This window comes from Lethenteron reissneri, chromosome 54 (genome assembly GCF_015708825.2).
Source record: "Lethenteron reissneri isolate LAM-NWPU_2019-01 chromosome 54, ASM1570882v1, whole genome shotgun sequence".
In the NCBI taxonomy this organism is placed as follows: domain Eukaryota; kingdom Metazoa; phylum Chordata; class Hyperoartia; order Petromyzontiformes; family Petromyzontidae; genus Lethenteron; species Lethenteron reissneri.
Window position 1 is genome coordinate 5,205,270 of NC_083832.1, and position 72,089 is coordinate 5,277,358.

A 72,089-nucleotide genomic window follows, 5' to 3' on the forward strand; every position below is an offset into this window, starting at 1 on the left:
GTGGGGGTGCGGGAGGTGGGGGGGAGGTGTGGGGTGAGGAGGTGAGGAGGTGGGGGGGTGGGGGAAAAGAAATTGCCGCTAAAGACAAATCAGACTTCATAGTTTATATATGTTTTTAGTATTTTTCTTCCCCCATTTGGGACCCTTTTCTGCCAGTAATAAAATTACGATGAAAAAACAAGAACGTGCTTCATTTACCCCTTCTAGGTATAAATGGTAGCTCAGCGAAGTGTCCCATCGTGGGAGAAATGTACAGCAGTCAAATCCTCGAAACGCACGTTTATAGATGTGGTGGGAAAAACCGAAAAACCCGGAGACAAGTCCACGTGGAGAGAGACACGCACACTCCAACTATACAGATCGAACCCACAACCTCCTGTATACCAGGCGAGGTAGTGAACATCTCTTAGCCACCGCAACACCCAAACCAACTCAACTCAACACATCTGCAGTCTCAGAAGTAACCGTAAACATAACAGATGACGTTTCGGGCAACGGTCCTTCTTCTTAGCACACACATAGAGAGGACAGGGGATAACGAGGCCGACTGAAGCGACCTCAGAACTAGTTCTGTCACGTCCTCTTCTCGGCTCATTCATTGACAGCAGGAGGGTGATGACACTGCTGGCTGCGGAAATGCATTCCGCTCACGACGTGGACAGCACGCGTTTAATGTGATGGAGAAGCGCAGAGAAACAAAAACACTCTAACTGTTTACACTCAAACGGAAGTCAACACGCACAGCCGAATGCCCACGAAGCCACGTGCCGCACAGGGGCAGCTGCGATTAAGGGGCTCCCATAGGATATAGAACATTTTAAATTGCATCCAGAGGCATGTATTTACATTACGGGTGCAGTATAAATGTAAGGACTACAATGCAGTTTGCATGTCCCTTCCTCCTCTGTTCTGCACGGGTTTCCGCCAGGTTTTAGGTTTCGATTTAAAGCTTTCGTGACTGCAGGGATTCATCTTCTTGGTTCTTTCGGTAAAGTCACGTAGAAGGGAAGTAATAAAATAATAAAAATAAAACATAATAAAATAATTCTCACGACGTTTCGGCCACAACGCAAGCAGCCGTCCTCAGGTGGAAACCAAGTTTGTCGAGGCGATTCAGACGCTGTCGCCTCGACAGACCTGGTTTTCACCTGAAGACGGCTGCTTGCGTTGTGGCCGAAACGTCGTGAGAATTATTTTATTATGTTTATCATTTTATTACTTCCCTTCTACGTGACTTTACCGAAAGAACCAAGAAGAGGTTTTAGGTTTTCCTGTTTTTTCTCTCATAGGTAACAAAAAAAAACGGTGTCACTGATATTGATCATAAAAAACATTCCAATGCTGCAAAAAAAATGTATCTACAAATTACTCAATTGGGATTATACAGCGGAAACATCGACCACCCTAGCTCATAAAAATCAAACCCACCTGGCATGACCCTCCTGTTGAAGAATCTCGAGGCCCTCCCGGGTTAAACGAGCGTAACGACAACAACAACAACAGCAACAACAACAACAACATCTTCTTGGTTCTTTCGGTAAAGTCACGTAGAATGGAAATAAAAAAATAAAAAAAAACATATTCTATTATTATTCATAATCAACGTTTTTGGGTTTAGATCGCGTTATTTATAAATGTGTCATAACCCTCCACCACCCGACACGGCCAATCAGTAAAAAAAGTGTCACGTTGACAAAGGACAATTAGTTCACTGCTTTAGCCCACCGGTGTGTTGAAGCGTGAAACCACAACATTTACAATTTGAGTACGACGTTTCGCTGGTAATCGCATCCAGCATCATCGGGCAATTCGCCAGAATATATTATTATATTATATTATTATGTTTATTTTTCCATTCTACGTGACTTTACCGAAAGAACCAAGAAGATGAATCCCTGCAGTCACGAAAGCTTTAAATCGAAATTTTATGATGTTTTATTTTTATCATTTTATTATTTCCATTCTACGTGACTCTACCGAAAGAACCCAGAAGATGAATCCCTGCGGTCACGAAAGCTTTCAATCGAAACAACAAGACAAATACCCATCTGTGGACATTGCAACGACCTGGTCAGGAAGCTCGTGACGGAACACGCCACGTCGCTCACGTTCGCGCAGCACAAGCGGCCGTGCATCAGGATGGCCGCGTTCGACCACAGCGACTGCAGGAGGCAGGAGGTGCCCAGGTGGACGACGATCGCATCTGGGAGTAGCAGCGGCGGCTGCGGCTGCGGCGAGGACAGATGGCACCTGGGCCCCGTGGCAAGGCGCTTGACGCTCAGCAGGAGACCCGCGTTCCCCACCGCTCCCGTGACCGCTAAGGTCACGAAAAGCGGCGTGAACGGAATCAGCGCTGCGGCACTCATCCTTCGATGTTCGTCGAATGATTTCCGCGAAAAGTTGTCGTCGTTCAGACGCTGTCGCCTCGACAGACCTGGTTTTCGCCCGAGGACGGCTGCTTTGTCTTTCCGACAGACCTGTTCTTCACCTGAGGACGGCTGCTTGCGTTGTGACCGAAACGTCGTGAGAATTATTTTATTATGTTTTATTTTTTATTATTGTATTACTTCCCTTCTACGTGACTTTAGCGAATCCCTGCAGTCACGAAAGAAGCTTTAAATCGAAATTTGTCGTCGTCGTCCTGTCGTTTTTTCGTCACTTGAATTTTCGAATTTTACGTTCGGATTATCTGGCAGCGTTGGCTTGCGGCGTGCGTTGTGAACGTGGAAACGCGGCCCCAAACCCACGCGTGGCTGTTGTGTTGTGTACGTTGCGTACGTTGTGCGTGTTGAACTTCTTTCGCGCCGTACGTAGTTGACCCGCTCGGCTCTGCCGCCTCTCGCCACCCGTGAATTCTTCGCCTCCCTTAAATAGGCGAGCGGATCGCCGAGGGTGGTATTGGTGCAGCCCCGAAAATGGGCAGCCCTCGGAGTCAAAAAGAAAAGAAAAAATAATAATACATTTGTTTTTTTGCTGAGTCTGTACGAACAAACGAACGCGTCCTTAGAAGAAACAACAAACAAAAAAATAATAAAAGCCCGCAGCAGAGGTGATGTTAATTGCACGGAGAATGGTCGTGTCAGCGAAATGGGGGCTCCACAGGCGGCTAGGGGATGGTTACCACCTCGCCTGGTGTACAGGGAAGAGGTCGCGGGTTCGATCCTGACCCTGACGCCTGCTGCTTTATATTTGGAGTCTGTGTGTCTCTCTCGTTCTTTTTCACGATCATTTGAAACAAGAAGATGCTCCGTGTATTCAGCACTTTGCTTCGTTCATCATTTCGTAAATTTATTTTTTAAACTTAGCTTTATGTAAAACCCCCACCTCTCGCTCACTCTCTCGCTCACTCTCTCTCTCGCTCTCTCTCTCGTTCTGCACGCAGCCCTGCTCGCAGTCTCTCTCTCTGTCTCTCTCTGCCCGTGGTCGCGCGCATTTTTCTCCGGCTCTTCGGGGTTTTCCCTCCACATTTAGAATCAACGTCACGCGTTTAGAGTTTTTGGCTGCTATAATTTTTCATAGTGGCTATGATGATAAGCCCACTTCTTTGGGCTTTCATTTGTGATAGCCAAGCTCGCTTCTGAAATAATAGCTATATAGCTCAGTGGGGGTAAACAAAACGAAAGTTTAGTTTAAATAAGAGGGCGGACGACAGCTTTGGCCGTATTGCGTCACGGTGGCTACGATTTGCTGTGGCCGGGTTTGGGTTTCCTCTTCTTCCTCTGCTTGCCTCTTCTTGTCAAGATCAGTGCAGCGCATGTCTCAAAGGTCCAGAAGCTCCAACCTTGCCGAGTGACCAGCAACTAACGGCACTTCTCGAAGTGTTAATTGTAGGACGAATTTCTCGATCGCAGCAAGGTTACGCGGACGTGGGGAGGGGGAGTGGGGGAGGCGATGGTGGTGGTGGGGGAGGAGGGAATGCCAAGGTATTGCAGCGCGAGGGATGGAGCGGACAGAACGGTGGAGTGAGCTGCAGTGTGGTGAGTTGGTGGGTGGGTGGGTGAGTGAGTGGGTGATTGGGTGAGTGGGTGAGTTAGTGAGCTTCAGTGTGGTGAGTTGGTGGGTGGGTGAGTGAGTGAGTGGGTGAGTGAGTGGGTGAGTGAGTGGGTAGTTGAGTGAGTGGGTGAGTGAGCTGCAGTGTGGTGAGTTGGTGGGTGGGTGAGTGGGTGAGTTGTTGTGACCTGCAGTGTCGTGGCTGAGTGGGTGAGTGAGTAGTTGAGTGAGTGGGTGAGTGAGTGGGTAGTTGAGTGAGTGGGTGAGTGAGCTGCAGTGTGGTGAGTTGGTGGGTGGGTGAGTGGGTGAGTTGTTGTGACCTGCAGTGTCGTGGCTGAGTGGGTGAGTGGGTAGTTGAGTGAGTGGGTGAGTGAGTAGTTGAGTGAGTGGATGAGTGAGTGGATAATTGGGTGAGTGGGCAGTTGAGGGAGTGGGTGAGTGAGTGGGTAGTTGAGTGAGTGTGTGAGTGAGTGGGCAGTTGAGTGAGTGGGCAGTTGAGTGAGTGGGCAGTTGAGTGAGTGGGTAGTTGAGTGAGTGTGTGAGTGAGTGGGCAGTTGAGTGAGTGGGCAGTTGAGTGAGCGGGTGAGTGGGCAGTTGAGAGAGTGGGTAGTTGAGTGAGTTGGTGTGTGAGTGGGTAGTTGAGTGAGTGGGTGTGTGAGTGGGTAGTTGAGTGAGTGGGTGTGTGGGTGAGTGTGTTGCTGTGATGCTGGCCACCCACCCCCTCGTGTATCGTTCCGGCCTTCATAGGTGCTCGCTAACAGCACTTACCCCAACAGTCTGTTCAAGGCTATACGGGGGATCTTTGTATTTGTCTTTGTTGCTGTGACCTGCAGTATCGTGGCTGAGTGAGTGGGTGAGTGAGTGAGTAGTTGAGTGATTAGTTGAGTGAGTAGTTGAGTGAGTGGGTGAGTGAGTAGTTGAGTGAGTAGTTGAGTGAGTGGGTGAGTGAGTAGTTGAGTGAGTAGTTGAGTGAGTGGGTGAGTGAGTAGTTGAGTGAGTAGTTGAGTGAGTAGTTGAGTGAGTGGGTGAGTGAGTAGTTGAGTGAGTAGTTGAGTGAGTAGTTGAGTGAGTGAGTGAGTAGTTGAGTGAGTAGTTGAGTGAGTGTGTTATCGTTACCTGCAGTGTGGTGGCTGAGTGAGTGGGTGAGTGAGTGAGTAGTTGAGTGAGTAGTTGAGTGAGTAGTTGAGTGAGTAGTTGAGTGAGTAGTAGAGTGAGTGGGTGAGTGAGTAGTTGAGTGAGTGGGTGAGTGAGTAGTTGAGTGATTAGTTGAGTGAGTAGTTGAGTGAGTAGTTGAGTGAGTAGTTGAGTGAGTGGATGAGTGAGTGGGTGAGTGAGTAGTTGAGTGAGTAGTTGAGTGAGTAGTTGAGTCTGTAGTTGAGTGAGTGGTTGAGTGAGTAGTTGAGTGAGTGGCTGAGTGAGTAGTTGAGTGGGTGAGTGAGTAGTTGAGTGGGTGAGTGAGTAGTTGAGTGAGTGGGTGAGTGAGTAGTTGAGTGAGTAGTTGAGTGAGTGTGCTATCGTGACCTGCAGTGTGGTGAGTGTGTGACTGACAGTCCTCCAATCCAGCAGTGGATCGATCACGGCTCTCGATGGTGGCCAAATATTGTACCGGGCTCGCCTCTGTGTGCCGAGTAAAATGCCTCGCGACGTGATGATGTAAATAAAAACAACATCAGTGTCGAAATTTAGACTTAACATTTCGTGACTGCCAGTAATTGAAATTCTTGGTTCTTTCGGAAGAGGCACGTGAGTGAGTGGGCAGAATTTAAAGCAAAAAAAATTAACCCGTAAAAACAAAGTTTTTCACTATAAATCCTTTTTATGCGTGGCGGCTCGAGTCCTCTCGTCCTCTGGCTTGAGATGGCTGCCACCTATGGGTCAGATGATTGCCTGCCACCTTTAAGCAATTGGTAATTAAATATAAAAAAAAATCCTAAAAATTGTAATGTTATGGAAATTTTTTCACGAAAATAAATTGTCACGCACAACGAGTCTGCGTGCAAAATGTCAGCTCGATTGGATCACGGGAAGTGGGTTAAAAAGTGAGTGGGTAGTTGAGTGAGTGGGTGAGTGAGCTGCAGTGTGGTGAGTTGGTGGGTGGGTGAGTGGGTGAGTTGTTGTGACCTGCAGTGTCGTGGCTGAGTGGGTGAGTGGGTAGTTGAGTGAGTGGGTGAGTGAGTAGTTGAGTGAGTGGATGAGTGAGTGGATAATTGGGTGAGTGGGCAGTTGAGGGAGTGGGTGAGTGAGTGGGTAGTTGAGTGAGTGTGTGAGTGAGTGGGCAGTTGAGTGAGTGGGCAGTTGAGTGAGTGGGCAGTTGAGTGAGTGGGTAGTTGAGTGAGTGTGTGAGTGAGTGGGCAGTTGAGTGAGTGGGCAGTTGAGTGAGCGGGTGAGTGGGCAGTTGAGAGAGTGGGTAGTTGAGTGAGTTGGTGTGTGAGTGGGTAGTTGAGTGAGTGGGTGTGTGGGTGAGTGTGTTGCTGTGATGCTGGCCACCCACCCCCTCGTGTATCGTTCCGGCCTTCATAGGTGCTCGCTAACAGCACTTACCCCAACAGTCTGTTCAAGGCTATACGGGGGATCTTTGTATTTGTCTTTGTTGCTGTGACCTGCAGTATCGTGGCTGAGTGAGTGGGTGAGTGAGTGAGTAGTTGAGTGAGTAGTTGAGTGAGTAGTTGAGTGAGTGGGTGAGTGAGTAGTTGAGTGAGTAGTTGAGTGAGTGGGTGAGTGAGTAGTTGAGTGAGTAGTTGAGTGAGTGGGTGAGTGAGTAGTTGAGTGAGTAGTTGAGTGAGTAGTTGAGTGAGTGGGTGAGTGAGTAGTTGAGTGAGTAGTTGAGTGAGTAGTTGAGTGAGTGAGTGAGTAGTTGAGTGAGTAGTTGAGTGAGTGTGTTATCGTTACCTGCAGTGTGGTGGCTGAGTGAGTGGGTGAGTGAGTGAGTAGTTGAGTGAGTAGTTGAGTGAGTAGTTGAGTGAGTAGTTGAGTGAGTAGTTGAGTGAGTGGGTGAGTGAGTAGTTGAGTGAGTGGGTGAGTGAGTAGTTGAGTGATTAGTTGAGTGAGTAGTTGAGTGAGTAGTTGAGTGAGTAGTTGAGTGAGTAGTTGAGTGAGTGGATGAGTGAGTGGGTGAGTGAGTAGTTGAGTGAGTAGTTGAGTGAGTAGTTGAGTCTGTAGTTGAGTGAGTGGTTGAGTGAGTAGTTGAGTGAGTGGCTGAGTGAGTAGTTGAGTGGGTGAGTGAGTAGTTGAGTGGGTGAGTGAGTAGTTGAGTGAGTGGGTGAGTGAGTAGTTGAGTGAGTAGTTGAGTGAGTGTGCTATCGTGACCTGCAGTGTGGTGAGTGTGTGACTGACAGTCCTCCAATCCAGCAGTGGATCGATCACGGCTCTCGATGGTGGCCAAATATTGTACCGGGCTCGCCTCTGTGTGCCGAGTAAAATGCCTCGCGACGTGATGATGTAAATAAAAACAACATCAGTGTCGAAATTTAGACTTAACATTTCGTGACTGCCAGTAATTGAAATTCTTGGTTCTTTCGGAAGAGGCACGTGAGTGAGTGGGCAGAATTTAAAGCAAAAAAAATTAACCCGTAAAAACAAAGTTTTTCACTATAAATCCTTTATATGCGTGGCGGCTAGAGTCCTCTCGTCCTCTGGCTTGAGATGGCTGCCACCTATGGGTCAGATGATTGCCTGCCACCTTTAAGCAATTGGTAATTAAATATAAAAAAAAATCCTAAAAATTGTAATGTTATGGAAATTTTTTTCACGAAAATAAATTGTCACGCACAACGAGTCTGCGTGCAAAATGTCAGCTCGATTGGATCACGGGAAGTGGGTTAAAAAACGACCGAAAGATTTGCACGGTCGTAAGCGTGCAAGCAAGCAAGCAAGTGAACTTAATATGAAGGATTTAAAAAACCTCACGACGTTTCGATCGCAACACAAGCGGCCTTCTTCAGGTGGAGAGAAAATAGTCGCTCTGTGAACGTCCCTCTGTGCAGGGTTGGTCTCGATTATGTCGATGATTTGGTTGCTGTAGATTTCCACGTGATAAGCCACTTCGTTGAGCTATCATTTGTGGCCAGGTCGCCTCTGAAAAGGAAGCGAATGGCTTAGAGGGCCTTACGTAGTGAGATAGAAAACATTATATTCTTGGTTCTTTCGGTAAAGTCACGTAGAAGGGAAATAATAAAATAATAAAAATATTAAACAATAAAATTCTCACGACGTTTCGACTGCAACACCACTAATCATCATCAGGTGTGAAATTGTATTGTTTTATATTTTTATTATTTATTATTTCTCTTCTACGTGACTTTACCGACAGAACCAAGAATATGAATCCCTGCAGTCACGGAAGCTTCAAATAAAAAAATCTAAAACATTGTTTAGTTTAATTTTTTAAATATATTTTTAAAGTGATTTCTTCACCTTGTCTACACTTTGCACTTCTGTAGTATATTTGAATATTTTTTTTATTGTAACGTTCGGACCCCGTGCCCCTTGCTGGACATTTGTGAAAAAGGAGCTTCATAGCTCATCGGATTCCTCCTCCAGTATAAATAAATATTCTGATGCAGTGGTCACGTGGGCTGTTTAACCATTCTTCACCGTGCCGGTACAATGCGCGTTCGTGTACGCTGGCCGTCCGGGACTGGTTTCGATATCGCTCGCAACTAATTTTAGCCACGAACTGGTGGTGAACTCCGTTTGCCGGATCGGTGTCGCGGGTGTGCCAACCACTGCGCCACCGCTCCCAACCTCACAGCATAACGGCCGTCTGGAACGCTCTTCCTTCCCAACATTAGGAAGCCACGGGAGCTTCGCACTATGAAATCAGTCCGTCAAATCATCGAGATTGACGAACTGATTTCTTTAGAACTTGCTTCTCGCGTTTAGTTTCTTGCCCTGCGATTAACGCGGCTGGATACGTACGGTGCGAATGAAGTCCAACGTACAGTACGTAATGAACAGGCGAGGGCTCTGTTGTAAATCCACTGCTGGATGTGGGTCTCTGCGTGCCACTGCGGCTCGCGGGGGTCATTGGACCATACTTCACCACGCCGTAATTCTAGATTTGAAGCTTTCGTGACTGCAATGATTCATATTCTTAGGTTTTTTCGGTAAAGTCACGTTGGTAAAATTTTTTAAATTAATAAAAGTAAAATAAAAATAAAATAAAAAATCACGACGTTTCGGAGGCAACACAAGCTTCCGTCTTCAGGTGTAATCGTCACAGCACGATACCTCTCACTTGATACAGCTATCGTGCTGTGACGGTTCCACCTGAAGACGGAAGCTTGTGTTGCCTCCGAAACGTCGTGATTTTTATTTTATTTTTTATTTTACTTTTATTAATTTAAATTTTTTTTACCAACGTGACTTTACCGAAAAAAACCTAAGAATATGAATATTCACCACGCCGGTCAGTGCAAGTTCATGAAGGCGGTTGAGCAGACACGTGGGAGCACAGTGCAATACAACAGTTGATGTCGCTGCACCGCCGATTTAAATGACCACAGCGTGTTCCCGCAGCAGCCTGCAGCGCCTGCGTTGTGCTCAGTAGGCCGGTGGAAGCTTTCCGCAGTGACACTTTGTATCCATCCTTAAGCGATTCGTCCTGGCGTTCTTGGTGTCGTTTCACGTGCATACCTCACACTCCGGGAAATGTTGACCACCTCACCTGGTGTGCAGGAGGTCGTGGGTTTGATTCAGACCCTTGACGACTGCTGCTGTATATTTGGAGTTTGCGTTTCGCTCTCCCCGTGGTCGCGTGGATTTTTTTCTCTGGGTCCTCCGGTTTTCACCTCCACATTATGAACACGCGTTTAGAGTGTTCGGCTGCTATACATTTCCACGTGATAAGCCACTTCGTTGTGCTATTATTTGTAGGCAGGTCGCTTCTGAAATATTGCTACATATCGCTCAGTGGCTATGCAACCGATACAACCACACAGCAAACCCATCGAGCTATTTAGCGTTACATAAATACCCCCAGAGATACAAGCCACGGCCGTGCGCCTTTGGCAATCAAGTTTAATTTATTAGGTAGAGCCCTCTTCTTGGTTCTTTCGGTAAAGTCACGTAGAAGGGAAGTAATAAAATAATAAAAATAAAACATTATAAAATAAAATAATTCTCACGACGTTTCGGCCACAACGCAAGCAGCCGTCCTCAGGTGGAAACAAACCTGAGGACGGCTGCTTGCGTTGTCGCCGAAACGTCGTGAGAATTATTTTATTATGTTTTTTATTATTATTATTTTATTATTTCCCTTCTACGTGACTTTACCGAAAGAACCAAGAAGACCAGTGTTCTTCATTGCACGACCTCCTGTAGAGCAGGCGAGCTCGTTAACATCTCGCCACCGCGGCCGTGCGTCTCGTTGCATCGTCCATCCCGTGGCACAGTCAGGGATGGTTGCGGCATCGACTCGACGCTCACGGGTAGAGGGGAGTTCCACGACCCATCCGTGCGGTGATCCACAAACCCTCGCTGCTGTCTTCACAGTCCAGGATTGCAGACGGTCACGTGCCGCAGTAGTGGAGCCAGCACCGCTTGACCTATCATCACCATCATCACCATCATCATCACCATCATCACTATCACCATCATCATCATCACCACCATCACCACCATCACCATCATCATCACTATCATCATCATCACTATCATCATCATCACCATCATCACCATCATTACTATCATCATCATCACCATCATCATCATCACCATCATCACCATCATCATCACCATCATCACCACCATCATCACCATCACCATCATCACGATCATAACCACCACCATCATCACCATCATAATCATCACCTTCATCATTACCAGCACCACCATCATCACGATCATCATCACCATCATCATCACCATCATCACTATCATTACCACCATCACCATCATCATCACTATCATTACAACCACCACCACCATCATCATCATCACTATCATTACCACCACCACCATCATCACCATCATCACGATCATAACCACCACCATCATCACCATCATCATCACCATCATCACTATCATTACCACCACCATCATCATCACCATCATCACTATCATTACCACCACCATCATCACCATCATCACCACCATCATCATCATTACCATCATCACCACCATCATTGCCATCATCATCATCATCACCATCATCACCACCATCATCATCATCACTATCACCACCACCATCATCACCATCATCACTATCATTACCACCACCATCATCACCATCATCATCACCATCATCACTATCATTACCACCACCATCATCACCATCATCATCACCACCATCATCATCATTACCATCATCACCACCATCATTGCCATCATCATCATCATCACCATCATCACCACCATCATCATCATCACTATCACCACCACCATCATCACCATCATCACGATCATAACCACCACCATCATCACCATCATCACCATCATCACTATCATTACCACCACCATCATCACCATCATCATCACCATCATCACTATCACCACCACCATCATCACCATCATAACCACCACCATCATCACCATCATCATCACCATCATCACTATCATTACCACCACCATCATCACCATCATCATCATCACCATCATCATCATCACCATCATCATCACCATCACCACCATCACCACCATCGTGGTAACATCACGTGTTGGGCGATCGCACCTCCTAGCGGTCTTCGTCGCAAGGCCACGTGGGCCCCTGGAGGCCTTTCGTGCCCCCCCCCCCCCGACAACGCACACAGAGTGACAACAACAACAACACCCCTAACATAGTTTAACACGCAGACTTTCGTGACCAATATCATCCCTAATACATAAAGTCACATAGATATGAAACAAAAAATATATATCTTTTTTAAATGATAAAAATAATAAATTTTTAATAATAAAAGCAAAAAACTACAATAATTTGTTTTTATTTAATAAAAAAATTCATTACATTTGAAATAATAAAAGCAAAAAAAAACCACGACGTTTCGATCGCAACAGAAACGGTCTTCATCAGGCGGAGAGGACTGTTTTTGTTTGTGCTGCGGCCCCTCACACACACACACCGATGATGATGATGACATCTGTGCAGAGAAAGTGTCACCACCCCCCCCCCCCCCCCCGAACGACTGGCACACGAACCCGTCTCTCTCGCCTGCGTTCCAATTGCCACTGCCGGGCCAATGCCGCAGAGCGGAATGCGTGTGCGTTTGTTCAAGTGCCGCGCCTGGAGAACGACTCGAATTTAATAGGCGGGGTGGTGGTGCTGTTGGGGGTGGTGGGGGTAGGGGTGTATCGTTGTGTCGATCTCGCTCGCCCCATAACACCGGCTGCCAGCATTTGAGAGCTCGCTCTAAATATAGTCTGGCTCTGCTGTGTGGCTGGCCGGCCGCGCTCACGCGATGCTAACGGTGCCTCGTCACGTGGAGAGTTAAAGACGGCCCCCCCCCCCCGCTCCTCCTCCTCGCCCCATATAGCTCGCAAGCTCGATTGGGGGGCAGGTGCTGTAAGCCAGCGGTGTCCAAACTTTTTGCAAAGAGGGCCACATTTGATAAAGTGAAGATTACCCAGGGGGGCCAATAGTTCCTTTTGACATTTTTGTTTAACCACAAAAGTTACGTGGAAATACACACGCAGTTATAAAACAATTTTCATTGTCACAATCACCTTTAATTTTCAAATGACAATGTAACCAAATATAAGCCACTCAGGCAGACGGGAACAACTCTAAAAAACGCAATTCTGCCTTTCATTCAGTCAGATAACATTGAACAAACCGTATAGAACACCTTCAATTTCCATGAGTTTTATGATGTATTTATTCTGACAGAGCTGGCGAGCCATAAATAACACATTATAAGACCGAATCTGCGGGCCGTATGAAATCTACCCGCGGGCCGTAATTGGCCCGCGGGCCGGACTTTCGACATTCCTACTGTAAGCGAACGCCTATGAAGAAGGCCTGTGGGGAGCACGGGGGGGGGGGGGGGGGTGGAGGGGGTGGACAACACCCACGCCCGGCTACCTTTGCCTCCCCAGCACCGCTGAAGTTTTACACACAGCACCAGGTACTCGTTTGAGGCCAAGTCAACCTAGGGGAGGGGGGGTCGAAGGACCGTTTCGTATATCCACCGCGGCTGCTGCTGCTGCAGCTGCTGCAGCTGCTGCTGTTTGAAATGTCCATGAGCTGTAATCGAACTCGGATCGCCCCCGATGGGGCGAGGGGGTGGGGTGAGTTGGTTGGCGGGGGAGGGAGGAGGGGGGGGGTCTAAGCGCGGGTGCGCTAACCGCTGCGCCACCGCTCCCCGCACGCCACTCGCTGCGTTGGGGACCTTCCGAGTCCTCGACTCCGCGTGGCGCCTCCGAAGTTATTTCGCGAAAGCAAAAATCGCCGCAACTGCTGCCAACAACAACACAACTCCAGCAGCGGGGGCTGCTGCCTCCACTACGGTGCCCCGACAGCGAGATGCATTCATACTGCAGCTGCTACTGCTGTTGTTGCACGTGCAGCTGTCGATAACTGCTGCAGATTACGCTGCTGTTGTAGAAACTGCTGCTACCGCTGCTGTTTTGTACTGCCGCTACAACTGCTGCTACTTCTGCTGCTGTTTTGTACTGCCACAACAACCGCTGCTACTGCTGCTCTAGCTACTACGGATGCTGTTGTTGCACGTGCAGTTGTCGATAACTGCTGCAGATTACGCTGCTGTTGTAGAAACTGCTGCTCCTGCTGCTGTTTTGTACTGCCGCTACAACTGCTACTTACTGCTGCTGTTTGTACTGCCGCAACAACTGCTGCTACTGCTGCTCTAGCTACTACGGATGCTGTTGTTGCACGTGCAGTTGTCGCTAACTGCTGCAGATTACGCTGCTGTTGTAGAAACTGCTGCTACTGCTGCTGTTTTGTACTGCTGCTACAACTGCTGCTACTGCTGCTGTTTGTACTGCCGCTACAACTGCTGCTACTGCTGCTCTAGCTACTACTGCTGCTGTTTTGACTGCCGCTGCAACTGCTACTACTGCTACTGCTGCTGCTCTATATCTACTACTGCTGTTGTTTTTACTGCCGCGACAACTGCTGCTACTGCTGCTGCTCTATAGCTACTACTGCTGCTGTTTTTACTGTTGCTACAACTGCTGCTACTGCTGCTCTAGCTCCTACTGCTGCTGCTGTTGCACGTGCAGCTGTCGCTAACTGCTGCAGCTTTCGCTGCTGTTGTAGAAACTGCTGCTACCGCTGCTGTGGCTATTGCTGCTGTCACTTTCGCTCCTGCGACTGCTGCTCCTGCTATTACTGCTGCCGCTGAGGCTGTTGTTACAGCAGCTCTTGCTACTGCTGCTGTTTTTACTGCCGCTACAACTGCTGCTACTGCTGCTCGAGCTACTACTGCTGCTGTTTGTACTGCCGCTACTACTGCTGCTGCTACTGCTGCTGCTGCTCTAGCTACTACTGCTGCTGTTTGTACTGCCGCGACTGATGCTCTAGCTATTGCTGATGCTGCTACTGCTGCTCTATAGCTACTACTGCTGCTGTTTGTACTGCTGCTACTGCTGCTCTATAGTTACTACTGCTGCTGTTTGTATTGCTGCTACAACTGCTGCTGCTCTAGCTACTACTGCTGCTGTTTTGACTGCCGCTACTACTGCTGCTACTGCTACTACTGCTGCTTTATAGCTACTACTGCTGCTGTTTGTACTGCCGCTACAATTGCTGCTGCTATATATCTGCTACGACTGCTGCTCCTATTACCTGCTGTTACAGTCGCTGCTGCTGCTGCTCCTACTGATGTTCCTATTGCTATTAACTGCTGCTGCCACTGCTGCTGGTGTTGACATCGGGGTGCTATCGGTGCACGGGAGAGAAGTTTCGTTTCACGTGAACCGGGGTCGGGTTTTAACAGCGCGCTGGAACGAGCCGCAAGAGACGAGCCCCATCGGACCATCGGCGTTCTCGTCCCCGGTGATGTCAAGGGGTGTTTGACAACCCCCCCGCCCAACCCACAAGGTTAAGGCGCAGCCCTGCAATTGCTCGCTCAAGCCACGGCTGACGGAAGGCGCCTGGGCATTTAGCTTCCACCTCTGTGCCACGTCGCCTTGGAAAAGGTAGGAGATACACTTTGACTCGACCGCTCGGTGCGATCGTAGACGAGTTCACACTCGCCCAGGATGATGATGATCATGGTGGTAGCAGCTATACGGTGCAGGAGCTTCAGCAGAGAGAGAGAGAGAGAGTTCGTGTCATGTCGCTGTTCTTCCTCCTCCTCCGTTAAAGGAGCGCGCAGACCGCACTGTGAGTTCACTGTGGGGTCAATAGTTGTGGGTTGCATGGCTACAATCTCATCGCTGTGGCTCGTGTCTTTAATGTATCTCTGAGTATCTCTATGTATCTCTGTGGATCTCTGTGTGTCTCTACGTATCTCTGTGGGTTTCTGTGGGTCTCTATGTGTCTCTGTGGGTTTCTATGTGTCTCTATGTATCTCTATGTGCCTCTGTGTCTCTGTGGGTTTCGATGGGTCTCAGTGTGGCTCTATGTATCTCTATGCATCTCTCTAAGTCTCTATGCATCTCTATGTGTCTCTATGTATTTATATGTGTCTCTGTGTGTCTCTATGTATTTCTATGTATCTCGATGTGTCTCTGTGGGTTTCTAAGTATCTCTGTGTATCTCTATGTGTCTCTATGTATCTCTATGTGTCTCTGTGTCTCTCTGAGTTTTTATGTGTCTCTGTGTATCTCTATGTGTCTCTCTGGGTTTCTATGGGTCTCTGTGTATCTCTACGGGTTTCTATGTATCCCTGTGTATCTCTATGTGTTTCCTCTATGGTCCATAGCTTTGGGTTGCATGGCCACGATCTCACGCCTGTGACTCGCGTCTTTCATATTCCATTCATGAAGGAGATGTGAGCTTCGGCCTCTTGCTGTGCACTCCGATCGTGTTGTCGGAACGATCTGACCCCGTGCCTCTTCTGGGCATCTGTTAACGAAGAGCTTCATAGCTCATCGGATTCTTCCAGTCCAATTACATATTCTGTGATTCTGATGTTCCGAAGCTCGTGACTGTTCCACCACCGGTGCATTCGAAGAGGTTTGGTGAACGTCAAAGGGAGCGGGTTGTGATGATGTTTGGGTCTCGAATGAGGCGTTCATTCTGGATCGCAAACTGTGGTTTACTCATTCATACGTCATGCTGCTGTTGGGTGGACATACACGTAGATGTGTGTATGTATGTGTTTATGTGTGTATGTGTGTGTGTGTATGTGTGTGTGTGTATGTATTGGTCAACCACGTTATGCATGCCGATGATTTGGTAATAGCTGCTCATTCAGAGGAGGAGTTGGAGACGCTGCTGCTGAGACTGGAGCGTGCCACTAAGAGGTGGGGCCTTACCATCAGCCCCACCAAAACTAAGCACCTGCCTGGGTATTTTGTACCATCGGACACTCCACCCCCACAACTCCCAATCGGTGATGGGGCAGTAGTGGAGAGAGTGGAGAGTTTCCCATACCTGGGCAGTGTGCTTATGACCGGCTCCAGTTTAACAGCAGAGGTCTCACTCCGAATCAGTCGAGCGGCAATATATTTTCATCGGTTGCGTAACGCTGTGTGGAAGCTACCTGGTCTGTCGCTCCGCACGAAGCTTCAGGTCTTCTCGGCCACGGTCATTCCCTCCCTTCTCTACGCTCGCGAAACGTGAACCCTCCTAATCGAGCATCTTCGTCGGTTAGAAACATTTAGGCTGGCCTGCCTACGATCCATCCTGGGTTTAACCAGGCTGGATTGTGTGAGGAGCTCACAAATCCTTGAAAGATCTGGGCAAAGTCCCATCGGTGAGCTCCTCCGGCAGGCAAGGCTGCGTTGGCTGGGTCATGTAGCCCGCATGCCCAGCTACCGCATGACTAAACAGCTTTTGTTCGGCCGGATCGAGGGGGCTAAACGGGCCAGGCACGGGCTAGAGAAGAGATGGAGTGATGTGGTACAGGAGGACGTGGAGCTGAGTGGACTTGCCGATGACTGGTACCAGCGGTGTCAAGATCGGCCTCAGTGGAGGAGGCTCGTGAAGGACGCTACTGGGCAGTTGGAGGCAGTCGCCCTCCAACAACAACAGAGGGCGGAGGAGCGACGCTCACAACAACGAGCGGAGAGCCGTGTGGCTAAAGCACAGCAAGTTGGTACGGTAGGGGGCACAGGTGGCGCATCAGCCAGTCATCTCAGTCATCTCGGTCAGTCGACCCGTGGTACCTGGGTCTGCCCCGTGATCTCCTGCCAGCGGGCGTTCGACACTTCACGTGGCCTCAAGGTGCACTTGGCCTGGCACAAGCGTCGTGGTGACGTCACCGCCACTTAGTGGCGAATGGCGGTTGTTGTTGTTGTGTGTAGATGTGTATGTGTGTAGATGTGTGTGTGTAGATGTGTGTGTGTATGTGTGTGTGTAGATGTGTGTGTATGTGTGTGTGTATGTGTGTGTGTATGTGTGTGTGTAGATGTGTGTATGTGTATGTGTGTAGATGTGTGTCTATGTGTGTATGTGTGTGTGTAGATGTGTGTCTATGTGTGTGTGTAGATGTGTGTGTATGTGTGTGTGTATGTGTGTAGATGTGTGTGTATGTGTGTGTGTAGATGTGTGTGTCGATGTGTGTGTGTATGTGTGTGTATGTGTGTGTGTGTATGCGTGTGTGTAGATGTATGTGTGTGTGTAGATGTGTGTGTGTGTGTGTGTCGATGTGTGTGTGTGTAGATGTGTGTGTGTGTAGATCTGTGTGTCGATGTGTGTGTGTGTGTGTAGATGTGTGTGTAGATGTATGTGTGTGTAGATGTGTGTGTGTGTCGATGTGTGTGTATGTGTGTGTGTATATGTGTGTGTGTATATGTGTGCGTGGATGTATGTGTAGATGTTTGTGTACGTGTGTGTGTCTCGGGCTTCTTTCACGGCGTATGTAGCCAACCGCGATAATTGGAGGTGTGAAATCGCACCTATTGGAGGTGCGACCTGTGTGACTTCTGGCTTCATTAACTCTCTCACCTGCCGATATATATACACACCTGTACACCTGGCTATATGTAGATAGCCATGTGTACATATGTGTTTATATATAAAACGTACGCAATAAAAGTTAGCGGTTATGCTTGTTGATTCATTTTACTTTCGATTTGTAATTGTAATTCCAGACGTGCATCTCTTCGCCCTTCCGTGCAAAAAAACTTTTCGTGGAGATTTCAAAAATTCGTGTGGCTGATGGAGCGGGCGCTACGTCCAGTCCCGGTCCAGTCGTTCTGGCCACTCCGCCACGCGTTTTGGCGTTTTCTTTTTTTTTTATTCACCAAATGCCAGGCGCTGCCAAAAGGAAAGACTACTTTCACCGAGAGCACGTGTTTGGGAAATTCGAAAAATGCGAAGTGGAGTCTGAATTGAGGGCAAAGTGGAGTGTGGATCGCCGCTCCTTGCCGCTGTGTGTGCGTGCGAGAGTACCCTTCCATTGCAAAAAGGCTTTTTGTAGAGATTTCAAAGTCCAGTCCGGTCCAGTCGTTCTGGCCACTCCGTCACGGGTTTTGGCGTTTTCTTTTTTAAAAATCACCAAATGCCAGGCGCTGCCAAAAGGAAAGACTACTTTCACCGAGCGCACGTGTTTGGGAAATTCGAAAAATGCGAAGTGGAGTCTGAATTCAGGGCAAAGTGGAGTGTGGATCGCCGCTCCTTGCCGCTGTGTCTGTGTGTGCGTGCGAGAGTACGCTGTAACTACGAAGCCGGCTACCCGAGTTCGATTCCCGCTAATGGCGAACACCCAGTGACGATGATCTGAACGGGTCCTAGGCCTCCCCGAGGTCGGCTGAGTATCAAATGAGTACCTGGTGCGGTGCGTAAAAAACATCGCCACTGGGGAGACAAAGGCGGTCGGGCGTGTTGCCGGTCACCCACCCACTCGTGTGCCGTGCCGGCTTTCATAGGTGCTACTCACTAACAGCACTTTTCCCAACAGTCTGGTCAAGTTATAGATTTGAAGCTTTCGTGACTGCAAGGATTCATATTCTTAGGTTTTTTCGGTAAAATCACGTAGGTTAAAAATTAAAATTAATGAAAGTAAAATAAAAATCACGACGTTTCGGAGGCAACACAAGCTTCCGTCTTCAGGTGGAACCGTCACAGCAGTCGTGCTGTGACGGTTCCACCTGAATATAGTCTGGTCAAGGCTTACCTGGGGAATCTTTGTCTTTGTCTCGTAGAAGCTCTGGAGAAAATCACGATGAAGCTCTCACTCATCCTTCTTCTCAATTCGGTGGCACGAGTGGTGAGCGGTGGGCCCCAGCCTCTGCTGAGCGGTAAGAGGAATGCATCTCGCCTCGATCCCTCCACTCGCTCCTAATCCAAACCCCGGTCACTCCCAAGATCGCAGCGTCACCAAGATCATCCACGCACTCTCCTCGCTCTCCCCTCTCATCTCACTCCATTCCCCTCCACGCACTTTCCTACCTCTTCCCTCTCATCTCACTCTACTCCCCTCCACGCACTCTGCTGCCTCTCCCCTCTCATCTCACTACACTCTCCTCCACGCACTCTCCTACCTCTCCCCTCTCATCTCACTCTACTCCCCTCCACGCACTCTCCTACCTCTCCCCTCTCATCTCACTACACTCCCCTCCACGCACTCTACTGCCTCTCCCCTCTCATCTCACTCTACTCCCCTCCACGCACTCTCCTGCCTCTCCCCTCTCATCTCACTACACTCCCCTCCACGCACTCTCCTGCCTCTCCCCTCTCATCTCACTCCACTCCCCTCCACGCACTCTCCTGCCTCTCCCCTCTCATCTCACTCCACTCCCCTCCACGCACTCTCCTACCTCTCCCCTCTCATCTCACTCTACTCCCCTCCACGCACTCTCCTGCCTCTCCCCTCTCATCTCACTACACTCCCCTTCACGCTCTCTCCTGCCTCTCCCCTCTCATCTCACTCTACTCCCCTCCACACACTCTCCTACCTCTCCCCTCTCATCTCACTACACTCTCCTCCACGCACTCTCCTGCATCTCCCCTCTCATCTCACTCTACTCCCCTCCACACACTCTCCTACCTCTCCCCTCTCATCTCACTACACTCTCCTCCATGCACTCTCCTGCCTCTCCCCTCTCATCTCACTCTACACACCTCCACGCACTCTGCTACCTCTCCCCTCTCATCTCCCTCTACTCCCCTCCACGCACTCTCCTACCTCTCCCCTCTCATCTCACTCTCCTCCCCTCCATGCACTCTCCTACCTCTCCCCTCTCATCTCACTCCTTGCCCCTGTTTAGCTTCAAGACCTTCCTCTCTACTCCCCGCCTCTCCCTCTCTCTCTCTCAGTGTGGTGAGATGTCGTTGCATTTCGATGCTGAATATAAATCCACATTGTATCGTGTCCGTACCCATCATCTGGACATCTGCGATGCACTGGACACGGGTTAAATGGAGCTTGGTGGGGCATCGGATTCCTTCAGGCTACATACAAAACACATTTTCTAAAGATTCGAAAGATTCTGATCAGCAGCACCAGCAACAGTGGCAGTTTCGCAACTGGAAACTGGCTGTGCAACTGGTTGCAGAGACGTCCACGTGCAGGAGATTCATTTGCAAGCGAGCGCCTTCGCCACGGCCAGACAGGGCCGCGTCCTTGTTGCTCAACTGCTCGCTCGGATGTGGACAAAGCGGTTTGCGGTGGCTAGGAGATGTTAACTACCTCGCCTGGTGTACAGGAGGTCATGGGTTCGATCCCAACCCTGACGCCTGCTGCTGTATATATGGAGTTTGTGTGCTTCTCTCTCTCATCATCACGGTGGCTAGGAGATGTTAACTACCTCTCCTGGTATACAGGAGGTCGTGGGTTCGATCCCGACCCTGACGCCTGCTGCTGTATATTTGGAGTTTGCGTGTCTCTCTCCCCGTGGTCGCGTGGATTCTTCTCCGGGTCTTCCGGTTTCTCTCTCCACATTTAGAATCAACGTCACGCGTTTAGAGTTATTCGGCTGCTATAAATCTGCACGTGATGATGATGATGAGCCACTTCGTTGGGCTGTCATTTGTGATCGCCAGGTCGCTTCTGACAAAAAGAGCTGCTACACAGCTCAGTGAGGCCTCACCTGGTGGGAAAAAAAGTTGAAGCCACGAAATTTCGGGGAGCAGCTGACGACGATATCGGGTGTTGGGATGCTGCGTTTACATTCTCACGGCGACCCTCCCTCGCTCTCTCTCTCTCTCTCTCTTTTACGATCAGAGAAAACAAGAAGATGCTCGGTGTAGTCGGCACTTTGCTTCGTTCATCATTTAGTAATTTTTTCAATGCTTTGCTTCATGTAACCCCCCCGCTCTGCTCTCTTTACCCCTTCCCTCTGTCTCTACCCCTCTCTCTACCCCCCCCCCCCCCTCTTTCTCTACCCCCTCTCTCCCTACTCCATGTCTATATACCCCCTGTTTTATACGTAATATTTGCAATATTTTTTAAATATATTTCACGACAAGCGCTGCATCTGCACGCAGCCCTTCTCGCAGTCTTACGGCCTCCGACGGGTAGCTCAGATCTGCATGCAGAGTTCCCCGTCTTCTGCCACCGATGTGCGCGGCGCATTTAGGGCCACAGCGAGTGGATTTAAAGTGTTGGTTATTTTTCGATTTAAAGCTTTCGTGACTGCAGGGTTTCATCTTCTTGGTTCTTTCGGTAAAGTCACAACGCAAGCAGCCGTCCTCAGGTGAAGACCTGAGGACGGCTGCTTGCGTGAAGACCAGGTCTTCACCTGAGGACGGCTGCTTGCGTTGTGGCCGAAACGTCGTGAGAATTATTTAATTATGTTGTATTTGATTATGTTTGTTATTTGTTTGCTGGTGACTTTGTGTATTTCATATCGGAATCGCCTCCAGTGCTGTTGCTGCTGGCGGCAATAAAAGGCTCTCTCACTCTCCATTCCCCCTCTCTCGTGTCTCTCGGCTCATTCCTCAGGGAGCCTCCAGCCAAAGTCCCTCGAGGAAACTGAGAGCTTCATCCCAGACTCTGCGGAGTACGACGGCACGCTCGGTACGTGGATCCACTGCTGGATGAGCTCCTCGCCAAACACCACGTGCCATCGGGAGTTAATGTCGCTTGTTTTATAAATATATATTTTTTTACGACCACAGTGTTGATAATTGTTTTTTTACCCTTCTATCTGGCAACAAAACTGACACCATTTTTACAAGGAATCATGTTTGCATAGACCACAATACCTGCAGTCATAATGTAAACAAAAAACATAACTCTGTATGCACTGTCCTTGAAGTTGATTGGTCCACACCCGAGACAGCTTTCCTTAGAGCCTAGTCTCACATGGGTTGGACCAGATGACGCCAAAAGTGTTATTGACGATCGCGTTGAGTCTGTTGTTGTGGTTGTTGTTGTTGTTCATGAAGCCAGTGTTGGGGCTGCTAAGGGGAGCCAATTTTGTTTTGGACAACGGGAAGTGACTCGACTCATATCGGGTCAACGTGAAGAGCGCAAACAGAGAGCGCTTTCATTCAAATAACCACACGTTTAGCTTCGCTGCTTCTCAGCCGTAGAGCGAGCGGCTCGCAATCAGAAGGTCACGAGTTCAATCCCTGGTTGGGGAGAACGGAGGGGGGGGGGGGTGCGGGGGACAGGCGTGACTCAGCCCATCATCTCTCCGGGGGTTGACAAAATACCTACCAATCTGCGGGGAGGCGGAGGTCAACAGCGGCGGTTGTCCGGTGCAGAAACTAACCCTCAATCCTGCCATACGAACGTGGAATTTCCACCACTGGCTCAGAGCAGGATCGAAGCACCGCCTAGACGCTCGATCGAGCAGGGAATCACAACCAAACATCACGTGACAACGGATCCTGACGCGGGCTGACGACAGTTGCCGTCTCGTGAGCCTGTCCACCCTGATGAAGAACGGTGATTGTCCACCACGATGAAGAACGCTAATTGTCCACCCGCATTTCATTGCAGATGCGTCCGATGCGAGTGAAGATTTTCATCTGGATTCTGGTAGTATCCATCCTCCTATGCCATCGCCTCATTCTTTGACATATCTACCTTTCCAAATGTCTTGCACTCTCCCCACCCCCTCCCCCACCTCTTGCTTAGATCTCAGGCGCTAAGCAGGGTAGTGCTTAGACGTCTGGAACTCACTTCCTTCCGACATTAGGACGCTGCTGGGGCTATGCACTTTTAAATCGCAATTGTAAACTCATTTCTTTGGAACTGTTTTTTGCGTGTCGTGTGTTGTCCTTCCCCCGCGCCTCCAATTAGCACGGTTGGCTACGTACGGTGCGAAAGAAGTTAAACATACATGCAGCAGTGAGTGAGTGGAGCAGCAAAGTACATTGTTGTACTGTGCTCTAATCCAAACATCTATGCGCCCCGCCTCCACCAACCGTCACTTCCCAACATTTGGTCAATAATCATCCCTGCTTCATCCTCACGGCATTGGGAGGCATCCCATCCAGCAGTGGATTGGCAGAAAGGGCAGTACGTGTATATGTGTGCGCCCTCTATCCAATCGCTGAGCGGTCAATACGATCTTACGAGAATGTTACAACGGCCAATTCAGAAATATTTATATTTTTGATCAAATCTCTAATAGATGACGTTAATCTTGATTTGAAGCTTTCGTGAATGCAGAGATCTATACACTTTGGTTCTTTCGGTAAAGTCACGTAGGTAGAAAATAAAATAAATCACGACGTTTCGGGCGCAACACAAGCGTCCATCATCAGGTGGGAAAGCGTGGTCTGCTGCAGACTGTTTTAAAAAGTTTGAAATGGGTGTAGCCCAAGGGTCATAAAGAATTGGCCGGGGCTAGTAATGTTAAAGTGATGAATGAGCATGTTACTGTAAGATAGGAAGAGAGCGGCTTCCTTGACAGGGGCACGGAAGTGGCTATGTTCATGTGAGGGATTAGCACGATGTTAATGTGAGAATTCAAACTCTTAGTTGTTTTGGTAAAGTCACGTAGGTAAAAAATTAAATTAAAATTAATAAAAAATAAACTAATAAAATTTACGACGTTTCGGAGGCAACACAAGTCTCCGTCATCAGGTGGGACCGTCACAGCCAGATTTGCTGTATCAAGAACGCTTCAAATCTAGAGTTAATGTGAGACATTACCTGACTAAAAGAACCCCTTCACAACACAGAAGCGTGCACAAAGAGCATTCGATCTTTGTGCATTGTGCAGAAACCACCCACCAGTTCCCGAAGCGCTGCATGGCGACGCTCTTGTCGTAAGCCACCATCAAAATACATTTCAGCAGATGTGACCGACTCACCGGCCGCAGAGCTGACGGTGGTTTTGTCCATATTAGGAATCATCAGGAGAGATTGGTCACTGATGCTCACTCGAACGGATTTAACAAAGCCACGCGTCCCCATATTCGCTGTCGGACAAAATAAGAGGGTTGGCACAGTGGTTAGGAGATGTTAACTACCTCGCCTGGTATGCAGGAAGTCGTGGGTTCGATCCCGACCCTGATGCCTGCTGCTGCTGTATATTTGGAGTTTGTGTCTCTCTATCTCATCATCATCACGGTGGCTAGGAGATGTTAAAGCCTTCACCTGGTATGGAGGAGGTCGTGGGTTCGATCCCGACCCTGACGCCTGCTGCTGTATATTTGGAGTTTGTGTGTCTCTATCTCATCATCATCATCATCACGGTGGCTATGAGATGTTGAATCCTTCGGCTGGTATGTAGGAGGTTCGTGGGTTCGATCCCGACCCTGACACTTACTGCTGTATATTTGGAGTTTGCGTGTCTCTATCTCATCATCATCATCATCACGGTGGCTATGAGATGTTGAATCCTTCGGCTGGTATGTAGGAGGTTCGTGGGTTCGATCCCGACCCTGACGCCTGCTGCTGTATATTTTGGAGTTTGCGTGCCTCTCTCCCTCCCCGGTGGTCGCGTGGATATTTCTCAGAATCCTCCGTTGTTTCCCCCTCCACATTTAGTATCAACACGCAATTTAGAGTAATTCGGCTGCTATACATTCCCACGTGATGATGATGATGATGAGCCACTTCGTTAAAGCTCATCATTTGTGATGACCGGGTTCGCTTCTCAAGAAGAGCTCTGTAGCTCAGCGGAGGCCTCGACCTGGTGACATAAACATTAGAAGTGAAGTAGGAAATCGGAGTGCAATGAAATCGTTTGGCGAAGACGTCAACCCGAGCGGGTCCCCTGGCACCGGGAGAGACGTCTTCGTGTCCGTGTTGTTGTCGCTGCGAAGCGGAACTCTGCCCACGTGGGGGGAGGCAGAAGGCGCGGTGGGGGGTCACGGCGCACAGTGCCAGCGGCGGTGGTTGTGGTGGTTGTGGTGGTTGTGGTGGTGGTTGTGGTGGCTGTGGTGGTGGTGGCTGTGGTGGTGGTGGCTGTGGCTGTGGTGGTGGTGGCTGTGGTGGTGGTGGCTGTGGTGGTGGTGGCTGTGGCTGTGGTGGCTGTGGTTGTGGTTGTGGCTGTGGTGGTGGCTGTGGTGGTGGTGGCTATGGCGGTGGCTGTGGTGGTGGCTGTGGTGGTGGTAGCGGTGGCGGTGGTGGCTGTGGTGGTGGTTGTGGCGGTAGCGGTGGTGGCTGTGGCTGTAGTGGCGGTAGCGGTAGCGGTGGCGGCGCGCTGTCTGCACAGCGGCGATGAACAACTCCGAGTTGCGTGGCGCTGCGCCAAGAGACGCGTCGCTGTGCCCCGCGAGCCGGCGCGTGCCCGCGAGGAGCGCGGGGGAGCCGCGTGCGCGTGCACTCGAGGCGAGGTGCGGTCCCACCGCGTTGCAAAGCAGAGAGAGACAGAGAGAGAGGTTTTTTCGTCGGATAATTTTTTTTTTGTAAATTATAAGCGTTGGAATATTTTGTTATAAATTGTGTTTTTTTTATTTTGTTCAATAATATTTGATTTGAAGTTTTCGTGACTGCAGGAATTACTCTTCGGTAAATTTTGATTTAAAGCTTTCGTGACTGCAGGGATTCATCTTCTTGGTTCTTTCGGTAAAGTCACGTAGAAGGGAAATTAGAAAATAAGAAAAATAAAACATAATAAAATAATTCTCACGACGTTTCGGCCACAACGGCTGCGTTTATTTTTATTATTTTATTATTTCCCTTCTACGTGACTTTACCGAAAGAACCAAGAAGATACTATTTGGTTCTTTCGGTAAAGTCACGTAGAAATAATTTAATTAAATAATAGAGTACGATGATTAATCGAAACGTTTCATCGAAACGTTGTACTCTATATTTAACTTATTTTCTTTCTACGTGACTTTACCGAAAGAACCAAAGAGTAAATAATATTTATTATAAATTGATAGATTTTTCTAATTTATTTCTTAAAGTTTTCATTATTTTCATTATTACTTCTTAATTTTGTTAAAACATTTTTTTTATCTAAAACTATTTTAACGTAAACTACTTTTATTTCTCCAGGTGTCAGGTCTCACTCAGCTGTGTAGCTCTTTTTTTAAATCCTTTATATTAAGTTCACTTGCTTGCTTGCTTGCGCGCTTACGACTGTGAAAATATTTCTGTCGTTTTTTAACCCACTTCCCGTGATCCAATCGAGCTGACATTTTCCACACAGACTCGTTGTGCCAGACAATTATTGTTCGTCAAAAAAATTCCCAAAATTTTACACTTTTTAGGCAAAAAAACATTATTTTACATATATTCAAATAGAACGCATTCATGGCTTTGGCTGAACGTCAGAGTGTAAGAGCCCAGAGCGTAACCCCTCCATAGGCCGTGTGGAGTAGCGCAGTTGGTAGCGCCCTCGCTTCCCATGCCAAAGGTCGCGGGATCGATCCCTGCGTCTTCCACAGGCGAATATATTTTTAAATCCTTTATATTAAGTTCGCTGCCACGCATATAAAGGATTTATAGTGAAAAACTTTGTTTTTACGGGTTATACTTATTATTAAATCCTTTATATTAAGTTCACTTGCTTGCTTGCTTACGACCGTGCAAATCTTTCGGTCGTTTTTTAACCCACTTCCCGTGATCCAATCGAGCTGACATTTTGCACACAGACTCGTTGTGAGTGACAATTTATTTGCGTGAAAACATTTTTCCAAAATTTTCCACTTTTTAGGGAAAAAAATGTATACTTAATTTAAAATACCAATGTGATAAAAATGAGACTCTTACTCAAGAAAAACAGAAATGAATAATAAAATAAAACCGATGCCACGCATATAAAGGATTATAGTTAAAAACTTAGTTTTTACGGGTTTATTTTTCAGAAGCGACCCTGGCCATCACAAATGATAGCTGATCAACAAAACGGCTTAGGGGCCGTCCATAAATGACGTCACGCACCTAGGGGGGGGGGGGGTCAGACATTTGTGACGATGTGTGACGAGGGGGGGGGGGGGTTTGAGAAATGCGACGTCACATCAAAATGCGCAACTTTAAATAAATATTGACAACACGTTCTACTTAATTAAATAGACTTCTTAATACATGTTTTCTCCTACAACATCAGAGTGCAGCGCCACATTAAATACGCACTACAATGACAATAGTTTAAAGCGATGTGAAGCATGTTTTATTTTCAAAATGGAAATATGTTTTTGAGGGGGGGCAGAGCTTTGTGACGTCATATTTGAGGGGGGGGGGGTCTGACTTTTTGTGACGCCGTGTGACGAGGGGGGGGGGGGGGGGGAGTCAAAAATTGTCCAAAATCGGGTGACGTCATTTATGGACGGCCCCTTATCATCATCATCATCACGTGGACATTTACAGCAGCCGAATACTCTTAAACGAATGCTAATTCTAAATGTGCAGGGTAAAACCGGAGGAACCGGAGAAATACCCACGCGACCACGGAGAGAGAATCATGCAAACTCCAAATACAGCAGCAGCAGGCGTCAGGGACGAGATGGAACCTACGACTTCCTGTGTACCAGGCGAGGTAGTTAACATCTCCTAGCCACCGTGATGATGATGAGAGAGAGAGACACGCAAACTCCAATATACAGCAGCAGACGTCAGGGTCGGGATGGAACCCACGACCTCCTGCATACCAGGAGAGGTAGTTAACATCTCCTAGCCACCGTGATGATGATGAGACGGAGAGACACGCAAACTCCAAATATACAGCAGCAGGCGTCAGGGTCGTGATCGAACCCACGACCTCCTGCATGCCAAGCGAGGTAGTTAACATCTCCTAGCCACCGTGATGATGATGAGAGAGAGAGGCACGCAAACTCCAAATATACAGCAGCAGGCGTCAGGGTCGTGATCGAACCCACGATCCCCTGCATGCCAAGCGAGGTAGTTAACATCTCCTAGCCACCGTGATGATGATGAGAGAGAGAGACACGCAAACTCCAAATATACAGCAGCAGGCGTCAGGGTCGTGATCGAACCCACGACCTCCTGCATGCCAAGCGAGGTAGCTAATATCTCCTAGCCAACGTGATGATGAGAGAGAGAGACACGCAAACTCCAAATATACAGCAGCAGGCGTCAGGGTCGTGATCGAACCCACAATCCCCTGTATACCAGGCGAGGTAGTTAACATCTCCTAGCCACCGTGATGATGATGAGAGAGAGAGAGAGACGCAAACTCCAATATACAGCAGCAGGCGTCAGGGTCGTGATCGAACCCACAATCCCCTGTATACCAGGCGAGGTAGTTAACATCTCGCCACCGTGGCGCCCGTATGTCGGGCTTGGGCAGGACGCGTTTGCTCGAACGGACGATGATCACAGATGGTCAAGACGAACAACAGAGTGGAAGCCGAGGGATGGAATAGAAACCTACCGGACACCCGAGCGAGGAAATGAGTTTGCGTGTGCAGGTTAAAGGTGGCCTTCATGCAGCAGTGGATTAACCGTGTCTTATGATAATATTCTTAGGTTTTTTCGGTAAAGTCACGTAGGTAAAAAATAAAAATTAATAAAAGTAAAATAAAAATAAAATAAAATCACGACGTTTCGGAGACAACACAAGCTTCCGTCTTCAGGTGGAACCGTCACAGCACGATAGCTGTATCAAGTGAGAGGATACTTGATACAGCTACTTGATACAGCAGTCGTGCTGTGACGGTTCCACCTGAAGACGGGAGCTTGTGTTGCCTCCGAAACGTCGTGATTTTATTTTATTTTTATTTTACTTTTATTAATTTTAATTTTTTACCTACGTGACTTTACCGAAAAAACCTCCGAACATGAATCCTTGCAGTCACGAAAGCTTCAAATCTAGAATCCGATGATAATGATGATGATGATGTCACCGTATTAATTGGCACACCGCAGACAGTTGATTGGCGGGTTATGAGCGGTGGGGTTTAGTGTGGCTTCTGCCGACCCTTCCAGGACGCGTGCCCAGCATGGGAGAGTAGGCCAAATACCCTCGGCAGCAGTGTTCACTCATTGTCAGAGGGCAGCCACTTTCGCCGATAACAGCTGCTCAAAAGCAGCTGCGCTGGGTGGGTGGCACGCGTGGTGCAGGATGTGGAGAGAGGCAATGGCATCCAGAATGGCGTTGGAGGCCAGATATATGGGTCTCTGTGTGAGCCTATGGGTTTATCTGTGAGTCTATGGGTCTCTCTGTGAGTCTATGTATCTGTGTGAGTTTCTGTGAGTTTATCGGGCTCCCTGTGAGTATATGGGTGAGTGTGTGAGGCTCTGTGTGAATGTGTGGGTCTCTGTGTGAGTGTGTGGGTCTCTGTGTGAGTGTGTCTCTGTGTGAGTGTGTGGGTCTCTGTGTGTGTGAGTCTCTGTATGAGTGTGTGGGTCTCTGTGTGAGTGTGTGGGTCTCTGTGCGAGTGTGTGTGTATTTCTGTGCGAGTCTGTGGGTCTCTGTGTGAGTGTGTGTGTCTCTATGTGAGCGTGTTGGTCTCTGTTTGAGTGTGTGAGTCTCTGTGTGAGTGTGTGTGTCTTTGTGTGAGTGTGTGTCTCTGTGTGAGTGTGTGTGTCTCTGTGTGAGTGTGTGTGTCTCTGTGTGAGTCTCTGTGTGAGTGTGTGGGTCTCTGTGTGAGTGTATGGGTCTCTGTGTGAGTGTGTGGGTCTCTGTGTGTGTGGGTCTCTGTGTGGGTCTCTGTGTGAGTGTGTGGGTCTCTGTGTGAGTGTGCGGGTCTCTGTGTGAGTGTGTGGGTCTCTGTGCGAGTGTGTGGGTCTCTGTGCGAGTGTGTGGATCTCTGTGTGAGTGTGTGTGTCTCTGTGTGAGTCTCTGTGTGAGTGTGTGGGTCTCTGTGTGAGTGTATGGGTCTCTGTGTGAGTGTGTGGGTCTCTGTGTGTGTGGGTCTCTGTGTGGGTCTCTGTGTGAGTGTGTGGGTCTCTGTGTGAGTGTGCGGGTCTCTGTGTGAGTGTGTGGGTCTCTGTGCGAGTGTGTGGGTCTCTGTGCGAGTGTGCGGGTCTCTGTGTGAGTGTGTGGGTCTCTGTGCGAGTGTGTGGATCTCTGTGCGAGTGTGTGGGTCTCTGTGTGATTGTGTGGGCCTCTGCGTGTGGGTCTCTGTGTGTGGGTCTCTGTGTGAGTGTGTGGGTGTCTGTGTGAGTGTGTGGGTTTCTGTGTGAGTGTGTGGGTCTCTGTGTGAGTGTGTGGGTCTCTGTACGAGTGTGTGAGTCTCTCTGCGAGCGTGTGGGTCTCTGTGTGAGTGTGTGGCTCTGTGTGAGTGTGTGGGTCTCTGTGCTAGTGTGTGGGTCTCTGTGCGAGTGTGTGGGTCTCTGTGTGAGTGTGTGGGTCTCTGTGTGAGTGTGTGGGCCTCTGCGTGTGGGTCTCTGTGTGAGTGTGTGTGTCTCTGTGTGAGTGTGCGAGTGGGTCTCTGCGTGTGTGTGTGTCTCTGTGTGAGTGTGTGTGTGGGTCTCTGTGTGAGTGTGTGGGTCTCTGCGTGTGGGTCTCTGTGTGAGTGTGTGTGTCTCTGTGTGAGTGTGCGAGTGGGTCTCTGCGTGTGTGTGTGTCTCTGTGTGAGTGTGTGTGGGTCTCTGTGTGAGTGTGTGGGTCTCTGTGCGAGTGTGTGTGTGGGTTTCTGTGTGAGTGTGTGTGTCTCTGTGTGAGTGTGTGTGTCTCTGTGTGAGTGTGTGTGTGGGTCTCTGTGTGAGTGTGTGGGTCACTGTGCGAGTGGGTCTCTGCGTGTCCACTGTGCAAACAGCTGCAGCTGCGGGATCTGGCACCGGGTGTAACGTGTTGCTAGCGAGGCGGTGACGGTGGCATCCACAGCTCTTGGCTGTAACATCAAACCATCACGTGTACTCCTCGCAGTGGCTTCTGGCTGGCCATCAAACAAAGGCGGCGGTCACCGCATCGCTGCTCGCTTTTGGATGCGCTTTTGCTGCCGTCCGGATCGCCCTTCATTTCGATATTATACTTTTAAATAATCAACCATGATTGACAATTCATAATCAACGTTTTTGGGTTTAGATCGCGTTATTTATAAATGTGTCGTAACCCTCCACCACCCGACACGGCCAATCAGTAAAAAAGTGTCACGTTGACAAAAGACAAATAGTTCATTGCTTTAGCCCACCGGTGTGTTGAAGCGTGAAACCACAACATTTACAATTTGAGTAGTACGACGTTTCGCTGGTAATTGCATCTAGCATCATCGGGCAATTCGCCAGAATGGTGAGGGGCTCTGCTCTGTCTCCCGTTCTTATATAGAGCAGCAGCAGGGTGACGTGTGTAGCATGATTGACAAACTTGTTTAAAACTATACATACACGTTGGGCACCATCAACTGGTGAAACCACGTGCGCTGCCGGATCCACGGACCTCTTGACACCTGTGGCTGCCCCCCTCCCCCGACCCTACCCGGCCCTGCTGCTCGTTACAGGCGAAGACGCGGATTACTTCGATGGAGGCTTCCCCCAGGACTGCGCCGAGATTTTCAAGCAGGGAATCACCGATGATGGCATCTACACCATCCAGCCCGCAGCGTCTCGGGAGCCATTCGAGGTTAAGTTTCCTTCCCATGACAGACAGACAGACAGTCGGACAGAGAGGGAGAGAGCGAGAGAGTGAGCGAGAGAGTGAGCGAGAGAGTGTGCGAGAGAGAGTGAGCGAGAGAGAGTGAGCGAGAGAGTGTGCGAGAGAGAGTGAGCGAGAGAGTGAGCGAGAGAGAGTGAGCGAGAGAGTAAGCGAGAGAGTGAGTGAGAGAGTGAGCGAGAGAGTGAGCGAGAGAGAGTGAGCGAGAGAGTGAGCGAGAGAGTGTGCGAGAGAGAGTGAGCGAGAGAGAGTGAGCGAGAGAGTGTGCGAGAGAGAGTGAGCGAGAGAGTGAGCGAGAGAGAGTGAGCGAGAGAGTGAGTGAGAGAGTGAGCGAGAGAGTGAGCGAGAGAGTGAGCGAGAGAGAGTGAGTGAGAGAGTGAGCGAGAGAGTGAGCGAGAGAGAGTGAGCGAGAGAGAGTGTGCGAGAGAGAGTGAGCGAGAGAGAGTGAGCGAGAGAGTGAGCGAGAGAGAGTGAGCGAGAGAGTAAGCGAGAGAGTGAGTGAGAGAGTGAGCGAGAGAGTGAGCGAGAGAGAGTGAGCGAGAGAGTGAGCGAGAGAGAGTGAGCGAGAGAGTAAGCGAGAGAGTGAGTGAGAGAGTGAGCGAGAGAGTGAGCGAGAGAGAGTGAGCGAGAGAGTGAGCGAGAGAGTGAGCGAGAGAGTGAGCGAGAGGTGGGGGTTTACATAAAGCAAAGTTATTATAAAAAAAATATATACGAAATGATGAACGAAGCAAAGTGCCGAATACACTGAGCATCTTCTTGTTTCCACTGATCGTAAAAATAAAAGAGAGGGAGACAGACGGACGGTGTTGCTACGAGCAAGAACACAAAGCAGTAGGATGCAAAGCCATCGATGAGAAATTGTTATCAGCAGGAGAATGCACCAGGGCAGGCTGGAAGAGCAACTTGGTTCCACAGCGCGTAGAGGTGCTGCTCAAAAAAGGGCGGAAAGGGCACGACTCCCATCATGCATTGCGTGCACGTCTTAGACAAGGCCGAGAGCGGCTCGCGATCGAAAAATGTCGTCGGGTCGTATCATGGTTAGGGGGGGTGGGGGTTGATTTGGCCAATTACTTCTTCCCCCGCACATCCGATTAGCAAGGTTGGCTACGTACGATGGGAAAGATGTTCAATATGCATAGAAACATCCCTTCGGGGTCAATCGAATGAGTACAGCAGTGCTACTGTGGGGGGAGGCAAATGGTTTGTCTCCTGTGGAGATATTCGACCCCGTCATAGGAATGTGGAATTCCCACCATTGGCTTTGCAGGGCTATACCTAGGAGATGAGCACCAATGCCTCACTGCTTATTTGAGCAGCAGGAGATCACCTTTGACGTATGATCAAATCTTGTGTTAAAAGTGGGGCGCCACGGTGGCTAGGAGATGTTAACTACCTCGCCTGGTGTACAGAAGGTCGTGGGTTCGATCCCGATCCTGACGCCTGCTGCTGCTGTATATTTGGAGTTTGCGTGTTTCTCTCTCATCATCATCATCACGGTGGCTAGGAGATGTTAACTGCCTCGACTGGTATGCAGGAGGTCGTGGGTTCGATCCCGACCCTGACGCCTGCTGCTGTGTACTTGGAGTTTGCGTGTCTCTCTCTCTCCCCGTGGTCGCGTGGATTTTTCTCCGGGTCCTCCGGCTTTTCCCCTCCACATTTAGAATCAACACCACGCGTTCAGAGTATTTGGCTGCTATACATTTCCACGCGACGATCATTCGTGATGGCCAGGGTCGCTTCTGAAAAATAGTTATGTAGCTCAGTGGGGCCTTAACTGGTAAAATAAAATAAAAAATTGCTTTTCCAGTTCAGTTTTTAAACGCACCCTGTGATGAAATACTTCGTAGAACGTCTGAAATGCCACGCGCATTCGCGAGTTTCAGCAGCTTCGCGACCCGACCGTGGCGAGCTACGATGCCAAGTTTCCAAAAATAACACAGAGAGGCCCCAAAGATAAACTTTTCTAAACTTGAACCTTGAAACGCCGCATGGGCCGGACCCTCTGATCTGGCCCCGGCGACTCCGTCAGATGTTTGCTCGAAAGTCAAGACGTGAAATTCCAACCGTCCGTGCCGTCTGCTGGCTTTCAGATTGCATCACCGTGTCCGATGGAAGCCCTCGGATGAATCAGAATGGGGAGTCTTTGTTTGGACTGGAGGAGGAATCCGATGAGCTATGAAGCTCTTTTTTCACAGGTGTCCAACGAGGGGGCGTGGGTCGGCGAGTTATAACAAACAATAAAAAAACGATGGCAGTGGAAAACAGAGAAGTCACTAAGTTTCGATTTAAAGCTTTCGTGGCTGCAGGGATTCATCTTCTTGGTTCTTTCGGTAAAGTCACGTAGAAGGGAAATAATAAAATAATAAGAATAAAACATAATAAAATACAATTCTCACGACGTTTCGGCCACAACGCAATCAGCCGTCCTCAGGTGAAGAACAGGTCTGTCGGAAAGACAGCGTCTGAATGAACACCACCAAGCTTCCCAGTGGTGATGTTTACTTATTTGATGCTGAATCGACCTAAGGGAGGCCTAGGACCATTTGAGATAATCGTCACTGGTGTTGGCCGTGAGCGGGAATGGAACCCGTGTCGCCGGGTTCATAGCGCAGCGTGCTAACCGCTACACCACCGCTCCCCCATACACACGCGCACACACACACGCACACCCACGCACGCACACACACACACGAACATACACGCGCACACACACGCGTGCGCGCACGCGCAGGCCTTCTGCGACATGGGGACAGACGGCGGTGGCTGGACGGTGTTCCAGCGACGGCAGAGCGGCGCCGTCGACTTCAACCGCACGTGGGGCGAGTACAAGCGCGGCTTCGGCGTGCCGAGCGGGGAGCACTGGCTGGGCAACGACCGCTTGCACGAGCTCACCTGGGGCCCCGCCGGCGCTCACCTGGCGAGGCACGGCGCGGCGGTAAGAGCGGTCGCGCTTTAAAAAATATATACACTGGCAGTCCTCGATTTACGAGCGGGTTACGTTCCGGAGACGCCGTTTGTAAGCGAACGGTTCGTAATTCGGAACTCGATATTTAATTGAAATCCCTCCTGAGATGTGTGCAAACCTGGTGGCCAACTACAAGAAACGTCTGACCTCTGTGATTGCCAACAAGGGTTTTGTCACCAAGTACTAAGTCATGTTTTGCAGAGGGGTTAAATACTTATTTCCCTCATTAAAATGCAAATCAATTTATAACATTTTTGACATGCGTTTTTGTGGACTTTTTTGGAGTACACGCGTATGGTAAGTGTTTTTAAAATGTGTTATGGTTCAATGAAAAAAGTGAAGCGTTAAACTCGTAAATCAGAAATATTGCAGATTTGTTTGTAATACTGCAATAAATGCTGTATAGTAAATATAAAATAAATAAAGCAACAATGAAAAAAAAATCCGCTTTGTTTTCACTTATCTTGATCGCTTGTTGAAAGGGGTGTAATGAGTCCCAGCCACATGCTCGCGGAGGATCACTCCGCCAAACAAAATAGTTCCGCGGTTCGGTTCGTAAGCACGACCAAACCTGACGGAGGTTTATCTTGGTTCTTTCGGTAAAGTCACGTAGAAGGGAAGTAATACAATAATAAAAATAAAACACAATAAAATAATTCTCACGACGTTTCGGCCACAACGCAAGCAGCCGAAACGTCGTCAGAATTATTTTATTATGTTTCATTTTTATTATTTTATTACTTCCCTTCTACGTGACTTTACCGAAAGAACCAACAAGATGAATCCCTGCAGTCACGAAAGCTTTAAATCGAAATTTAAACTGATGGAGGTTCTTTCGTAAGTGCGGATATTCGTTAGTCGGACCTTCGTATCTCGGGGACTGCGTGTATATACCAACCGGCAGCGCACACGCGTGTGCGTCTGTCCGTCCATCTGCCCTCCCGCTTGCCCGCCCGCCCGCCCATCCACCTTCACGTGCATCGGTGGATTACACAAGGACACATCGCGTCATCGCGTTCAACCGCTTCATTGCGCTCTTGAGCAGACGCCCGGTGGATCTTTGAGTTTCATCGGGCTCCGATGTCCGATGAAACTAAACTTGGAGCTTGGAACGCCCGAATGCACAGCAGAGAGCCACCATAGCAGAGCATTCGGTGGTATATCCTGGTTGCACAGGTGATGCAAACTCAACAGGTTTCTCAACAACAACAACGTAAAATTCACAGCAAACAGCTATCGAGGCCTGGGAGATTGAGTGAACAATAGTTGGAGACTGCACCATACGCGGTGGGGCCCCCATACAATTTTTTTTTATTCGGGTCCCATCATGCGCAGTGCAGACTCCCCACTCGTCCCTGTGGAGCAGCGCTTACTGACGGGCGCTTCATCACCATGGCCACAGTCATCACCATGGTCACAGTCATCACCATGGTCACAGTCATCACCATGGCCACTGTCATCACCATGGTCACTGTCATCACCATGGTCACTGTCATCACCATGGCCACTGTCATCACCATGGTCACAGTCATCACCATGGTCACTGTCATCACCATGGCCACTGTCATCACCATGGTCACTGTCATCACCATGGTCACAGTCATCACCATGGTCACAGTCATCACCATGGCCACTGTCATCACCATGGCCACAGTCATCACCATGGTCACTGTCATCACCATGGCCACAGTCATCACCATGGTCACTGTCATCACCATGGCCACTGTCATCACCATGGTCACTGTCATCACCATGGTCACAGTCATCATCATGGCCACTGTCATCACCATGGTCACAGTCATCATCATGGTCACTGTCATCACCATGGTCACTGTCATCACCATGGCCACAGTCATCACCATGGTCACTGTCATCACCATGGCCACAGTCATCACCATGGCCACTGTCATCACCATGGTCACTGTCATCACCATGGCCACTGTCATCACCATGGTCACTGTCATCACCATGGTCACTGTCATCACCATGGCCACTGTCATCACCATGGCCACAGTCATCACCATGGCCACTGTCATCACCATGGTCACTGTCATCACCATGGTCACTGTCATCACCATGGTCACTGTCATCACCATGGCCACAGTCATCACCATGGTCACTGTCATCACCATGGTCACTGTCATCACCATGGTCACAGTCATCACCATGGTCACTGTCATCACCATGGTCACTGTCATCACCATGGTCACAGTCATCACCATGGCCACTGTCATCACCATGGTCACAGTCATCACCATGGTCACTGTCATCACCATGGCCACTGTCATCACCATGGTCACAGTCATCACCATGGTCACAGTCATCACCATGGTCACAGTCATCACCATGGTCACTGTCATCACCATGGCCACAGTCATCACCATGGTCACTGTCATCACCATGGTCACAGTCATCACCATGGTCACAGTCATCACCATGGCCACTGTCATCACCATGGTCACAGTCATCACCATGGTCACTGTCATCACCATGGTTACTGTCATCACCATGGCCACTGTCATCATCATGGTCACAGTCATCACCATGGTCACAGTCATCACCATGGCCACTGTCATCACCATGGCCACTGTCATCACCATGGCCACAGTCATCACCATGGCCACAGTCATCACCATGGTCACTGTCATCACCATGGCCACAGTCATCACCATGGCCACTGTCATCACCATGGTCACAGTCATCACCATGGTCACAGTCATCACCATGGCCACTGTCATCACCATGGTCACTGTCATCACCATGGCCACAGTCATCACCATGGTCACAGTCATCACCATGGTCACAGTCATCACCATGGTCACTGTCATCACCATGGCCACTGTCATCACCATGGTCACTGTCATCACCATGGTCACTGTCATCACCATGGCCACAGTCATCACCATGGTCACAGTCATCACCATGGCCACTGTCATCACCATGGTCACTGTCATCACCATGGCCACAGTCATCACCATGGTCACTGTCATCACCATGGTCACTGTCATCACCATGGCCACAGTCATCACCATGGTCACTGTCATCACCATGGCCACTGTCATCACCATGGCCACAGTCATCACCATGGTCACTGTCATCACCATGGTCACTGTCATCACCATGGTCACAGTCATCACCATGGCCACAGTCATCACCATGGTCACTGTCATCACCATGGCCACTGTCATCACCATGGCCACTGTCATCACCATGGCCACAGTCATCACCATGGTCACTGTCATCACCATGGCCACTGTCATCACCATGGTCACAGTCATCACCATGTTCACTGTCATCACCATGGCCACTGTCATCACCATGGCCACTGTCATCACCATGGCCACAGTCATCACCATGGCCACTGTCATCACCATGGCCACTGTCATCACCATGGCCACAGTCATCACCATGGTCACAGTCATCACCATGGCCACTGTCATCACCATGGCCACTGTCATCACCATGGCCACAGTCATCACCATGGTCACAGTCATCACCATGGCCACTGTCATCACCATGGCCACTGTCATCATCATGGCCACTGTCATCACCATGGCCACTGTCATCACCATGGCCACTGTCATCACCATGGTCACTGTCATCACCATGGTCACTGTCATCACCATGGTCACTGTCATCACCATGGCCACAGTCATCACCATGGCCACAGTCATCACCATGGCCACAGTCATCACCATGGCCACTGTCATCACCATGGTCACAGTCATCACCATGGTCACTGTCATCACCATGGTCACAGTCATCACCATGGTCACTGTCATCACCATGGTCACAGTCATCACCATGGCCACAGTCATCACCATGGTCACTGTCATCACCATGGCCACAGTCATCACCATGGCCACTGTCATCACCATGGTCACAGTCATCACCATGGTCACAGTCATCACCATGGTCACTGTCATCACCATGGTCACTGTCATCACCATGGCCACTGTCATCACCATGGCCACAGTCATCACCATGGCCACAGTCATCACCATGGCCACTGTCATCACCATGGTCACAGTCATCACCATGGTCACTGTCATCACCATGGTCACAGTCATCACCATGGTCACTGTCATCACCATGGTCACAGTCATCACCATGGCCACAGTCATCACCATGGTCACTGTCATCACCATGGCCACAGTCATCACCATGGTCACTGTCATCACCATGGCCACAGTCATCACCATGGCCACTGTCATCACCATGGTCACAGTCATCACCATGGTCACAGTCATCACCATGGTCACAGTCATCACCATGGTCACAGTCATCACCATGGCCACAGTCATCACCATGGCCACAGTCATCACCATGGCCACTGTCATCACCATGGTCACAGTCATCACCATGGCCACTGTCATCACCATGGTCACAGTCATCACCATGGTCACTGTCATCACCATGGTCACAGTCATCACCATGGTCACAGTCATCACCATGGTCACTGTCATCACCATGGTCACAGTCATCACCATGGCCACTGTCATCACCATGGCCACTGTCATCACCATGGTCACAGTCATCACCATGGTCACAGTCATCACCATGGTCACAGTCATCACCATGGCCACAGTCATCACCATGGCCACAGTCATCACCATGGCCACTGTCATCACCATGGTCACAGTCATCACCATGGCCACTGTCATCACCATGGTCACAGTCATCACCATGGTCACTGTCATCACCATGGCCACAGTCATCACCATGGTCACAGTCATCCCCATGGTCACAGTCATCACCATGGCCACAGTCATCACCATGGTCACAGTCATCACCATGGTCACTGTCATCACCATGGCCACAGTCATCACCATGGTCACTGTCATCACCATGGTCACTGTCATCACCATGGTCACAGTCATCACCATGGTCACTGTCATCACCATGGCCACTGTCATCACCATGGTCACAGTCATCACCATGGCCACAGTCATCACCATGGCCACAGTCATCACCATGGCCACTGTCATCACCATGGTCACAGTCATCACCATGGCCACTGTCATCACCATGGTCACAGTCATCACCATGGTCACTGTCATCACCATGGCCACAGTCATCACCATGGTCACAGTCATCACCATGGTCACAGTCATCACCATGGTCACAGTCATCACCATGGCCACAGTCATCACCATGGCCACAGTCATCACCATGGCCACTGTCATCACCATGGTCACAGTCATCACCATGGCCACTGTCATCACCATGGTCACAGTCATCACCATGGTCACTGTCATCACCATGGCCACAGTCATCACCATGGTCACAGTCATCACCATGGTCACAGTCATCACCATGGCCACAGTCATCACCATGGTCACAGTCATCACCATGGCCACTGTCATCACCATGGCCACTGTCATCACCATGGTCACAGTCATCACCATGGTCACAGTCATCACCATGGCCACTGTCATCACCATGGTCACAGTCATCACCATGGTCACAGTCATCACCATGGTCACAGTCATCACCATGGTCACAGTCATCACCATGGTCACTGTCATCACCATGGGCACAGTCATCACCATGGCCACAGTCATCACCATTGTCACTGTCATCACCATGGGCACAGTCATCACCATGGCCACTGTCATCATTGTGTTGTTCCATGGCCCTGTACCGTTCCCGTTACGCTGCAAAGTGCACCGAAGCCGACTCTACCGAGGGCGATGTCGGCACGTCAGATAATGACTGACCGTGACTGATTGACCATCGCCGTTCTTTGTGCCCCCTGACCCGCCAGCGCCGGGCGAGACGCCTCGATGGCGCCAGCGGCGGTGACGGTGGCGGCGGCGATGGGACCGGTGGCGCCGGCGGAGCGAGCCTGCGCGTCGAGCTCGAGGACTGGCACGGCGTGCGCCGCCACGCGCTCTACGCTCGCTTCCGCGTGGCGCCCGAGCGCGAGCGCTACCGCCTGACGGCGCGCGCCTACCGGGGCGACGCCGGCAACGCCCTCACCTACCGGCGCGGCTACAGCCACGACGGGCGGCCCTTCTCGACGCCGGACCGCGACCACGACGCGTACGCGGCGGGCAGCTGCGCCGCCTACTACGCCGCTGGGTGGTGGTTCGACGCCTGCTTCGCCGCCAACCTCAACGGCCGCTACTACCGGGGCGGCCGCTACCGCGGAGCCGTCACCGACGGCATCTTCTGGGGCACGTGGTACCTGCTGAGCGACTACCGCTCGGGGCGCAAGTACACCTTCAAGTTCGTGGAGATGAAGACGAAGGCCGGCGGATTTCTGAGAGTGGGGAGCGGAGGCTCCCCGTTCCGGTCTCCCGTCGCGAAGCGCGTTTGGGGTTTTTGTTTCGCGACGGGAATTGGACGCGCTGCGACGGACGTATTAGGGAACACAATTTTTGTTTTTCGTGACGCGGCCTGCCGAATCGGGTGGAACGCGATCGAGCGATCGGAGCTGTGTCACGCGAGTAGGAATCGGCTGCCTCGGCGTAGCATCATCGCACGAGGCAGCGGGATGCTGCTGGATGTTTCTAGATGCTACCCACGCGCCTCAAGCCTTTGTTCGGCCTGCGTACGCATCTCACGTGTCATCGCGGACCGTGCTTTACCCTACAATATATTTATTAGTACAACGCGATTTTTCCGTAACGCGTTGTTCTTCACGAACGCAACAACTGCCGCGTCATAGGAGAACAGACTGCACAAAAATCTACGGAGGCAGTCGTCCTCCAACAACAACGTGGAGAGCAGAGGAGTGACATTCACAATGAGCGGAGCGCCGGGCGGCTAAAACGAAGCAAGTCGGCACAGTAAGGGGGGTACAGCTGCCAGTCATCTCAGTCAGTTGACGCATGGCACCACCTGGGTCTGTTCCGTGACCTCCTGTCAGCAGCGAGCTTTCGAAACTTCACGTGGCCTCACCACGGGCACCTGGCCTGGCACAAGCGCCGTGGTGACATCACCATCACTTCGTGGCGAATGAGCGGCTGTTGCTTTTGGATACGGAGGTGGGGGGGAAGGGGGACCGCTGGTTGGAGACTTTGAAGCCGCAGGCGTCATGGCAGAACGGTGGAAGGCTGCGTTGGCCGGTGATCTGTTTGTATGGATGTATTTATTTATTGCCTGGTGTCGTTCCATTGCAGGCGTGCATTTTCAAGTTGTGTTGGAAGCATGCTCAGCAGGCTCAGGGAAGCTCTCTGCGATAGAGGACTTTTCTTTTGTCTTCTTGGTTCTTTCGGTAAAGTCACGTAGAAGGGAAATAATAAAATTATAAAAATAAAACATAATAAAATACAATTCTCACGACGTTTCGGCCACAATGCAAGCAGCCGTCATCAGGTGAAGAACAGGTCTGTCGGAAAGACAGTGTCTGAATTTCATTCAATCTCATTCAAACTCTGTCTTTCCGACAGACCTGTTCTTCACCTGAGGACGGTTGCTTGCGTTGTGGCCGAAACGTCGTGAGAATTATTTTATGTTTTAGTTTTATTATTTTATTATTTCCCTTCTACGTGACTTTACCGAAAGAACCAAGAAGATGAATCCCTGCAGTCACGAAAGCTTTAAATCGGACTTTTCTTTGTTCATGTCCATCTTCACAAAATGTCACTGGAAATGAAGATACAGCGTTTTGTCTGAGAGAGGGGCTGTGATGGTGGTTATCCGGAGGTGGGGGTTGGCGGACCATGGCTGGAGACTTTTTAAATCCTTTATATTAAGTTCACTTGCTTGCTTGCTTGCGTGCTTGCGTGCTTGCTTGCTTACGACCATGCAAATCTTTCGGTCGTTTTTTTTTAATGCTTTATATTAAGTTCACTTGCTTGCTTGCTTGCGTGCTTGCGTGCTTGCTTGCTTACGACCGTGCAAATCTTTCGGTCGTTTTTTAACCCACTTCCCGTGATCCAATCGAGCTGACATTTTGCACACAGACTCGTTGTGCGTGACAATTAATTTTCGTGAAATCTTTTTTTCCAAAATTTTACACTGTTTAGGGAAATGTTTTTAAATATTTAATTACCAATTGCTTAATGCTAGCAGACAATCATCTGACCCATAGGTGGCAGCCATCTCAAGCCAGAGGACGAGAGGACTCTAGCCGCCACGCATGTAAAGGATTTAGAGTGAAAAACTTTGTTTTTACGGGTTAATTTTATTTGAAGTCTAGTACACAGCACCGGTCACATTGTTCGATAGCCACACAAAAGCCCCCACTGCTGCTGCTGCGATGAGCGGAGTTCGCCGTGATGCTGGTTCATGCTCCTTGACACAGCTCAGCGGACGGGACAATTATCGGCTTGAGAATTCACGTATTTTGTATTTTAAGCACTGCTCCCGTGGGATTTGTAAAGAAAAAAGTTTAGCGGAAAGGCCGCGTGTTGGCTGATGTAGAACGACACGACAATTACAGAGGCTGACGGCAGAATATCGTTCATTACCGGAGCAACTCTACCGTTGCAGAATTCTGATGCAGTGGGACATTAAAAATTTTGTACTCGTCAATGTTTTCAAGTTTCAGTCGTCTTCAAACACTCATACCAAGTATAACCCGTAAAAACAAAGTTTTTCACTATAAATCCTTTATATGCGTGGCGGCGAGAGTCCTTTCGTCCTCTGGCTTGAGATGGCTGCCACCTATGGGTCAGATGATTGCATGGCAGCATTAAGCAATTGGTAATGAAATATAATATTTTTGTCCTAAAAACTGTAACATTTTGAGAAAAATGTTTCACGAACATTAATTGTCACGCACAACGAGTCTGTGTGGAAAAGATCAGCTCGATTGGATCACGGGAAGTGGGTTAAAAAACGACCGAAAGATTTGCACGGTCCTAAGCAAGCAAGCAAGTGAACTTAATATAAAGGATTAAAAAAAAAGGATGCAATTTCTTTACAAATATACGGATCTACGGGGAGACCGCAAAGCTCAGAGGGCAGAGCGTCGAGCCGGCAACGCTGAGGGCCTGGGTTTGAATCCGGGTTGAAGCTGCTGCCCGCGGTTAAACTGGGTTCAAGCGTAACGGATTGATGGTCTCAAAATGAAACACATCACTCTTTGGTTCATTTCGGTAAAGTCAGGTATAAAGAAAATAAATTAAATAATAGAGGACGACGTTTCGATTGCAACACAAGCAACTGTCATCAGATAGAGCTAAATTTGAGAGAGAGACTAAACACAAACACGGAGACACACAGACAGACACACAAGCAGAGAGAGACAACACAGAGACACACAGAGAGAGACACACAACATAGACACACAGAGAGAGACACACAACATAGACACACAGAGAGAGACACAGAGAGAGACACACAACATAGACACACAGACAGACACACAAGCAGAGAGAGACAACACAGAGACACACAGAGAGAGACACACAACATAGATACACAGAGAGAGACACACAACATAGACACACAGAGAGAGACACACAACATAGACACACAGAGAGAGACACACAACATAGACACACAGACAGACACACAAGCAGAGAGAGACAACACAGAGACACAGAGAGAAAGACACACAACATAGACACACAGACAGACACACAAGCAGAGGGAGACAACACAGAGACACACAGAGAGAGACACACAACATAGACACACAGAGAGAGACACACAACATAGACACACAGACAGACACACAAGCAGAGAGAGACAACACAGAGACACACAGAGAGAGACACACAACATAGACACACAGACAGACACACAAGCAGAGAGAGACAACACAGAGACACAGAGAGAGACACACAACATAGACACACAGACAGACACACAAGTAGAGAGAGACAACACAGAGACACACAGAGAGACACACAACATAGACACACAGACAGACACACAAGCAGAGAGAGACAACACAGAGACACAGAGAGAGACACACAGCATAGACACACAGACAGACACACAAGCAGAGAGAGACAACACAGAGACACAGAGAGAGACACACAACATAGACACACAGACAGACACACAAGCAGAGAGAGACAACACAGAGACACAGAGAGAGACACACAACATAGACACACAGACAGACACACAAGCAGAGAGAGACAACACAGAGACACACAGAGAGACACACAACATAGACACACAGACAGACACACAAGCAGAGAGAGACAACACAGAGACACACAGAGAGACACACAACATAGACACACAGACAGACACACACGCAGAGAGAGACAACACAGAGACACACAGAGAGACACACAACATAGACACACAGACAGACGCACATCCAGAGAGAGACAACACAGAGACACACACAACATAGACACACAGACAGACGCACATCCAGAGAAAGACAACACAGAGACAGAGAGACACACAGCATAGACACACAGACAGACGCACATCCAGAGAGAGACAACACAGAGACAGAGAGACACACAGCATAGACACACAGAGACCCAATGCCTCTGTGTCGAGGCCTTAAATAGAGAGAGGGGGGCGGGGTGGGGGTTGGGCAGAGAGAGAGGTGGGTCTGTTGGTGGCGCAGAGAAATTAGCATGTCAATGAATCCACCCCGAAGCGACCGAGGGAAAGAAGAAGATCGAATGGCCCTATGAGAGCCTGGTAATTCCTGCAAGACACGAAAGCTTCAAATAAAGTATGAAACACATCATTTGACGATTCTGCATTTGGAAGCTCTGCGACAACAACAGACAGAGCGAGTTAATAGAAAGCGTGTAAAAATCAGTTCTACATAATTGAGTTTTCAATCTCGATGATTTGAAAGTGCACCGTTCCAGTGGCTTCCTAATATCGGAAGCAAGAGTGTTCCAGACGGTTGCAGATGCTGACCGTCTTTATTCGACGACGAGCCAAAATCCGCTGCTGCAAGGATGACCGGAGATCGCGTGATGACCGGAGTTCGCGTGATGATTTACGCACCTTGACGAGATCACACAAGTTATTGTGGTTCATTTGTGGCGAGAACTTTGCGCGTGTAACGAGTGCAACCAGATAACTAATTATTCGTTCGGCAACCAGCAGCCAATGCAGCTCTGCGAGCACTGGACGGACGCGGTCACAGTTACTGGTCTCAGCACGGTCACCGAATGACTACACAACAACAACAACAAACACCCATTGCAGTGAATTTAGTTTCGTGCTTTATATGTCTGTGTGGCAGCTGCGAGAGTTAAAACATCACAGCTTGACTGCGGAGCGATAAACAATCTCATAGCAGAGTTTGTGGGACAGAAGAACGAGGGCACTTGAAGGAGTTTTTAAAATTGTCCTTTGACCCCCCCGACCCACCGCCCCTGCCCCCTTCTCAGAGGTCGCAACCAGGTACCCGATACCCGTACCCTACCCGATACCCGGCTACCCGTACCCATCAGGGTACGGGTACGGGTAGCCGTTTGCGACCCTGGTGCGGCCGGGTACGGGTAGACCGTGAGTCACTGGTGAGTAACTGTTTGTCACTCATTTCCCAACGTCTTGTCTCTTCTCACAATTCAAGTTCCTAGAATCAACCCACCCGCGCCTGCAACATGGCTTCATCCCAGAGGTCGCAATCAGGTACCCGATACCCAGTGGCGGCTCCTGCTAAATCTCTCAGGGGGGGCAAATGTCTGGATGATTGATAAGGATAAGGTCCACCCATGCAATGGATAAATTAACAGCTTAAGCATGTAAAGGCAACTTCACTTTTTTAATATTAATGAAAAATAAAGTGACTCTTACAATACATCTTGTTTGTTTCTATACTCACTATTAAAACAAACCACTCAAGTTTATTTTATTAAAGATTCCACTAGATTTTGATTTAAAACTTTCGTGACTGCAGGGGATTCATCTTCTTGGTTCTTTCGGTAAAGTCACGTAGAAGGGAAGTAATAAAATAATAAAAATAAAATATAATAAAATTATTCTCACGACGTTTCGGCCACAACGCAAGCAGCCGTCCTCAGGTGAAAACCAGGTCCGTCGAGGCGACAGAGTCTGAATGAAACAGCACACGAGCTTGGAGCATATATATAAGCTGGGCGCCTTGACAAAGGAATTTGCATATCAAGAGGAATTTAGCATATTTATGGGAAATGCAGGAATGTGATTAGTACTGCATATGCATGTGCACTATGCAGGATTAACAGCATCAAAGGGAGCTGCAGTTGCTGCTGCTGCTGCAGTTGCTGCAGTTGCTGCTGCTGCTGCAGTTGCTGCTGCAGTTGCTGCAGTTGCTGCTGCTGCTGCAGTTGCTGCTGCAGTTGCTGCTGCTGCAGTTGCTGCTACTGCTGCAGTTGCTGCCTTATCCATTTTAATATAACACTATGTATTATTCTACCCACCCTAATGTGTATCACACTGCTATATATTTACTATACAATTACGACACCATACATTACTCTGCACACTGCACCATGCCAGTGAGTGGAACGTTGTGGCCGAAACGTCGTGAGAATAACTTGCGTTGTGGCCGAAACGTCGTGAGAATAATTTTATTATGTTTTATTTTTATTATTTTATTACTTCCCTTCTACGTGACTTTACCGAAAGAACCAAGAAGAAGATTCCACTAGGTGGCGATAAATTATATTGTTGGATGAAACGTGCTTACGTATGATGACGTAAGCACGTTAGGGCTTGCCCTCCCGGAAGCCATAGAGAATGCATTGGAGCGCCCTCCGTTCGAAAAAAACATCATTCAATGTAAGTCTATGGGGCCACTCGGGGCGATTCTCAGCCGGAGTGAAATCGCCCAAAAAGAGGCGGTACTCCACAGAACGTGACATGACGCTGATTGGACTATATCCAGAGGCTGACAGTGACGGCTAGCGTGACTCTGTGGTTCAATGACATTGGTGGTGCGTCGCCCAATCGCCCTAATGAAGAAACCGCCCCTGCCGATACCCGTACCCTCCCGTACCCGGGCGGTATGGGTACGGCCGGGTACGGCCGGGTACGGGTACCCGTTTGCGACCCTGGAGCGGCCGGGTACGGGTAAGGAATCAAAACCCGTTTGCGACCTCTGCCCCTTCTGCAGCCTGTTGTGTGATGCGCTGCTCTCTGTGAGATTGCATCATGGATGTTGTCGTCGCGTAAGATGGCAACGGCGCAGTTGGAATTGGGGACAATTTACGTTTTTATCAAAATCAGTCTCCCCCACTGCATGTGAGTTGTGGAGGTTGTTTGACCATACTTCACCGCGTTGGTCAGCGCAGGTTGATACGAAATTGGGGGGGTGGGTGGTGCACAGGATCGGTTCATGTATCACTCGCCACCGATGTTTGCCGTGCCTGGGAATCAAACTCAGGTCACGTGATGGTCTGCGAACAGTGCATTGTGTCAGTCGGTGTGCCTCCACTTGCCCCGTCGTGACGATTAAACTAAATAAGAAATTAGAGATTTGTACCCTTGCTCCATATGAAGCTATTCATTTTTCCTTTTTTACATTTTTATTTGACTGATAAACATTTACCAAAGTTATCATTGTCGCGTGCGAAAATACGTTTTTAATGAAAGGTAACAACCATTTACTCAGCAGCATTTTAATGAAAGGCGGCGACGTCATTTACAAAATCCTTCATGGTTTTTCAAGTTTTACGAATCACGAGCAGACGACAACACTGCGCCGTGTCACAATAACAGTCCCTACGAGTTCAGACGAAGCACACAAGATTACCACTGGCACGCTCGCCCTCTCTTCCGTATCGCTCTCAATTGAGCAAGAGGTAAAGGTGCAGCCCTGCATTTGTCTGCTCCCAGCCACTGCTGGCAGAAGGGCCTGCACTGGACGGAGCTCTGAAGAGCCCCTCGAGAGAGAGAGAGTCCCGCTAGATCAGGGGTCCACAACCCTCAGGCCGTGGACCGGTACCGGCCCATGTCCTGTTAGGAACCGGGCCACACAGCAGCAGGAGGTGAGAGCGGTGAATCCGCGCGTGGGCCAGAGGTCGCAAACGGGTTTTGATTCCTTACCCGTACCCGGCCGCACCAGAGTCGCAAATGGGTACTCGTACCCAGCCGGGTACGGGTAGCCGTTCCCTACCCGTACCCATACCCTACCCGAAATGAGTGACAAACGGTTACTCACCAGTGACTCACAGCCTACCCGTACCCGTACCCGGCCGCACCAGGGTCGCAAACGGGTACCCGTACCCAGCTGGGTACGGGTAGCCGGGTATCGGGTAGGGTACGGGTATCGGGTACCCGGTTGCGACCTCTGGCGTGGGCCGCCCCCATTGTTTTATTGACCACTTCCATCCGCAACTTTTTCCCGCACTGCGTACTTGTCTCAGCCACGGTTGTGCTAAGCCCACAAGCTCTAACCCCTAGCCACAATGAGTAGAAAACAAACGTAGCTGGAGAGCTTCTTTGAAAAGGGGGAAAGACCCAATGATGACCCCCCCCACCCCCCCGGTCCGTGAAAAAATGTCTTCCACGAAACCGGTCCCCTGGTGCCAAGAAGGTTGGGGACCGCTGGGCTAGAGGGTCATTCTTTGCCTGCTCTTCCACGCTGGCCGGTCATCTTGGAAGGGGTTGGAGTACTTTTTCAGTTTTCAGTTTATTTGGTATAGTCCTGTGAGCCATTCGGCTCTTGAATTGGGTGCAACCGTAGCAAAACAAAAACATGAAATAGAAAACATCTTCAAGTGACTATGCGCAAACAGAAAAATCCAGGAAAAAACTGCAAAGACTTCCAGAAAAAAAAGCACCGTACACCAACGCTGTGTGCAAAAATGCCACATTTACCCCCGCACGTCTTGCCAGTCGACTACTTGTGATGCACCCATTTATATTGCTGTGTGTCCGTATGAATGTATGTATGTTGAACTTCTTTCGCACCATACGAAGCCAACCGTCGTAACCGGAGGTGCGAGGACAACAAACTATGCATGTATGTATGTTGAACTTCTGCACCACGTGTAGCCAAATCGTGGTAAGCGGAAGTGTGGGGGAAGGACAACAATCGATGTACGTACTTTGAACTTCTTTCGCACCGTACGTAGCCAACCGTGCTGAGCGAAGGTGTGGACAGAAGGGGGGGGGGGGTGGAATAACAAAAAAACGTATTGTTTCAACTGCTGCGCCAGGAGATGGAAATGAGCTGCACATAACCGTGGCAGCATCTATGAATTGGGTAGTAATCATAAGTTGACGTCTTCTTGGTTATTTCGGTAAAGTCACGTAGAAGGGAAATAATAAAATAATAAAAATAAAACATAATAAAATAATTCTCACGACGTCTGTCTTCCCGACAGACCTGTTCTTCACCTGAGGACGGCTGCTTGCGTTGTGGCCGAAACGTCGTGAGAATTATTTTATTATGTTTTATTTTTATTATTTTATTATTTCCCTTCTACGTGACTTTACCGAAAGAACCAAGAAGATGAATCCCTGCAGTCACGAAAGCTTTAAATCGAAATATAAGTTGACGTCTTAGTTAGAAATCCAGCAGAATGGCTTTAGGGGCAAACGCCAATCTTTAAAATGAAGAGCTACACTGCTCAGTGGGCCTTAGCTGGTAAGATAAAAAGTGTATAGTTTAGTTATAGTTTAAAAAGTTGTAACAATACCATCATGCCGATGGGAGAGTGTGCCCACCGTGTTTGGGTGGATTGTTATGAATCCAGCGGATGGCTTCAGAGGCGAATACAGCTCTCAAAAAGAGCTATACAGTTCTAGATTTGAAGCTTTCGTGACTGCAAGGATTCGTACTCTTAGGTTTCTTCGGTAAAGTCACGTAGGTAAAAAATAAAATTAAAATTAATAAAAGTAAAATAAAAATAAAATAAAAAAATTACGATGTTTCGGAGGCAACACAAGCTTCCGTCTTCAGGTGGAACTGTCACAGCACGATTGCTGTATCAAGTAAGATACAGCTACCGTGCTGTGACGGTTCCATCTTACTTGATACAGCAATCGTGCTGTGAAGGCTTCCACCTGAAGACGGAAGCTTGTGTTGCCTCCGAAAAGACGTGGTTTTTATTTTACTTTTATTAATTTTAATTTTATTTTTTATCTACGTGACTTTACCGAAAAAACCTAAGAGTATACAGCTATACAGCTCAGTGGGCCCCACCTGACAACACAAACAGTGCAGTGTTTAGTTTAGTCCAACGGAAGCCGTTACAAGCCGGACGACAATCGCCGGACCTTGGCACTGATGTCGTCGTACGCCAGCCGGAACAGTTCGTCCGGGTGACTCGTCCCGTCCAGGCAAGGTTCTGTGGGGGCACAGGAACCCCAATGGTACAGCAATGCCACCCGTCTGAGATTCAAAGCCAATGCCACCCGTCTGAGATTCAAAGCCAAAGCGGTCTCCTGTTCATATGAGCGTTGGAGGTGATTTTTATTTTATTTTACTTTTATTAATTTTAATGTTTTACCTACGTGACTTTACCGAAAAAACCTAAGAATATGAATCCTTGCAGTCACGAAAGCTTCAAATCTAGAATTAAAGTTGGAGGTGGTGTTCACCTCCTGTTCGTAGCCCTGACCCAGTGGTGGCAGGGGTGAGTCTATCCATAGGAAAACTACTGTTAGTACGCTTAGGTTTTTTCGGTAAAGTCACGTAGGTAAAAAATAAATAATAAAAGATAAATAATAAAAATAATAGAAATAAAATAATAAATCACGACGTTTCGGAGGCAACACAAGCTTCCGTCTTCAGGTGGAACCATCACAGCACGATTGCTGTATCAAGTAATGAGAAATTCCAAGAGACCCGACCTTGTATATATATACTGGTTGAGGTGGGAGGAGCCAGGGTAGACCCCTTGAGAGAAGTTTTTTATGATAAGATTGGTTAAAAAAAAAACTACTGTTAGCTTCCTCACAAAGTAGTACTCACTTCAGGATCCCCAGAGGGATGATGGGCTCGGTCAAACCACGACCGGGATTTTAACAGGCAACGTTCCGATTGTGATCCGCTCGCTGGAATCGAGCGACATTCAGTACAGAACAAAATGTGACGTCTTATTGTGCGGTCATTGATGAATTGGCCTGAGCCCATCAACTCACCGCACTTAAAAACCCGGCTTAACCATGTGGCGACGTGGAAACACCTTGGCCTCACAGCCCAAAGGACCCGAGTTCGATTACTGACACGGGCACCTATCCACGTGGGATTTGGCATCTTCTCCCCCTGTTCGGCACGAGTTTTCTCCGGGTTTTCCATTTTCCTCCCGAAGCTAAAAGTGAACAATGCACCTGGTCTTCTTGGTTCTTTCGGTAAAGTCACTTAGAAGGGAAATAATAATAATTCCGTCCCGCTTGCGTTGTGGCCGAAACGTCGTGAGAATTATTTTATGATGTTTTATTTTTATTATTTTATTATTTCCCTTCTACGTGACTTTACCGAAAGAACCAAGAAGATGAATCCCTGCAGTCACGAAAGCTTCAAATCAAATGTAATGCACCTGGCGTTGGCCAAACACCCCAACACAGGACCCGCCTGAACGAGAGCCATCGGACTCAGCTTTACCTGGGTTAATAAGCAATGATTTCGATTTAAAGCTTTCGTGACTGCAGGGATTCATCTTCTTGGTTCTTTCGGTAAAGTCACGTAGAAGGGAAATAATAAAATAATAAAAATTAAACATAATAAAATACAATTTTCACGACGTTTCGGCCACAACGCAAGCAGCCGTCCTCAGGTGAAGAACAGGGCTGTCGGAAAGACAGCGCCATTCAGACGCTGTTTGTTCATTCAGACGCTGTCTTTCCGACAGACCTGTTCTTTACTTGAGGACGGTTGCTTGCGTTGTGGCCAAAACGTCGTGAGAATTGTATTTTATTATGTTTTTATTTTTTTATTTCCCTTCTACGTGACTTTACCGAAAGAACCAAGAAGATAGGCAATAATTATTATTGGATATATCTATGTACGCTCTGTTCTCCAACAACTCGTGTTTTCATCACGCGAAGTGGATATAACGCGATTGAGTGGACAGAACTAGGTCGCGTGAGTAGGAATAAGCGATCGTACGGCTGCCTCGGAGTAGCATCGTCATCGCAAGGCATTGGGATGCTGCTGGATGCTTCTAGATTCTACCCACGCGCCTCAGGTCTTTGTACAGCCTGCGTAAGCATCCCACGTGTTATCGCGGACTGTGCTTTACCCCCACATTATATGTTAAGCATTGTAACGCGATTTTTCCCATCACGCGCTTTTCTTCAGGAACGCAACGACTACCGGATTACAGGAGAACAGGCCGAGCGCATGTATCACAAGGCAGCGGCTGCCTTGATTTGAACCCAGGATCTCAGCGGCGCTGGCTCAACCCTCCGATCTGTGGGCCACTAGGCCACCTCTCGGTCAATGAAACTTTCACACCGCTAGGGGGCCCTTACCGACGTGCACACCGAGGCTGCGGATCTCTTCCTTGTGCTCGAGGTGCATCGGCCAAACGTGGCCCTCGAAGTAGCCGGGAGGATCCGCGGGGCAGTACACCCTGGTGCTGGGGACCGGGGAAAATCGAAGGGGACACCGCGCACACACGCAATCACCTGGCGAGCCGATGCGAGCGAGGATGATGCCTCGGTGCAATGCTCTTCCCCCGCGCCTCCAATTATCACGGTTGGCTACGTGCGGTGCGAAAGACGTTCCGCATACACCGGTCGCCAGTTAGATCCCACTGCACGCAGCCGTTTGAAACCACGGACGTGATTTTTCTTAAATTCAGCCGGCCTCTATCCAAACGAGCTGCATAAATGACTACACCACGGTTTAGCAGTAGGTTTTTACCCTTTAAACTGGTACAAAACTGACACCTTTATACAAGGCATCATACGTTTGCAATAACCACAACACAAGCAGTCAAAATGCAAACAAAAAGAAACAACTCTGATAATGGTAATGATATGCACTGTCCTTGAAGTTGATTGATCTACACCCGAGACAGCTTTCCTTAGAGCCTAGTCTCCATTGGTGTTGGACCAGATGATGCCAAAAGGCGTACAACTCAAAGACAGCGCACTATCAGAGTATTGAGAGCTCGGGGCAGGCATTTACACTATGAGACCTCCTTTACCAGTGGCCACGGTTATTTGATCGGCAGGACGCCTGCGATGGCATTAAAGCGTGGGCACTCCGATCTCTTTCGAGGCGGTTAGGCAACGTGAAAGAGTAGGCCAAAGTTCCCTCTCTCGAGAGCTACCTCTAGTGGAGGCCCTGTCGCCAGCAGTGCCATGAGCAAACAATTACAGGGCAGCACCTTTACATTACACGTATGGCATTTCCCTCCGATTAGCACGGATGGCTACGTACGGTGCGATATAAGTTCAACATACATTCAACTCACACTATGAAACCTCCTTTACCAGTGGCAAAATATAGTAATAGGTTTTTACCCTTTCAACTGGTACAAAACTGACACCTTTATACGCCTTTTGGCGTCATCTGGTCCAACACCAATGGAGACTAGGCTGTAAGAATAGCTGTCTCGGGTGTGGACCAATCAACTTCAAGGACAGTGCATATCATTATCATCATCAGAGTTGTTTCTTTTTGTTTGCATTTTGACTGCTTGTGTTGTGGCTATTGCAAACAAGATGCCTTGTGTATCATTATCATCATCAGAGTTGTTTCTTTTTGTTTGCATTTTGACTGCTTGTGTTGTGGTTATTGCAAACAAGATGCCTTGTATAAAGGTGTCAGTTTTGTACCAGTTGAAAGGGCAAAAACCTATTACTATATTTTGCCACTGGTAAAGGAGGTCTCATAGTGTAAATGCTTAACCCCGAGCTCTCAATACTCTGATAGTGCGCTGTCTTTGAGTTGTACGCCTTTTGGCGTCATCTGGTCCAACACCAAGGAAGACTAGGCTCTAAGAAAAGCTGTCTCGGGTGTGGACCAATCAACTTCATGGACAGTGCATATCATTATCATCATCAAAGTTGTTTATTTTTGTTTGCATTTTGACTTCTTGTGTTGTGGTTATTGCAAACATGATGCCTTGTATAAAGATGTCAGTTTTGTACCAGTTGAAAGGCTAAAAACCTATTACTATACATTCAACTAATTTAAACAGTCCGTGTTGCGCATCTGTTGTTCACTAAGCAAGCGAGGGTTTTACCATCTCCAGGATTACGTCAAACAAATCTCTTTGGTCACATGAGCAATGGGGTGGGTGCTCACACCCCGCCGCTTCACCTGAGCCAGCGGTGCAGATTCTACATTCTCATGGAAGGAGCCAGTCGCTCCGCTAAGCGGCGCTCAGTTTATAGACCTTTGTAAGGCTGATGGGCCGGTTCAAGAATAATTAGCGCTGTCGTCGCTACCGAATTCAATCTCACCTGCGTCTCCTCTTGGCTTCGTCGAACGGAACGGTCAGCAAATATCGGAAGTCGAACACGTTTAAAAGCGGCCTACGGAGACAACACCGCTGGCATCAGTCGCGAGGTGGGACAGGAGCGGGCGTGGTGACGTCACACAGCTTGTGAATACCGCAACTCGAAGAGCCACACAGTTCGAGTAGGTGGTGGACTCTTCATCGCTACCCCCCCCCCCCCCTTCGACATGCTTCCAGGGTCAAAGCCGTTGGCTCGCGGTCACGGCGCGTCGTCGTCGTCGTCGTCGTCGTCGTCATCGTCGGGATGAGCCTCTGCAGGACACTCGCGACAGAACCGAGTCTAATCCGGGGTGGGCCAAGACACACCTGTACACTTTCACTCACCTGTAAGTGTACATGATGACACATCTGTACACTTTCACTCACCTGTAGGTGTACATGATGACACACCTGTACACGTTCACTCACCTGTAGGTGTACATGATGACACACCTGTACACGTTCATTCACCTGTAGGTGTACACGATGACACACCTGTACACGTTCACTCACCTGTAGGTGTACATGATGACACACCTGTACACTTTCGATTTAAAGCTTTCGTGACTGCAGGGATTCATCTTCTTGGTTTTTATTCATATTCTTACGGTTTTTTCGGTAAAGTCACGTAGGTAAAACATTAAAATTAATAAAAGTAAAATAAAATAAAAATCACGACGTTTCGGAGGCAACACAAGCTTCCGTCTTCAGGTGGAACCGTCACAGCCCGACAGCTGCATCAAGTAAATGAGAGATTACAAGAGATACCACTCCGTATATATAATGGTTGAGTGGGGAGGGGGAAGGGCCAGGAACGGCACACTTTTTATTAATATTGTAAGGTGCGGCTTGAGACTATGAATAGACTGCATAACAACAGACTGAGCCTTTATTATGGAGAGGTGCGGTTTGTGACTACGCCTAGCCTACATAACAAAAGTCACGTAGAAGGAAAATACCGAAAGAACCAAAAAGATGAACACCTGTACACGTTAAGCAAGGGGAGGCGTTCACTCACCTGCAGGTGTACATGATGACACACCTGTACACGTTCACTCACCTGTAGGTGTACACGATGACACACCTGTACACGTTCACTCACCTGTAGGTGTACATGAGAAAGCCCTCGATGATCAGGATGTGAGGAGCGTCGGGATCGTAGTGCAGGGGCTGACTGGCGATGTGGGACTCAGAAGACAATCCCTTGAATCCAGAGGGGTCTTTGATCCACGCGTTCACAACGTTCATCATCGCGTCCATGTTCAAGGCGGTGATGACTGGAGTGAAATAAAAAGTCATGCGCGAGCACACTCGGCAACGGCAAAAACTAAAAACTACTTTTTTTATTTTACCAGGCAAAGGCCCACTGAGCTACGCAGCTCTTATTCAGGAAGCGACCAGGCCACAAATGATAGCTCAACAAAGTGGCTTATCGTGTAGACATTTATAGCAGCCAAATTCTATGAACGCACGTTCATTCTAAATGTGGAGGGAAAAACCGGAGGACCCGGAGCAAAATCCAGGCGACCACGGGGAGAGAGAGAGAGACACGCAAACTCCAAATATACAGCAGCAGGCGTCAAGGTCGGGGTAGAACTCACGACCTCCTGCATACCAGGCGAGGTAGTTAACATCTCTTAGCCACCGTGATGATGAGAGAGAGACACGCAAACTCCAAATATACAGCAGGCGTCAAGGTCGGGGTAGAACTCACGACCTCCTGCACACCAGGCGAGGTAGTAAACATCTCCTAGCCACCGTGATGATGAGAGAGAGACACGCCAACTCCAAGTATACAGCAGGCGTCAAGGTCGGGGTAGAACTCACGACCTCCTGTATACCAGGCGAGGTAGTTAACCTCTCCTAGCCACCGTGATGATGAGAGAGAGACACGCCAACTCCAAATATACAGCAGGCGTCAAGGTCGGGGTAGAACTCACGACCTCCTGCACACCAGGCGAGGTAGTAAACATCTCCTAGCCACCGTGATGATGAGAGAGAGACACGCCAACTCCAAGTATACAGCAGGCGTCAAGGTCGGGGTAGAACTCACGACCTCCTGCATACCAGGCGAGGTAGTTAACATCTCCTAGCCACCGTGATGATGAGAGAGAGACACGCCAACTCCAAGTATACAGCAGCAGGCGTCAAGGTCGGGGTAGAACTCACGACCTCCTGTATACCAGGCGAGGTAGTTCACATCTTGCCAGCGTGGTGCCCCACACATAGATGTACGCAGTGACGACAACCAACATAAGACGCAAAAATGTGTGTTTGTTATTGTCCTTCCCGTACACCTCCGATTATCACGGTTGGCTACGTATGGGGCAAAAGAAGTTCAACATTGTGGCGAATAATACATCTTAAAGGTGGATAGCAAATCGGTTCGTACCGTCATACTGGTAGAAGCCATTTGAATCCACCACGACTTCTTCTGGAGGCTGAAAAAGAGTAAAATTCACAATTAACCTGGCATTTGACCATTTAGAACACAATGCCAAAATTAAGTCGTGCAATTAGTTAAAAGGTTGGGAGAAAAGCAGAGGTCGCAAACGGATTTTGATTCTTTACCCGTACCTGTACCCGGCCGCACCAGGGTCGCAAACGGCTACCCGTACCCGTACCTGGCCGGGTACGGGTAGCCGGGTATCGGGTAGGGTACGGGTAGGGTACGGGTATCAGGTACCCGGTTGCGACCTCTGGGGAAAACTTGCGGCCCTGCAATTGTTTGCTCACAACCACTTCTGGCAGAAGGACGTCCATTCGAGGGAGCTCAAGGTGGTAATGTGTGGCCTCTACTCTTCAACAACGGTCAGTTGTCTTCAAAGGGGCAGGAGTAGTAATTGTTTTTTTACCCTTCTATCTGGCAACAAAACTGACACCTTTTTTTACAAGGAGTCATGTTTGCATAGACCACAATACCTGCAGCCATAATGCATCATCTGGTGCAACCCATGTGAGACTAGGCTCTAAGGAAAGCTGTCTCGGGTGTGGACCAATCAACTTCAAGGACAGTGCATACATTATCAGAGTTGTGTTTTTTGTTTGCATTATGACTGCAGGTATTGTCGTCCATGCAAACATGACTCCTTGTAAAAAAGGTGTCAGTTTTGTTGCCAGATAGAAGGGTAAAAAAACAATTATCATATTTTTTACTGGCAAATGAGGTTCCAATGGTGTGAGGGGCAGGAGTGACAACACTTCACCTATTAAACTAAACCTGTCCATGGACTATAACTGTCGGGAAACTAATTCACACCACCACGTAGATATCAGCAGAGGGGGGGGAAGATTTTAGAAACTTGTCCCAATGTTTCAACTGCCGCACCAGGATGTCGAATTGAACCGCGGACCTCTGGATCGCAAGTCCAGTGCGCTCTTCATTAGACTGTGGCCATGTTTCGCTATTCCCATGTGCGTGCTCTGCTGCAGAGATGTTCTCCACATGACAGTGAAAGCAACAAAATATATTTCGATGTAAAGCTTTCGTGACTGCAGGGATTCATCTTCTTGGTTCCTTCGGTAAAGTCACGTAGAAGGGAAATAATAAAGTAATACAAATTAAACATAATAAAATATTTTATTATGTTTTATTTTTATTATTTTATTATTTCGTGACTTTACCGAAAGAACCAAGAAGACACAAAAATATAATCTCTTAATTTGAATCTGGAATTTGTTGATAAATTGTTGGAAGATAAAATGGAATTCGATGTTTTTGTACCTGCAATCGTTAGTTACCGGGCCGAGACCACCAACCATCAACTCACTTCAACTGAGAACCCGGTTCAACCCTTTCCCGATCCGATGATGCACGTGTATGTCTGGAAGCAACACTAAAATAAAACAACTTTCTCGGTACCGATGCTTCCACAAGGCCACGCGGCAGTGCGTGCGGTGGCACAGTTTGGCGCCAGCTATCATAGAGCGCGGTCGTGTAGCTACAGTTCTCTGCGGTGAGTATATGTCTGCACCGCTTGCGTGTTCCGAGATTCAGCGGTGAACGGGACACCCACCCTGCCACTTGCGGTCATCCTTGGAACGGGAAACGGTTAATTACACGATGACCGAACCAGGATCATGGCCATGGTGGCTCAGTGCTACCCCAGCCACCCACCACCCGTGTATTTCAATGTAAACGTGTGAGGGCCTTTGCACGGCTTTAAAATTTACATCTCCCCACAACTTCCACCGTTTATTCCAATCTTCTTTCGTAAATCTGTTGCCCAACTCCTCTCTGACATATATCCCTCGGTCCCGATAGCTCCACCTTTCCCGTTGGAACAGGCGCCACGAATTCAACCGTTTAATTTTGTACGTTGCTCTGTACGTTGCTTTGTACTCGCCTTGAAGAAGTCATCTTGGTGGATGACTTTGCAGTTGGGGAGTGCCTTTTGAAGTCGGAGGCTTAAGGAGGTTTTACCTGCGTTGGTCACACTGGGAGAGATCGCGCTCTGTGTCAATGTTGGCTACGTTTGAGAGGCCCGTGTCTCCTGGCGACATCAATTTGCGAATGAATGGGTAGTGGTGGTGGTGGCGCACGCCTGGAATCCAGCACTGTGGAGGCAGCAGCGAGGGTTGCTGGATCACCGCACAGATGTTGCGAAACTCCCCGCGCGCGTGAGTCGAAGTGACATAGCCTGGCTCGCCAGGAGATGGCGGCACAGCAAAAAAATATCGACTAAACTAAATGACTCGTTGGTTTTTTCGGTAAAGTCACGTAGGTAACAAGATGAAATAAATGAAAACAACTCAATTAAATCACGACGTTTCGGGCGCAACACCAGGTGGGAAAGCGTGGCCTACTGCTGATGCAGACTGTAGCAGTAGGCCTTGCCTACTGCTGATGCAGACTGTAGCAGTAGGCCTTGCCTACTGCTGATGCAGACTGTAGCAGTAGGCCTTGCCTACTGCTGATGCAGACTGTAGCAGTAGGCCTTGCCTACTGCTGATGCAGACTGTAGCAGTAGGCCTTGCCTACTGCTGATGCAGACTGTAGCAGTAGGCCTTGCCTACTGCTGATGCAGACTGGAGCAGTAGGCCTTGCCTACTGCTGATGCAGACTGTAGCAGTAGGCCTTGCCTACTGCTGATGCAGACTGGAGCAGTAGGCCTTGCCTACTGCTGATGCAGACTGTAGCAGTAGGCCTTGCCTACTGCTGATGCAGACTGGAGCAGTAGGCCTTGCCTACTGCTGATGCAGACTGGAGCAGTAGGCCTTGCCTACTGCTGATGCAGACTGTAGCAGTAGGCCTTGCCTACTGCTGATGCAGACTGGAGCAGTAGGCCTTGCCTACTGCTGATGCAGACTGGAGCAGTAGGCCTTGCCTACTGCTGATGCAGACTGTAGCAGTAGGCCTTGCCTACTGCTGATGCAGACTGGAGCAGTAGGCCTTGCCTACTGCTGATGCAGACTGGAGCAGTAGGCCTTGCCTACTGCTGATGCAGACTGTAGCAGTAGGCCTTGCCTACTGCTGATGCAGACTGGAGCAGTAGGCCTTGCCTACTGCTGATGCAGACTGGAGCAGTAGGCCTTGCCTACTGCTGATGCAGACTGGAGCAGTAGGCCTTGCCTACTGCTGATGCAGACTGGAGCAGTAGGCCTTGCCTACTGCTGATGCAGACTGTAGCAGTAGGCCTTGCCTACTGCTGATGCAGACTGGAGCAGTAGGCCTTGCCTACTGCTGATGCAGACTGGAGCAGTAGGCCTTGCCTACTGCTGATGCAGACTGGAGCAGTAGGCCTTGCCTACTGCTGATGCAGACTGTAGCAGTAGGCCTTGCCTACTGCTGATGCAGACTGGAGCAGTAGGCCTTGTCTACTGCTGATGCAGACTGGAGCAGTAGGCCTTGCCTACTGCTGATGCAGACTGGAGCAGTAGGCCTTGCCTACTGCTGATGCAGACTGTAGCAGTAGGCCTTGCCTACTGCTGATGCAGACTGGAGCAGTAGGCCTTGCCTACTGCTGATGCAGACTGGAGCAGTAGGCCTTGCCTACTGCTGATGCAGACTGGAGCAGTAGGCCTTGCCTACTGCTGATGCAGACTGGAGCAGTAGGCCTTGCCTACTGCTGATGCAGACTGGAGCAGTAGGCCTTGCCTACTGCTGATGCAGACTGTAGCAGTAGGCCTTGCCTACTGCTGATGCAGACTGTAGCAGTAGGCCTTGCCTACTGCTGATGCAGACTGGAGCAGTAGGCCTTGCCTACTGCTGATGCAGACTGGAGCAGTAGGCCTTGCCTACTGCTGATGCAGACTGGAGCAGTAGGCCTTGCCTACTGCTGATGCAGACTGGAGCAGTAGGCCTTGCCTACTGCTGATGCAGACTGGAGCAGTAGGTCATGCTTTCCCACCTGATGACGGACGTTTGTGTTGTGTTGCGCCCGAAACGTCGTGATAAAATGTTTTTTTTTACCTACGTGACTTTAACCGAAAAAAAACAAAGAGTATGAATCCTTGCAGTCACGAAAGCCTCAAATCTAGAATGAAACTAAATTATTCAGCTATTGTTATTTTACGAGACCACTGAGTTATATCGCTCTTCTTCAGAAGCGACCTGGGCCACGAATGATAGTTTAACGAAGTGGCTCATCGTGTGGAAATGTATAGCAGCCAAACACTTTAAACGCATGTTTCTAAATGTGGAGGGAAAAAAAACGGAGGAGCCGGAGAAAAATCCACGCGACCACAGGGAGACTGTGCAAACTCCAAATATACAAATGTCAGGGTCGGGATCGAACCCAGGACCTCTTGCATACCAGGCGAGGTAGTTAACATCTCGCCACCATAACATGCCAAATAATGCGCGGTACAACTCCAAAACACATTTGTAGAAAAACACAGCACCCCCGATTAGCATGACTGGCTACGTACGGTGCAAAAGAAGTTCAACATACAGTACCTACAGTACAACCGTTGTATAAGCAAGTTGGTTTGTGAACTTTTGAGTGCAATTGTAGCCCTGTTTGAGTGTTAACGTCTCTTGTGTGCACGGTGTGTGCAATCGTCGCTGACCCCTTGACCTGCGCTCAGCAACTGTGTTAATACATAATCAATGACAAAGCCCAAGTGAACCGATTTCTCAAACCAGCCCAGTGCACGACTCAAATGAACAGAACATCTTGAGGCCCGGCGAGTCGTTCCTGGATAAATAATTTACCGGATTACGGGAATCATTATGATTGCTATTCAGTGATAATCTGCATCAAAGCGGTGCACGCTCAAGACACTCACCCACTAATGCCGATGACGATCTTCTCTTTGGCCAGCATGTTGCTCGCTCGCTCGCTCGCCCGCTCGCTCGCTCTCCGTGCCGTCTGCCGTGCACCTCACTCAGGCACCGGTGGTCACGGGCCGGGTGCTCCACTTCTTGTCCCCGCTCTCTGCTCTACAGCGAAAGAGGATGCTATCACAGCGGGTTCGGAGGTCAATGCGACACGGGAAAACAAACGGCCTCGTGGCGTTGAGTGACTCGAGGGGGATGCCCCCCCCCCCCCCATGATGAAGCTTTAACCCCTCCCCTCTCCCCTTCTCGTTTGTCATTAGAGTCAAATGAAATGCAATTCCGGGATAATGTTTAACAGCAGTGGCGGTTTCTTTTCAAAGTTTGCCGGTTTGGCGAACACCCACAAGCCCGCGGCCATAAAATAACAAACGCGCGTCTGTGTGCCGCGTGAATCACTCTGTAACGGGATGAACTGAATCCAGTGACTGGACGAATGATGCTTCAGCTCAGTGAAGCGGCAAACACTTGGGGGCTGGACTGCGGCCACTGAAGGCGCTACAACACACAGGTTCACCTATGACGTAACGCGTGTGCCGAAATACAATTAATACATTGGGTTAATTCTAGATTTGAAGTTTTCGTGACTGCAAGGATTCATCTTCTTTGTTCTTTCGGTAAAGTCACGTAGAAGGGAAATAATAAAATAATAAAAATGAAACATAAAATAATTCTCACGACGTTTCGGCCACAACGCAAGCAGCCGTCCTCAGGTGAAGAACAGGTCTGTCGGAAAGACAGAGTTTGAATGAGATTGAATGAAATTCAGACACTGTCTTTCCGACAGACCTGTTCTTCACCTGAGGACGGCTGCTTGCATAATAAAATATTTAAATAATATACAATTAATAAATTGGGTTAATTCTAGATTTGAAGTTTTCGTGACTGCAAGGATCCATACTCTTTGGTTCTTTCGGTAAAGTCACGTAGATGAAAAATAAAAATGATAAAATGAAAATAACTAAATTAAATCACGACGTTTCGGAGGCAACACAAGCTTCCGTCATCAGGTGGAACCGTTACAGCCAAATTATTCACTATTCACTACAGTAATTTTGCTGTGGCTGTTCCACATGATGACAGAAGCTTGTGTGATTGAATTTAGATATTTTCATTTTATTTTCATCTACGTGACTTTACCGAAAGAACCAAAGAGAATAGATTGGGTTATCGCGGCCTTTCCATAGTGGGGTGAGAACATGAGCAGAATGTTTCGGCAGATACAGGCAGACTGCATCGCGTGCTAGCGCTGTTCAGCGTGCAACATTATGTTTAAAGTTTGTTTAACAACGACCGGGTCGTTCCTCTCCTCGCTAAGGTTGTGTTTGCACCACTTCAACGCAAGGTCATGCTGCGGAATTGGAATCAAGCCCAGCTTGCTTGTCGCTGGACATGAACTAGCTTGGCATGTAGCATGTAATCGCGCTTTTGTTAACCCACCGCTGAATTGTAATCGCCATAAACGAGCTGTAACGGTGATGGCAATTACAGATTAAAAGGCTTCATTCGATTGTGCAAGTTGGACGTGAAAAAAACTACACTTGATGAATATATAACCTACGACCCCGTCACAGATGGTCAATATTGCTTTAAATTGCACTTGCAAATCTCGCGTTTTGTCACGAAATTATTACGCATGTTGAACTTCTTTCGCACCATAAGTAGTCAAGCGTGCTAATCGGAGGTGCGGGGGAAAGACAACAAACGAAACGCAGAAAGAAGTAAAAAAAACGAGTTTTCAATACAAATTAAAGAGCATAGGCTCCAGTGGCTTCCTAATATCAGAAGAGCGTTCCAGACGGCCACAGAAACACATCTGAAAGCGTGCGATGCAGTGACCGTCTTTGTTCGATGGCTAACCAAAATCCGCTGCGAGGATGAGCTATGTGGGTATTAATAATTGACGATGAATGACCTTTTGCAGCTAAACTTTTGAGTGTTTAAAAGATAACCACCAGTGATCTGAGCATGCACTGTTGTTCTGTAATGCACTGGTCATGATTAGGCTGTGTGCATTTTAACACGTAGGCTTTCGTGACCAATACTATTCATAATATAGGATTTGGGTCAGATCGTGTTATTTATAAATGTGTCGTAAACCCTCCACCACCGACACGGCCAAACAGTAAAAAATGTGTCACTTTTTTTAAAGGACAAAATAATTCACTTCTTTAGCCCACCGGTGTGTTGAAGAGAGAATCAACAGAATTGTCAACCATGTGTTTTTTTTTATTTTAAGGGAAAAACGTTGCCTATGAAACGCACATTCTTGAAATGCACGTAATTGTAGTAGATACGTATGTAGAAGCGATGCACAAACTTCCAGTGAGATGATTACATGACTGTGTTATTTACTGGTAAGAAAACTAAGCGGGCTTGGGCAGCACACGTTGTTCGATTGCCGGCAGTGTAGCATCGCTCATATTCATCTTGAAGATGAACTAAGTGGACATCTTCAGAAAGGTGCCCGATGGTTTTTTTGGACAATGCACAAAGGCGGCGTGCTTTTCACACGTTTTTAAAACTAAAAACGTTTTTTTCTTCTTGGTTCTTTCGATAAAGTCACGTAGAAGGGAAGTAATAAAAATAAAACATAATAAAATAATTCTCACGACGTTTCGGCCACAACACAAGCAGCCGTCCTCAGGTCTGTCGACCTGGTCTTCACCTAAGGACGGCTGCTTGTGTTGTCGCCGAAACGTCGTGAGAATTATTTTATTATGTTTTATTTTTATTATTTTATTACTTCCCTTCTACGTGACTTTACCGAAAGAACCAAGAAGATGAATCCCTGTAGTCACGAAAGCTTTAAATCGAAATTAAAAAGTTTTATTTTTATTTTACAAGGTCCAGTGAGCTATAAGGCTTTTTTTCAGATGCGACCTGTCCACAAATGATAGTTCAACGAAGTGGCTTATCATCAATCGAGATTTGAAGTTTTCGTGACTGCAGGAATCATACTCTTTGGTTCTTTCGGTAAAATAAAATAAATTAAATTTCTATTAAAATTAAATTTCTATTAAAATCATCATCATCATCACGTGGACATTTATAGCACCAGCTAAATACTCTTCAACGCGCGAGTTTGATTCTAAACGGGGAGAGGAAAAAAACCCTGAGGGCTCAATGAACGGAACCCCCCCCCCAAGAGAGGTTTGTCCACAAGAGGAGACGGAGCGGTGAAATCTTTTTTGTGTGCGGGATTGCTTGGGGAAGCCTTCATCCAGCAGTGGACTACGCACGGCCGATGTGAGTCTGTACCGTGAGGAGCGGTGGCGCAGTGGTTAGCCCACTGCGCCGTGACCCCCCGGCGACCCCCGTTCAATTTCCGCTCACGACAAACTAGTGATGTCACGCGCGCGCCGGGTCCTGCGTTTCCCCTAGGTCGACTCAGCCTCAAATGAGTACTTGGGGCCGTCCATAAATGACGTCACGCGATTTTGAACGATTTTTGACCCTCCCCCCCAATCGTCGCACGGCGTCACAAAAAGTCAGACCCCCCCCCTCAAATATGACGTCACAAAGCTCTGCCCCCCCTGCCCCCCAAAAATAAAACATGCTTCAAATCGCTTTAAACTATTGTCATTGTAGTGCGTATTTAATGCAGCGCTGCACTCTGATGTTGTAGGATAAAAAAAAACATTTATTAAAAAGTCTATTTAATTAAGTAGAACGTGTTGTCTATATTTATTAAAAGTTACACATTTTGATGTGACGTCACATTTCTTTAGCGAAAGAACCATTAATTTGAATCCCTGCAGTCACGAGAGCTTTAAATAAAAATGTAAGTAGAACGTGTCTATATTTATTAAAAGTTGCCAATTTTTATGTGACGTCATATTTTTTAACCCCCCCCCCCCTCGTCACACATCGTCACAAATATCTGACCCCACCCCCTCCCCTAGGTGCGTGACGTCATTTATGGACGGCCCCAGACCTTAACAGGCTCTGTGTGGAGCGGTCACAGGCCTCAAGGATGCCCGCACCGGATGAACATTTCCCCACAGACCACAAGTCGTCGCCTGAACGACTAAACCGACCTTGCCGCTCGCTTATTGCCTATTAAAGATACGGACACTTTGAAAGAGAGGAGGAATACTTTTAAAAGGAACTGCAGCCCGGCTCGCAGAGGCGTTCCGAGGGTCGTCTTCTTGTTCTTCTGCTGCTCAAAGAAATGACGGAGACACCCCCCCCATCAGCCAATCAGCAGGCGGCTCGCTGTGCGTGTCGACCAATCATAGAGACCGAACTCTGGTGACGTCACAAGACGATGGAGTTTTGGCGGGTTGCCACGGCAACGCGGGGGATGGGGTGAGGGGTTCTTGGGTTTCCTTGACAACGTTGGTGAGAAACTTGGGTTGCTATGGTAACATTAAATATGGTGTTTTTATGACAACGTGGTTCAGATTGTTGAGTATCTTTGACGTGAAGTTTTTGGATTTCTGTGACATGAGATTAATATTCATGTATTGGGTTTTGATGACAATGTGGGTGAGATTATTGGGTTTCCCTAACAACGTGAGTGAATCTTGGGTTTCCATGACAACGTGGATAAGAATATTGGGTTTCTATGACAACATGAGACTATTGTGTTTCTATGGCAACGTGAAATTCTTGACTGGCACGGTGTGCGGAGAAACTTAATCCGCCAATTAATTTACAAATTTATTAAAACACATGTCATGTCTATTATACTATATTTAACAATTTACGTTACTGTATTACTATAACTTATAGACATTGATTAAAATGAACAACAGGATATACGTATGGACTCCGTATGTAGTGTTTGACATCTGTAACGGATTGCAATGTTGATCGAGCCAATTGTGGTGCATTTATGAGTGCCTTCAAATGTTTGCACGCGCAGAGGGATGTAATCAGGCTAACATCCATCTCGCCAAATGTTGTCCTCATGGCAAAGGTCGCAACCGGGTACCCGATACCCGTACCCTACCCGATACCCGGCTACCCGTACCCGGCTGGGTACCGGTAGCCGTTTGCGACCCTGGTGCGGCCGGGTACGGGTACGGGTAGGCCGTGAGTCACTGGTGAGTAACCGTTTGTCACTCATTTCGGGTAGGGTACGGGTAAGGAACGGGTACCCGGCCGGGTACGGGTACGGGTAAGGAATCAAAACCCGTTTGCAACCTCTGCCTCATGGTACTGTGTTATCAGAGGATTTTATGAATATTCGGTACAATAATACAGGGTTAGTATGGATGGGTGTAACTTGTAGTCTAGTGATAGTGCCTTACGCTGATAATACCTCGTCCAAGCCAGCCTTAGCAGCCTCTTGGAAATGAAGCTTTGATCAGGTCTCAGACCTCTCACGTTTGTGTAGTGGAAACGCATGTTGCTATACAGTGATATGAAATCCGGTCTGCACTCAGGCTGTTACTCTATGGCAGGTGTGGATAATCCTGTATGATGTGTCTATCTGGCAATATTTCAGGGGGGATTACCCCCTTTAGAAAAAATGACAGCTTGAATCAAAGGATTTTTATTTTTTTAAATCTGTGCCTTTAAAATACAGACAGACCCCAATGTTGCACACTCGAAATGAAGGACGTGGGAAGGGGCTCCAAATCGAGGGCAAAAACATTTATTGTGAAATTTAGATTTAAAGCTTTCGTGACTGCAGGGATTCATCTTCTTGGTTCTTTCGGTAAAGTCACGTAGACGGTAAATAATACAATAATGAAAATAAAACATAATAAAATACAATTCTCACGACGTTTCGGCAACAACGCAAGCAGCCGTCCTCAGGTGCAGAACAGGGCTGTCAGAAAGACAGCGTCTGAACATTCTTTCCGACAGCCCTGTTCTTCACCTGAGGACGGCTGCTTGCGTTGTGGCCAAAACGTCGTGAGAATTGTATTTTATTATGTTTTATTTTTATAACTGTATTATTTCCCGTCACGTGACTTTACCGAAAGAACCAAGAAGACATTTGTTGTGATTAATCTGTAAAATGCAACAGCACGTGTGTCACACACAGCAATCCGCAACCGAGTCGCCATTAACCACGTGACTTGCGTACAAGTGCGGTTATTCAATAACCCTGCCAGCCACTTACAGGCCCAACCCAGTCATCACATGCTGCTGTACACACGTGCATTGATGCACTGCACAGCACATAAGGACTTTCACAGAACCACACTTTACTCCCTTGCTGCACAAGGAAATAATTAAAAGAGTGGTTCATTCCTAATGTGCCACACCAACTTACGAACGGTTTACGTTCCTAATGCCCGTTCGTAAGTCGGTACACAATAATGTATATGTATTTAAATGCCCATACGGCAAGTGTTATGAAACGTGTTACGGTTCTACAAAGGGAAGCATTGTTAAACTCATAAATAAGAATACATTTTGTACATTTGCATGCAACACTGCAAACGAAAACACCATCAATAGTTCCCGTGGTTGGGTTTGCAAGCGAGTTCACGTGACAAAATGAATATCATATGGAAGTTCGTTTTCGTAAGTGCAAATGTTCGCAAGTCGGAAGTTCGTAAGTAGGGGACTGTCGGTACCTTCATTGTTTGTCGTTTATTGTTACATTTCGGTCACAGTTCCTATGATTACTGTTACATTGCTTTTATGGCTTTATTTTGGTGATTTCGAAAAGTTTGGTTTGGCCATGTTTGTTTGTTGTCGTACAGAGTTAGACTGATGGCTTTAATTTAAGTTGTCTTGTGGTTGTTGTTGTTTGACTTGCATCCCACTGGGATTTTTGCACACAGCGTTGGTGTACGGTGCTTTTTCTGGAATATTTTTTTGCTGTTTTATCCTGGAATTTTTTCTGTTTGCGCATAGTCACATAGTCACTTTAAGATGTTTTCTTGTTCATGTTTTTGTTTTTTGTTTGTTGCGGTTGCACCCGATTTAAGAGCCGAGTGGCTCACAGGGCTATACCAAATAAATGAAACTGAAAAACTGAAATACAATGCTAATGGATGTCTAACAAACAGACACATTTGAGTGGCACACTTCATTGTTTAACGGTAAATTAAAAGGCAGAGCTTCAGCCCTGTGTATATTAGTTGCTCGCAACACTACTGGCATAATGGCATTGACGACCACCCGTATAGAGCTCCGAAAGAGGGTCACTGAGTGAAAAAATGAAAATAAACTACTAAACTATATTTTGTATTTTTTCCAGGTAGGACCCACTGTGCCGTGTAGCTCTTTATCAGAAGCGACCTGGCCACAAATGATAGCTCAACGGAGCGGTTTATCACGTGGACATTTATAGCAGCCAAATGCTCTAAACGCGTGCTGTTGATTCTAAATGTGGAGAGAGAAAAACAACGGAGGACCCGGACAAAAATCCACGCGACCACGGGGAGAGAGAGACACGCAAACTACAAATATACAGCAGCAGGCGTCAGGGTCGGGATCGAACCCACGACCTCCTGCATAACAGGCGAGGTTACACTTTGGTTACACCAGCATATCAATATTTTCAATCCATTGAGTACGTACGCATGGAGGGGGGAGAGCGGGGGTAACCCAAATGTGTACGCTTGCGTATGGGGGATCTTCTGACAATGTTACATACGCATAGGAAACGGGGGGGGGGGGGGCGGTGAAGCACCAATAATAATGTGTCTACATTGGCCTTCAAATGAGTTAGATAGTCCGGCGGTGGACTATCTGTTTGCTTAAACACGTTAATATTATTAATCATTGATCGTTTCTGCGTGGATTAAATATCTGCCGTTCTATAGGATTCGGGGGGAGGGGGTGTAAAAGGTACGCGTGCGTACAGGGAGGGGTCAAGTTTTGACAGATTTTTGGCGTACCGACTAAATGGATGGCCCCTAAGCAGACAATCTCTGGACGAGTTTTTTTTAAAGATCGGCCTCTCATTGGTGCTGAGCTAAAAATGGAGGGGAATTCTGCACTGGTGTTGGCAGTGATTTGTTCGTCTCGAGATGTTCACGGTCCGTGGTGGTGCTGGCCCATTGGGGACCCTAAGCATCATTTATTTTTGGCCTGCCAACCCATCCCCCCCACCACCTCTTTTCAAGATATGAACTCCTAGTGGGATAAGAGAAGAGCTAAGATATAGACACGAAGCAGAGATGTGGTGAGACGAGATGGATATGGATAAAAAATTAACCCGTAAAAACTAAGTTTTTCACTCTAAATCCTTTATATGCGTGGCGGATAGAGTCCTCTCGTCCTCTGGCTTGAGATGGCTGCCAGCATTAAGCAATTGGTAATGAAATATAAACAAAACATTTCCCTAAACAGTGTAAAATTTTGGAAATATTTTTTTCACGAAAATTAATTGTCACGCACAACGAGTCTGTGTGAAAAATGTCAGCTCGATTGGATCACGGGAAGTGGGTTAAAAAACGACCGAAAGATTTGCACGGTCGTAAGCAAGCACGCAAGCACGCAAGCAAGCAAGCAAGCGAACTTAATATAAAGGATTTTAAAATGGAGGTGCGTTGAGATGACAGAAGAGGTAGAGATTAGATAAATTTACAGTAAAACCTTGGATTGCGAGCATAATTCGTTCCGGAAACGAGTTCGTAATCCAAAGCACTCGTATATCAAAGCGAATTTCCCCATAAGAAATAATGGAAACTCAGATGATTCGTTCCACAACCCCAAAATACTGTATTCATATAAAAATGATTAATACAAAATAACTTTTTATATATTTTTGATTTTTATTTAATATAAAGTAGTCAAATTTATTAATCAAATGTAATCGTGGCTAGTGTGAGGGAGACGAGAGAGAGGAGAGGAGGGTTATTGTGTAGCACGACTTTCACTTGCAGTACAGTTACTAAAGAACAGTCACTACACTTGGACTCAAAATAAAAAAAATGCTTTACGCACACACTCGTGGTCACAACACAATACAACACCATAGTAAACAGTATACGCTCGCACGGATGTTGACTATACGAGTGAGGCACGCCGACTGAGACCGAGCATGGGAGACGATTACCCACAATCCCGCAGCGAGAGAGAGAAGAACCATTGGCTCACTTGTGATCACGTGACGCTCGGCAGACAAAGCGTATAACGTACGTACTACAGTACTCGTATTGCAAGACATCGCTCGTTTATCAAATTAATATTTATTTTAAAAAATTGCTCGTCTTGCAAAACACTCGCAGACCAATTTACTCGCAATCCAAGGTTTTATTGTATTTGCTATTCATGTTGATTATCTTGTACTGGTAGGAACGAAGTGGACCAGCCTACAATAGATGATATCGTCCGTCCGTCCGACAGTCTGTCCGACCGTGTATCAACATCGACCCCTACTGCAAACACTTGACATGACCCTACAAAAACCTTTAGACTCAGTGACGCTTTCCTGGCTAAACAAGTGTAACATTCCCTTATAATTCCCTCAGATAACTTTTAATTAAAACATTTAAATTAATGAGGCTTTCCTGGCTAAACAAGTGTAACATTCCCTTATAATTCCCTGAGATAGCTTTTAATTAAAACTTTGAAAAAAAATAACTCACAGCGCCTTAAAGCCTACAGCTAGGCCTAAAGCCTCGAACTACGCCTATCACTCTCCCTTCGAATCGTACCCCCGCGTGTGTGCAAGGGAGTTAATGTTTAACAATGTTACATTCCCTGATGCATTTAAATAGAAACATTTAAATTGAAAGCTTTT

General features: G+C 48.2%; 2 protein-coding genes across 3 annotated transcripts; one reads left to right on the top strand and one right to left on the bottom strand.

The window, feature by feature from the left end:
* Positions 1-13,310: 13,310 nt before the first annotated feature.
* On the top strand, positions 13,311-41,834 carry LOC133356574 (uncharacterized). Its single transcript, XM_061574162.1, has 8 exons — positions 13,311-13,434; positions 14,886-15,087; positions 19,204-19,299; positions 21,945-22,019; positions 22,950-22,988; positions 31,760-31,881; positions 34,643-34,846; positions 40,644-41,834. Exons 3-8 carry the CDS (start codon positions 19,224-19,226, stop codon positions 41,547-41,549), a joined length of 1,422 nt encoding a protein of 473 aa, XP_061430146.1. The 5' UTR covers positions 13,311-13,434; positions 14,886-15,087; positions 19,204-19,223; the 3' UTR covers positions 41,550-41,834.
* An 8,969-nt stretch (positions 41,835-50,803) lies between these two features.
* LOC133356579 (nicotinamide riboside kinase 1-like) lies at positions 50,804-66,803 on the bottom strand. 2 transcript variants are annotated; one of them, XM_061574168.1, is made up of 8 exons: positions 66,528-66,803; positions 62,380-62,533; positions 59,496-59,586; positions 57,542-57,590; positions 56,252-56,426; positions 55,115-55,186; positions 53,171-53,277; positions 50,804-51,042 (listed from the first exon to the last, which is right to left on the bottom strand). In XM_061574168.1, the coding sequence occupies exons 2-8, from the start codon at positions 62,415-62,417 to the stop codon at positions 50,945-50,947; spliced, it is 630 nt and encodes a 209-aa protein (XP_061430152.1). In that variant the 5' UTR covers positions 62,418-62,533; positions 66,528-66,803; the 3' UTR covers positions 50,804-50,944. The 2 variants fall into 2 exon arrangements, with proteins under 2 accessions (XP_061430152.1, XP_061430153.1); XM_061574169.1 differs by lacking the exon at positions 66,528-66,803 and having other exon boundaries at positions 59,166-59,586; positions 62,380-62,450.
* Between the last annotated feature and the right edge of the window lie 5,286 nt (positions 66,804-72,089).

What these genes read in the sequence shown, in the direction of transcription:
- LOC133356574 (XM_061574162.1), top strand. Translation starts at nt 19,224, where the DNA reads ATGAAGCTCTCACTCATCCTTCTTCTCAATTCGGTGGCACGAGTGGTG. An exon ending in GCCCCAGCCTCTGCTGAGCG is followed by an intron (nt 19,300 to 21,944) that starts GTAAGAGGAATG and finishes CTCATTCCTCAG; the next exon opens with GGAGCCTCCAGCCAAAGTCC. An exon ending in GGAGTACGACGGCACGCTCG is followed by an intron (nt 22,020 to 22,949) that starts GTACGTGGATCC and finishes ATTTCATTGCAG; the next exon opens with ATGCGTCCGATGCGAGTGAA.
- LOC133356579 (XM_061574168.1), bottom strand. Translation starts at nt 62,417, where the DNA reads ATGCTGGCCAAAGAGAAGATCGTCATCGGCATTAGTGG. An exon ending in TTTCTCATGTACACCTACAG is followed by an intron (nt 55,187 to 56,251) that starts GTGAGTGAACGT and finishes TTGTCTCCGTAG; the next exon opens with GCCGCTTTTAAACGTGTTCG. An exon ending in GAAGCCAAGAGGAGACGCAG is followed by an intron (nt 53,278 to 55,114) that starts GTGAGATTGAAT and finishes CCCGGTCCCCAG; the next exon opens with CACCAGGGTGTACTGCCCCG.